This window comes from Gossypium arboreum, chromosome 6 (genome assembly GCF_025698485.1).
Source record: "Gossypium arboreum isolate Shixiya-1 chromosome 6, ASM2569848v2, whole genome shotgun sequence".
In the NCBI taxonomy this organism is placed as follows: domain Eukaryota; kingdom Viridiplantae; phylum Streptophyta; class Magnoliopsida; order Malvales; family Malvaceae; genus Gossypium; species Gossypium arboreum.
This window is the reverse complement of record NC_069075.1, coordinates 6,619,393-6,691,481: the sequence shown is the minus strand read 5'-3', so window position 1 is coordinate 6,691,481 and position 72,089 is coordinate 6,619,393. Positions and strand designations below refer to the sequence as shown.

General features: G+C 31.8%; 5 protein-coding genes across 28 annotated transcripts; 4 read left to right on the top strand and 1 right to left on the bottom strand.

Annotated features, from left to right (window-relative positions):
- Nucleotides 1–11,847: 11,847 nt before the first annotated feature.
- Nucleotides 11,848–14,318, top strand: LOC108485837 (uncharacterized). Its single transcript, XM_017789685.2, has 2 exons — nucleotides 11,848–13,969; nucleotides 14,096–14,318. The coding sequence occupies exon 1, from the start codon at nucleotides 11,963–11,965 to the stop codon at nucleotides 13,952–13,954; it is 1,992 nt and encodes a 663-aa protein (XP_017645174.1). The 5' UTR covers nucleotides 11,848–11,962; the 3' UTR covers nucleotides 13,955–13,969; nucleotides 14,096–14,318.
- Nucleotides 14,319–14,832: 514 nt separating this feature from the next.
- On the bottom strand, nucleotides 14,833–20,913 carry LOC108486498 (glutamyl-tRNA(Gln) amidotransferase subunit A, chloroplastic/mitochondrial). 2 transcript variants are annotated; one of them, XM_053030026.1, is made up of 11 exons: nucleotides 20,829–20,870; nucleotides 19,982–20,690; nucleotides 19,228–19,539; nucleotides 18,439–18,618; nucleotides 18,238–18,332; nucleotides 18,048–18,123; nucleotides 17,880–17,957; nucleotides 16,267–16,360; nucleotides 16,060–16,109; nucleotides 15,682–15,795; nucleotides 14,833–15,327 (listed from the first exon to the last, which is right to left on the bottom strand). In XM_053030026.1, the coding sequence occupies exons 2-11, from the start codon at nucleotides 20,513–20,515 to the stop codon at nucleotides 15,229–15,231; spliced, it is 1,632 nt and encodes a 543-aa protein (XP_052885986.1). In that variant the 5' UTR covers nucleotides 20,516–20,690; nucleotides 20,829–20,870; the 3' UTR covers nucleotides 14,833–15,228. The 2 variants fall into 2 exon arrangements, with proteins under 2 accessions (XP_052885986.1, XP_017646070.1); XM_017790581.2 differs by having other exon boundaries at nucleotides 19,982–20,913.
- Nucleotides 20,914–25,548: 4,635 nt separating this feature from the next.
- On the top strand, nucleotides 25,549–33,667 carry LOC108486349 (uric acid degradation bifunctional protein TTL). 23 transcript variants are annotated; one of them, XM_053029820.1, is made up of 10 exons: nucleotides 25,549–25,697; nucleotides 26,188–26,275; nucleotides 27,037–27,096; nucleotides 29,153–29,213; nucleotides 30,149–30,327; nucleotides 30,447–30,529; nucleotides 31,274–31,331; nucleotides 31,512–31,613; nucleotides 32,073–32,229; nucleotides 33,100–33,667. In XM_053029820.1, the coding sequence occupies exons 5-10, from the start codon at nucleotides 30,187–30,189 to the stop codon at nucleotides 33,555–33,557; spliced, it is 999 nt and encodes a 332-aa protein (XP_052885780.1). In that variant the 5' UTR covers nucleotides 25,549–25,697; nucleotides 26,188–26,275; nucleotides 27,037–27,096; nucleotides 29,153–29,213; nucleotides 30,149–30,186; the 3' UTR covers nucleotides 33,558–33,667. The 23 variants fall into 23 exon arrangements, with proteins under 23 accessions (XP_052885780.1, XP_017645854.1, XP_017645856.1 ...); XM_017790365.2 differs by having other exon boundaries at nucleotides 30,142–30,327; XM_017790367.2 differs by having other exon boundaries at nucleotides 30,136–30,327.
- A 9,013-nt stretch (nucleotides 33,668–42,680) lies between these two features.
- Nucleotides 42,681–43,724, top strand: LOC108483995 (transcription repressor OFP13-like). Its single transcript, XM_017787588.2, has one exon. The coding sequence runs from the start codon at nucleotides 42,779–42,781 to the stop codon at nucleotides 43,484–43,486; it is 708 nt and encodes a 235-aa protein (XP_017643077.1). The 5' UTR covers nucleotides 42,681–42,778; the 3' UTR covers nucleotides 43,487–43,724.
- Nucleotides 43,725–45,863: 2,139 nt separating this feature from the next.
- LOC108483994 (uncharacterized) lies at nucleotides 45,864–48,088 on the top strand. The gene has a single exon (XM_017787587.2). It carries the CDS (start codon nucleotides 46,290–46,292, stop codon nucleotides 47,736–47,738), a length of 1,449 nt encoding a protein of 482 aa, XP_017643076.1. The 5' UTR covers nucleotides 45,864–46,289; the 3' UTR covers nucleotides 47,739–48,088.
- The last annotated feature ends 24,001 nt before the right edge of the window (nucleotides 48,089–72,089 follow it).

Sequence of the window (72,089 nt, the reverse complement as noted above, 5' to 3'; positions counted from 1 at the left end):
TTTTTTTAGGAAGGCCGAAGGTTACCTTGAATGTTCTCATTGTGGTAAGCTTTGCCAAGAAGAAATTCTCAAGTGCGAAAAGTCTACATGCAACTATATTATTCATTGCAAATGTCTAAATTTCTAAGTTTGAAGCTTTATGGTAAGTACTTTGGATGATTAAAGAGCTATTATTTTTTAAAAAATCATCAATGCAATTAATTGTTCTCATTTCATGATTTTATTTCTAATTGTCTTCATGGCTGCAAATGTGTTTTGCTTAAATAGAAAGCACTAGAGATTTTATCTGATCCAAAGAGTTGGTGGTTTGATCGATTGGATCATTGGTCCAATTTTGCAAACTTTGATGGCATCTATTCTTTGTATTATGACATCTATCTCGCCCTCACTTGAATTAAAATTTTTAATAATAAACTTAATATTTTTTATTTAGATTTATTTATAAATTAAAATATATTTTAGAATTTTTGTAATAGTCAAATGGATTAAATCTCTCAAAATTTTCATATAAGAATTTTTTTTATAAAATGCTCAAATAAAAGTTATTAAATTTTAAATTTTTATATTTTTAAGTATTATTTTATTTAATTATCATTTACTCTTTCAACATTTATTGGACGATCAAAAGTTTAATCTTAATTTGACTATTTAATTTTTAAAAATTTTATATATTAACTGCCAACAATTTTTTAAGAATAATAGAACAAATGCATAAATTATATATAATAGTAGAAATAGAAAATAAGTGAAATGGCCCATTTCTATGCTATATATTATCCAGGCTGCTTTTCTCAATGTTTTTGGCAAAAGTCGCTTGTCCACATATGTTGATGATGACGATGATGGAGGAAATATAATTTCCAATTTTAACTGTAGTAGAGTTTTGAAAAATTTTAAATAAAATCTTATGTCAACAAATTATTGAAAGAAATGGAAAATTTAGCGGCAATAATTATTTCACATAATTATTTTAATTAGAGTGATTAAATTCAAAAAAAAATTTAGAGTGACCAAAATAGGACAGATCTTATTTTAAAAGTAACTCTATTTTATGTTGTTTGGATTTTTAATAATTGATTCGTGACATTTAGAATTGTTTCATGAAAAAAACTGAACAATGAAAGAGAAGGGTAAGGAAAGTTTTCGCGGTGCGAACAAATAAACCATAATAATTAAATGACTTAAATGAAAACTTAAAAATAATTTAATGGTTATTTTATTACTTTTTGTCATTGAATGACTAAAACATAAATTTAATAACTTTTTTAAAAAAAATTATTTTTATTGATCTTAATTGGACCATTTTTTTTAATATTTAAGCCATTAACTGCCAAACATATTTTCTAGAAAAATAAAACAACCAAAAAAACTATATATAATAATAGAAATGGACAATGACTTTTGGAGTTAAAAGGAGAAAAAATCTAACCCTTGATGGTGTTGTTGCTGATGCTTCAAGAGCCAGCCTAGAGCTAGCTGGTGAAGCCTGCGAGATTCAAATATCATACACAATTAACTGATAACCATAATGGAATCTTGACACCAAAAAAATAAAGAGAGATAAAAGGAGAACATATAGTTCGAAAAATATACGGGGAGAAGAAATAATAGAGTTTTAACTAACTATCATGCTTTAAATTAATAAATAAGCTAAACAACCTCAAACCTACAATATAAAAGAAAGAAATAATTAATAATTACAAACACAAAAATAAACGATTAAGGAAAACTTTACAGAAACTTTTAAATAAAAGCAAAATAAGCTGCTAATTTGAGATTCCTCCACTGCTATTTCGAATCCTAGTTTTTTGTGCTACATGGGAGGAAAAGAAAGGAGAAATGAACTTACAACGATTCAGTATGAGACTAATCTTAAATCATTATATATAACTATTCAAACAATAAAGTATTTCATTCATAGCATAATGGCATATTACGCATTATGCAATGATCATTCAATAAATTAATGCATGTACAATTATATTCATGGGCAAACGGACGTACGAGTAGTGGTGCTAGAGGTCACTAGTGTAGCTGTGGAGGTGGTGAGCGACACTTAGCACTAGGGGTTTTCTTTTTTAAGAAATAAGAACTGATAGGAAAGGAAATTAGGGATTGGAAAGAAAAGGGGAAAGGGAATGACCGAATGAGGGATTGGGTCTGGGAGGGAATACAGTAAAAAAATTTAGGTAATAAAATCTAGAACTTTGATTCAAAATTATCTTGATTCATCCACCAATGAGGAATTACCAAAACATTTGACCTTTCACACATTACAATATAAAGGATTAGTCAATCAAATAATAGATAGGAAATAGGTTGGTTTGAAAATAAATGAATTGCTTGTCGTAGAATATTATTCTCGTCAGACTTAAACCTAACTAAAATAACAAAACAAGGGTTTTGCCCCCTTTTAACCTGAGTTAAGGTTAAGTAAAAGAGGACAGGGGAATGGGTTTGATTATAAGATGTTTCTCCTATTCATGTTTGATAGATACTTAAGGAGATTTTCATCCCCTGTATGCTATTTTACGTATTCCATATTAAAAAGGAATTGGGAATAGAGAATCTATACTAAAGAAGGGTCTAATTCTTTAGTACATGTTCTTATTTGATACATTGTAGTGGTCCGGACTGAAAAACTTTGCCAGAAGCTCTGCCCTTTTTTTAAACGAGCCTTATTCTTAAGTCCAAACTTATTTTTAGGGCCTATATATTAGCCCAAATCCTCCCACATTTCGGACAAGCCTTCAGACCGGGCAGAGTGACCCAACCCATGGACAAGTCTAATTGGTATGATATACTTAAACTACTAATTATAATTTTATACTAAAGAATTATTTATTTTAGTAAGCTCTAAAGCAATATGGCTAAACAATAAATCAAGTTCTTTAAAAATTATAAAATATAATACAATAAAATAAAATTATATATTAATAATTTCATTAAAATAATACATTTTATAACATTAAGCAAATAATATATTTTTCTAACAAATTAAAAGAAACAAAAAGGAGTATTTTTCATTTAAGTTTTGAAAAATGTATTTAAGTTATGAAGAATAAGGCGTGCTTCCTTTTAATTACCAAAAGTAACATTCTTTGTGCTTACAAATAATTACAAATAATCAAAGCACAATACTTTAATTTTTTTTATTTTTAATTAGCAAAAAATAAAATTGTTTGTACTCCTCCCTTTTAATTCGCAAAAGCAAAGCATCTCATTTACCTCAATTGATGGGTAAAACATGCGAGCATAATAGTTTCTTATGGTTTTCCACTATTGTCCATATATTTATAGCATGATTAAGTAATGTTAAATCCGTAAAGAGCCAAAGTAGTTACCTAATTTGCAAGTAAAAGAAAAGAACAATTTTTACTTTAATAAAGAAAGCAAAATATTATTCTTGTAGAAATGCTTTACTTTGTTTGATTTTTTATAACATATCAACTTTACTTTGTATTTATTTGTCTTTTCTTTTCAGAAATTTTTGAGTGTATGATACGTTTGATATGTATTAAATTTTTTTAACTATGATGTAAAAATTAAGGCTAAAAGATCTTTAAAAGCTCTTGAATTTTTTCAAAAATAATTAAGCTCTTATACCATTTTTTTTTTTTTGCATTGGATTGAGTTATTCAATAACTATTTTTAAGAGTTGTTTTTGCCACATGGCATACTAAGATTGTGCTATGAAGCAAAATATGATCTTTTATATAAAAATAATAAATATAATACAAATATATACAAATTAAAAATATTATAAATGAAATAAAATATTAAATTTATTAAATTTATTAATAAAAAAAACCTATCACTGATAGGCATAAAATCTATTTAAGTTTTGTAGCCTTCCCTTTTAATTACCAAAACGAAAATTCTTTGTGCTTACCATTAAGCAAACCACAATACTTTAATTTTTTTTTTTTTTACTTTTAAAAGTGATAATCTTTGGATACTTGAGAAAAAGAAAAAGAATCCAATCTCACACTACCAATTTGAGAAATATTAGTGTTAAACCACAACTCCTTAAACTAACATTTCTCCATCATTCCTCTACTTCAAAATTATCCCTTCTTTTATTCATCTCCTTTATTCATTCCTTTTATTTCCTTTATTCTCACAAACACACTAATCCATACAGATTGAGAATGAGAATGAGAGACACCACAAGTTGGTGCAACAAATTCAGCATCCTTTTCATGAGGAACATCCTTTGGTGTTAGTGGCAGAGCAAAGCATATGTCTCAAAGCCTACTGCGATGGATGTGGGGAACTGCTTTCAGCTCCATGCTTCACTTGTATTTATTGCAATTATCAGCTTCACAAGCAATGTGCAGAGGCACCCCTTCAAATTCCTAATCACCCTCTCCATCCCGAGCACTCAGACAAATGTTTTTTTCTTCGACAAAGGCCATTTCCTTATGATAACCTGGTATATGGTTGTGCATTATGCAAGGAAAAACGTAACATGTTTTTTTATGAATGTCATTCTTGTTATTTTTCCTTGACATCAAATGTGCTCATTTATCTTCTTCGTATAAGTTTAACCAACCATCCAAATATGACATCCACAAACATCCATTGACCTTCATAGAAAGTCACATGGCCATAGATGTACTCAAAAACTTCAATTGCCTCTGGTGTCATGAACCATTGACATATGCTATATATTTTTATTCTGACTGTCCATCATTCATTGCTCACAAGAAATGCCTTGATGAGTTACTCACTAAAATTGATCACCCTTCCCATCACATACACCCTATGTTTCTTAATTATAGTGATAGTGACCGCTTTTGCAACCTATGCCAAAAGGAGCATTCTGGACACTTTTATTGTTTTTCTCTTTGCAATTTTAACATCAACTTTGAATGCGCTTTGTTGAGGTCCATTATTGAAAAAGAAGCCATCAACATCCATTTTCCTTGCTTTTTAGACAAGGTTCATTCATTTGTGATACGTGTGATACCGAGGGAAATTATATTTCTTATATATGTTTGAAATGTTAATGCACTTCACTCCCACACATTATCAAATTTCCACGACATGATCACTGCATTTTTTACAAATATTTTCTTCAAACATAAGAGCTTATAAGCAAGATTGCAAGATTTGTTTCAAAGAAGTGATGTTGGGGTTAAGCCACAATTTATCTAGAGAAAGTATGAAGCTCTATTTTAAGCTAGAGTAACAAGGCAATAATTTCAGATAAAGAATGAAAAAAATTGAGATTCAAAGAGATGAGAGTTGCAAGAGAAGCAACCAGAAGCAGAAAAATGGAGAAAATTGAGAGAACAACTTTTGTATTCTCATTACTTAATTCATCAATATATGATGTACATATATAGAACTATTACATTTGTGAAACAACAAAAATAACTTGTGAAAGTGAACAAACATTAAATACAATCTAATAATAACCTAGGACCTGTCTAAAACTAGTAAGTAGTTGACCAACTTTATCCAGTCAAAAAGTTTATGTCAAATCATATACAGGTCACATGTTACACAAAAGTACTTCATCCGGATAACATCACATACATTTGTATGTTGTTGTATTTCATTCGGATAACATACATGCCACTGTCTGTTGCCATCTTTTAACACTCCTCCTTGGCTACTAGACAGTAGAGTCCACTTTCATTCTTCAAATACTCAAACCTTTCTTCTCAAAGTTTACTCGTAAACAGTCCTTGTACCATTACAGCAAACTTCACTATAGTGAAAAAAAGGCCTACCTTCCCAATAATGGTTGCTACTCCATTCAATTTCACCTGCAATGAGGTCTCATCATTTTTTCCTTCACTAAATGTTGCCATTAATTTACTCTATTGTTTTCTCATCTCAGCAAAAGTAACGATCATCTTACATGATCCATTTTGAAGCTTAGTACCAGATTGCATAAAAAGATTTTCAGCATTCACCATGACCGGCTCACTATTCCTTGTTAAACTCGACTTATCAATTAGCACAGAAAACCCTGAAACGAAAAGACCGTCAGCAGGGACTTGGTCACCAATATTGAGATGTACAATATCACTAGGAAACAAATCATATATAGACATTTTCTGCCTACATGCATTTCTTGTTACCTAAATGGTGATTTTCTTTTTCTCCTTGTCCAAATCCTTAAACTGTAATTATTGGTGATAATCACAAGTCGCTGTGACAATCACGACCAACAAGATACTTGCGACAATCCCAAATCCATCATAAACTCCTTTTGGCCATCCTTCCATTACTATTCCAACTATTAATGACACCAAAGTACAAACCCCAAAGAACATAAGAGTCGTATCTTGAAAAGCTTCCTAAACAAATACCAAGAACCCTTTAGCTTCAACCTTAACAACCTTATTGATTCCATACACCTCTTATCTTTTATTCAACAGACCAAAATTGGAACTTAACCCATCGGTGGTCGATGTAGAGAGCTTTTTAGCTATACCATCCACTCCACCATGTATCTTCAATTTCTTTACATCCTGGCCTTCCACAGTGGATCCTAACTCCTTGTGCCATAAATTAGCTGTGTCAGTAACACTAGTATAGGCTTTTTTTTCCAACTGATTCATGTTCAACACAAAACATCTTTTAGTCATAGCCACTGTAACTAATTCTTGACCAAGTGGATCTTCAATAATGCAAGAGTTATTCTTAAAAACAAGTAAATAACCCTTCTCAATACAAGAGTTATTCTTAAAAACAAGTAAATAACCCTTCTCAATAAGCTGGCCAACACTAAGCAGGTTTTGGTCTATGTCAGGCACATAAAGTACATCAGAAATAACTTTGTTACCTGAATGTGTACTGATCACCACATTTCTCTTGCCTTTGGCTTCAATCAGGTTCCCATTGCCAATCCTAATCTTTGAGGCAAAGCTTCTATCGAGGTCCTTGAACAGCTTTTCATCAGCTGCCATATGGTGTGTGCAGCCACTATCCACTAGCCAATCCTTTTTAACTTTGCTTGACATTGCAAAACATGAGGCAGTGAAGACATGCTCCTCTTGAGCTTGAAAGTCCTCAGTAGCCTGAGCTTGCATTTGCTACTGAGCTTGTACCTTCCCTTTGCTCTTACACACCTTTTCAATATGGTCAAACTGTTTGTAGCTTCTACACTGATCGTCTGGCCTGTACCAGCATACTTCACCCAGATGACTTGCCTTTCTGCAATGTGGGCAGGGTGGTAGCTTGTTTTTTCCAGCATCTTTCCTTGTTTTCTCCCTTTTATCAAACCAAGGTTTCTTCCCTTTCTAACTTGAACCTGAGCTTTCTTTGACCTTTGCTTGGAAAGCTCCTTCAGGATGCTCTTCCTGCCTATTGGCCCTCCTTTGCTCAAGTGCATATAGGGAATTTACCAGCTCAGACAATGAGATGGCTGATAAATCCCTCAAGTCCTCCAATAAAGAAATCTCTAACTCAAATTTCTCAATGAGAGTTGTAATGACCTTTTCAACAACTCTGCCCTCACTGAAATTATCACCAAGGAGCTTAATGTTGTTGACTATGGCCATTATCCTATCAGAGTACTGCTTAATGGTCTCTGACTTTCTCATCTTCAAGTTCTCAAAATCTCTCCTAAGATTGATAAGTTGTTGCTGCCTTGTCTTGCTTGACCCCATAAACTCTTCCTTTAGCTTCTACCATGCTTGCTTTGGTGAGTCACAAGCCATTATCTAAGTGAAAATCACATCAAATACTCAATTTTGTAGGCAAGCCATAGCGTTATGCTTCTTGGCACAATTTTCGCTATGTTGCCTTATCTGTGCAATGGTGGGATTGGCCCTCAATGGAGGTGGTTCAACATCATTTTCTACAACATTTCACAAATTGTGTGCTTGAAGACATAGTCTTCATCTTTACTACCCAGATGTGATAGTTTTCTCCAACAAACACAGGTGGCGGTAGTGGTGGTGTAAAACTCATCTTGCAGCAAACAAACAAACCAACAAAAAATAGCTTCTGCTTCTTTTCTCTCAAACACAACTCACAAACAAAACACAACCAAGGTCCTTAAAGACTTAGGCTCTTGATACCATTTGTTGGGGTTAAGCCACAATTTATCCAGAGAAAGTATGAAGCTTTGTTTTAAGCTAGAGTAACAAGGTAATAATTCTGGATAAAGAATGAAAAAAATTGAGATTCAAAGAAATGAGAGTTGTAAAAGAAGTAATCAGAAGCAGAAAAATGGAGAAATTTGAGAGAATAACTTCTGTATTCTCATTACTTAATTCATTAATATATGATGTACATATATAGAACTATTACATTTGTGAAACAATAAAAATAAATTGTGAAAGTGAACAAACATTAAATACAATCTAATAATAACCTAGGACTTGTCTAAAACTAGTAAGTAGTTGACCAACTTTATCCAGTCAAAAAGTTTATGTCAAATCATATACAGCTCACATGTTACACAAAAGTACTTCATCCGGATAACATCACATACATTTGTATGTTGTTGTATTTCATCCGAATAACATACATCCTGTTGTCTGTTGCGATCTTTTAACAAGTGAAATTAGATCGTGGGAGTTACTCTTGTGGGAAGCCAGGTTGCAATTACGTTGTCCATGTGAATTGTGTCTTAGAGGATGAAAAGTTGTATGAGGTAATTGAGGAAAAAAAGCAATGTGAGGAGCTTTACGAAAAATCTATACAGTTTCCATCACTCGTGTTATTGAGGTGAATGAAGCTGGGGAAGCTACAAAGATTGAACATTTCAATCATCAACATTGCTTGGTGTTAGCAGATAAGATGGAGGAGGAAATTGATAGAAAATGTGACAGGTGCATGCTATCTATCTCAACTCTCTTCTATTATTGTTCAGAATGCCCTTTTTTTCTTCACAAAACTTGTACTGAATTGCCAAAAATCAAGACTCGTTGGTTTCGTCAATGAAAAGCCGCCCTCAATTTCGAAGGCTTCAAGAAATGTGAGTTTTGCACGCAATATTGTAGTGGTTTCTTCTACAATATTGGAGGATATTGGTATATGTGCATAAGATGTGCTAAAGTTGCCGATATCATTGAATGTGAAGGATACCAACACTTTCTCTTTTTTATTTCAAATGCCAGGAGAAATGTAATGGTTGTGGTAACAAGTGTCGGCATGGTGCATTTAGATGTGGAGAGTGCAGATTTGCTTTGGATTTTAGATGCTTAACATTACCACATTCAGCTCTTCACAAAATTGATGAACATATGCTAAAGCTTACTTATAATGATAATAAAGAGCAAAGTTATTGTGATATTTGTGAACAAGAAAGAGATCCAAGGCTTTGGTATTATTTCTATTCAATTTGTGATACTTCTGCTTATACCAAATGTGTTCTTGGACAATTTCCATTTCTCAAGGATGGGAGCACATTTCCTTATTATTATCACAAGCACCAACATAATATTAAATTTTTTAGGAAGGCCGAGGGTTACCTTTAATGCTCTCATTGTGGTAAGCTTTGCCAAGAAGAAATTTTCAAGTTCGAAAAGTCTTCATGCAACTATATTATTCATTGCATATGTCTAATTTACCAAGTTTAAAGCTTTGTGGTAAGTACTTTGGATGATTAAAGAGTTATTATTATTTTTTTAAAATCATCAATGCAATTAATTGTTCTTATTTCATGATTTTATTTTCATTATTAACATCCGTTCTAATTGTCTTCATGGCTGCAGATGTGTTTTGCTCAAATGGAAAGCACCAGAAGTTTTATCTGATCCAAGGAGTTCATGAAGGATTTGTCATTTCATTCCTACTTCTTCAATGAAGGATGCTCAAATTCTAAGTGTGATTTGGTTTAAGTTTTGCTTTGTTTAAGATTTGTTTGAGTTTGTATGATTTGTTTGAGTGTGTAAGATTTAATTTTCAATATTATTTTGGGTCTAAAAATAATAATTTTTGAATTATTTATAATCTAAATAATTTGCTATTTAAATCATTACCGCAGCATTAATTAATTATTTAAATTATTGTTTTAGGGTGTACATTAATGAAATTAATAATTTTTGAATTGTTTCTAATCTAAATTATTTTCTTTAATGCTAAATGCTTTTCTATTGCACTTGTTTGTTTTGCATATATTTATTTGAAAAGTATAAATATAATAAAAATTTGAATACAACACAATTATATGAAATAAAAACATGATAAAAAGATAGAATATAATATAAAAATTATATAAATATAAAGTTCAATTGAGTTTAAATCTCAACTATACATAAAGTTAATTCCAATATTTTGTTCCCTTGCTAGAGTGAAATGTTGAATTGGAAATCTTAATTTCAAAATTATAAATAAAATGCATGGTCCAATTAACATACACAACCTTTGAAAATAAGGCTAATTCCAATATTTGGTACCTATACCACAGCCAAGTGCTTAATTGGGAACCCTAATTTGAAAATATCCAATAAGGTATTCGCAATTAACTGCATTTCATCACTTATGTCTATTTAAATTTATTTTATTATATTATATGAATAACATTCATTTTTAATATTTTTTAAAAATTAATTAATTACTTATATGGCATACACGTGGACTTCTACATAGATGCCAGATCAATAAGTTAACATTAGTTAACTTTTCCCACATATATATTTTATTTCTTTTTTTTCTCAGCAAGATCAAATATTTTATTTGAAAGTTGTTACATACCTAGTCAACTATAAGCAGGAAAAAATACAAAGAAGTCAAACTGTAACTCCTCAAACTTTCATTTCTCGATCCTTCCTCAAATTAATAGTATTATTTTGAGAATTAAATTGATAGAATTTAGATTAAATTTGTTGCATTATTTAGAATTAGAGCTTATTTGATAGAATGTATAAATGTTAATGACTAAATATATTATTATACTAAGTAAAATAGCCCACCCACCATTTCCATTAACATTTTAACTAGTGAGAGGGCAAGTGACTAAAACAAAAATAAGTGATAAAATTGAAAATTTTTATAATTTAATAATCAAAATAAAATATATTAATAATTGGGTGACTCATTATATAATTATCATTCCTATACATAAAATCTATTTATAAGTTTTGGAATATAATAGAAGAGTAGTCTTCCCTTTAAGTAGACAGAGCAAAGTGTGATTACTTTAATTTTGTTTTAGAAAAGTGAGAACCCTAACATTGGAAGCTTTGAGGTCACTCTTGCATATACCTTACTTGATTAAATTTATGGTAATATTCCTTATTTTTAATAAAAGATGTTGGAGGACTAATTCATATATAAAAATATGTTTATGGAATATGATAATTTTATAATGAGATTTGGAGCTTCATGGCCAATGAAGATTAATGTTGATGTTTTTGCTTTCTTGCAAGCAGTTGGTACACAATTTGTGTCTTTGGTGGTTAAGTGTTTTGTTTAAATTTTTTTCTTAAGAAATTAATTACTTTTTTGAATTGGTATGTTTTCGAATTAGTTATCATTCGTCGAAAAAATTAACTATGAAATAAAAATTAAGATTAAAACCCTAAATTTTTTAAAGAAAATAGTTCTTATACTTTTTTGCACTCCATTAAGCCTTTGAACATCAAAATATATTTTATTTTATATTAAATATATTAAAATTTATATATCATTAAATAAATATAAAAATAATATGTCCCACTTTAAATATTTTTTCATATTTAGATTTAACTTTCATCATTTCTAACTTTAAATGAAATGAAATCTACTTAATCAATTTTAAAATGTTATTCAAATATTTCTTTTAAAGTTAAAACACGTTCCTTAATTTACATTAACGCATTGTCCAACATACTTTTCAAATAAAAATATATTGTTTCTCAATAAAATAAAACAATTTATTAAAAATGAAAAGTGACAATGAGAAATAATAGTGTTAAACCACAATTCCTCAATTTAATATTTAACCCTTCTTTTATTCATCTCCTTCATTCATTCCTATCATCTCCTTCAATTCTCACAGACACACTAATCAATGGAGATTACCCATCCTTTTCATGAGGAACATCCCTTGGTGTTAGTGACAGAGCAAAGCAATGAAGGTCTCAAAGCTTACTGCGATGGATGTGGGGAACTACTTTCAACTCCATGCTTCACTTGTATTCATTGCAACTATCACCTTCACAAGCAGTGTGCAGAGGCACCCCTTCAAATTCCTAATCACCCTATCCATCCCAAGCACTCAGACACAGGTTTTTTTCTTCGACAAAGGCCATACCTTGATGATCATTGGGTAAATGGTTGTGCATTATGCAAGGAAAAACGTAACATGTTTTTTTATGAGTGTTATTCTTGTTATTTTTTCCTTGACATCAAATGTGCTCATTTATCTTCTTCGTATAAGTTTAGCCAACTGTCCAAATATGACATCCACAAACATCCATTGACCTTCATAGAAAGTCACATGGCCATAGATGTACTCAAAAACTTCAATTGCCTCTGGTGTCATGAACCATTGACATATGATATATATTTTTGTTCTGACTGTCCATCATTCATCGCTCACAAGAAATGCCTTAATGAGTTACCCACTAAAATTAATCACCCTTCCCATCACATACACCCTCTTTTCCTTAACTATAGTTATCGCAACCATTTTTGCAACCTATGCCAAAAGGAACATTCTGGACATTTTTATTGTTGTTCTCTTTGCCATTTTAACATCAAGCTTGAATGCGCTTTGTTGAGGTCCATTATTGAAGATAAAAGAAGCCATCAACATCCATTCTCTTTGCTTTGGAGACAAGGTTCATTCATTTGTGATGCATGTGATACTGAGGGAAATTATATTTCTTATATATGTTTGAAATGTTACATTGTAGTCCATAAGAAATGTATTTCACTCCCGCGCGTTATCAAATTTTCTCGACATGATCACTGCATTTTTCACAAATATTTTCTTGAAACACAAGAGCTTACAAAGCAAGATTGCAAGATTTGTTTCAAAAAAGTGAAACTAGATCGTGGGAGTTACTCTTGTGGGAAGCCAGGTTGCAATTATGTTGTCCATGTGAATTGTGTCTTGGAGAATGAAAAGTTGTACGAGGTAATTGAGGATGAAAAGCAATATGAGGAGCTTTATGAAAAATCTATACAGTCTTCCGCCATTCGTGTTATTGAGGTGAATGAAGCTGGGGAAGCTACAAAGATTGAACATTTCAGTCATCAACATCGCTTGGTGTTAGCAGACAAGATGGAGGAGGAAATTGATAGAAAATGTGATGGGTGCATGCTATCTATCTCAACTATCTTCTATTATTGTTCAGAATGCCCTTTTTTTCTTCATAAAACTTGTGCTGAATTACCAAAAATCAAGCGTCATTGGTTTCGTCAATGGAACGCCATCCTCGACTTCAAAGGCTTCCTGGCATGTAGCCTTTGTCGCCAACATTGCAATGGCTTCTTTTATAGAATTAAAGGATGGCAAATTTGCATTAGGTGTGCTAAAGTTGCTGATATCATTGAATGTGAAGGACACCAGCACTTTCTCTTTTTTGATTTCAAATGCAAGGAGAAATGTAATGGTTGTGGTAACAAGTGTTGGTTTGGTGCATTTAGATGTGGAGAGTGCAGATTTGTTTTGGATTTTGGATGCTTAACATTACCACAATCAGCTCTTCATAAAATTGATGAACACATACTAAACATTACTTATGATGATGATAAAAAGCAAAGTTGGTGTGATATTTGTGAACAAGAAAGAGATCCAAGCCTTTGGTATTATTCTTGTTCAATTTGTGATACTTCTGCTCATCCCAAATGTGTTCTTGGAAAATTTCCATTTCTCAAGGATGGGAGCACATTTTCTTCTAATAAACACAATCATCATCATGATCTTAAATTTTTTAAGAAGGTTGAGGGCTACCCTGAATGCTCTTATTGTGGTAAGCTTTCCCATGAAGAAATTCTCAAATGTAAAGAGTCTACATGTGACTATATTCTCCATTGCAAATGTCTGGATTACTAAGTTTAAAGCTTTGTGGTAAGTACTTTAGATGATTAAAGAGCTATTGTTTTCTTTTTTAAATCATCAATGCAATTAATTGTTCTTATTTCATGATTTTGTTTTCATTATTAACATAAGTTTTAATTGTCTTCATGGCTACAGATGTGTTTTGTTCAAATGGAAAGCACTAGAGGTTTTATTCGATCCAAAGAGTTCACAGAGGATTTGACATTTCATTCCTACTTCTTGAAGGATGTTCAAATTTTAAGTGTGTTTTGATTTAAGTGTTGCTTTGTTTAAAATTTGTTTGGGTTTGTATGATTTGAACTCGCTATTGCTTTGTGATTCATCTATGATTTATTTGAGTTTGTAAAATTTGATTTCAGTATTATTTTGTGATTTATTGGATTTGAGTTATGAAAATTAATAATTATTTGAATTATTTCTGCAATGTTAATTAATTATTTAAACTATTGTTTTACCCCATATATAATGAAACTTTTGGAAGCCACCAATTTCCCTTCATGCTGCACTTGTTTTTTTGCATATATTTATTTGACAAATATAATTATATGAAGTTTTGAATACAATAATATAAAAAAAATTAGGCTGAATTGAGTTCAATCTCAACTATATTTAAATCCAATATTTGGCTCCCTGCCAGAGTGAAATGTTCAATTGGACATCTTAATTTCAAAATTATAAATAAGAGTTAATTCCAATATTTGGTACCTTCACCGTAGTCAGGTTGAAGAGTTAGAAGAAGAAATTTTTTTTTTAAATAAACAACTGAAATAACTTTTTTATAAAGTTCATAATGTCAAATTTTATTTATTTTTATGAGCTTGATGGCAGCATAGGAATTGAGGATACAGTACCACTTATTAAGTAAATAAAAATTAAAAAGGAAATAAACAAAGATTTATTCATTGAATGACAAGAGTGTTTGCTTAAACTTGTCTCACTCAACACCATCACCTAAATGAAAATAAGCACCCAAAAAACTTTTATGTTATACAATAAATATAACGTATCACATTGAAATATTTTGGACAGATTGACAAACTTGAGGGGCATCTTAGCAATTATTTGTAGGAACAAAATTGTAGTTCAATGCTGCTGCTGTTGTTGCGGATAATCATTGGGGTCTCTAAAGCACATTGGCCATCAACATGCCTCAAAAGTCAGTCCTATGTATTAACAGCACAACGTCTGATGTAGCGGATCCACTCACCAAAATGGTTTTCAATTTTAAGATTCATTCATAGCCTACTTACTAATGTCCTTGAAAAAGTTCAGGCCGAAGCACCACCCACATCCGTGATGAGCGGAGGGACAAAATTGTAACCTTCAAGAGTCTGCTCAAAGATGTGACCCACTTTTACCAACTTTTCCTGCAACAACAAGGTCATGGGAAAAAGTGAAGCCTTTGATTATCAGCAGATTTCGACTATTCCAGTTTTCGAATGCTAGGATAGAAAGCCGTAATTATAATAATAATAATAATGATGATGATGATGATGATGATGATAGAAGTTGACTCTAAACTGTCAAACAAATATATGTTAAGTTGCATGCTTGCCTGTGTATATTTTGGTGTTTCCTCTAACACAATGCTACAAGCTCTTTTCCTAAAATAAATATTTTCTCACTGAAATTACAACAATTCTAGCTACCCAACATTGATTAGCTCAGGGGAAATTTGAAAAATGAAGAATAACAAGTTAATTAAAAAACGAGCAGCATACCTCATCAAATGCCGCACCAATGATTTGAAGGCCAACAGGAAGGCCAACAGCTCCCCCTTCAACAAATCCGCATGGCAAAACCAATGCAGGTAAGCCCGCCAAGTTAACATTCACCTGTATATGGATATGGAATCTCAAAACGGGACAAGGGCAAATATATTATTTCAACTATTCTACCACATTTGAAGAAGTTAAATGGAATTACTTGCAATAAAGAAGAAAAAAAATGACACAACAAATAAGGGAGGCCAAAAGAATGCAGGGAAAGCCACAACCTTAACTATATATATTCTTAACCAGCCAAACATTCATGATACTAGTTCAAGGCTGTGGAGCAATGACTTAAATAAGATAATTGCGGCACCTAAATGTTCTTACAGTCATAATATCTCCGGCATACATCGCCAATGGGTCATTCTTCTTCTCACCTGCAAACATCATAATCAACTTTGTAATTCAATGTTTACCGTTAATGACCATCCATACATGAGTCATAACACCCCTCGCACTATCATGCAAAGAAGGAACAGAAAATAGATTAGACAAACAAGTAAAATAAGAAAAACAGCAATTCAACTAGCATACCAATCTTATATGCAGCGGATGGAGCTGCAGGTGAAATCAGGATGTCATTTTCATCCAATGCTGCCTTGAAGCTTTTCCGAATTATGGTCCTTACCTAAAACACTTATATAATCATGAATGTTTTTCTTTAATAGCAATGCTCCTAAAATAATCACGTGTTTCAGCATATGTCAAGTAAAATGGTCAAATTAACATACACATTCAAAATTATATATAAGGTTAATTACATATTTGGTACCCTTCCTACAGTCAAATGTTAAATTGGGCACCTTAACTTCAAAATATCCAACAATGGACTCAAATTTTGAGTCTGTTTACCAGATTGGACATACAACTAACTATATTAGCTGAAAAATGTGTAGCATATGTCATCACATGGCTCTGATATTAAGGACACATTTTTTCCGGAACTCAATTAGTAGAATGTATAATCTGGTAATGAGAAACAAAGTTTGAGTAACATATTACACATTTTAGACTTAAGGTACCAAATAGAACATTTGACCATAGTTGGGTACCAGATATGTGATTAACCCTTACAATAAATTGCGTGACGAAAAAAATCACTTACACAGGAATACCAATGGAAAACCAAGAGATTGTTAGACTATAAATTAACTTTGTTATTTAAAATATCAATACTTTAATTGCTGAAAGCAAATAATTACTTGAATGAAAAATTTAATTTAAACATCAAAAAGTTGTTTTGTGCATCTATAACAGCTATTAAGAATTTTAGCAGCTGGACATTTTGACTTTAAGGTGACACATTAGATTTTATGAGAAGGCAACTACAACTATATTGCTAGCCAGTAAAATGGAGTGTCGTGGAGAGATGGAAGAGAAGAAGATCGGAGTAGAGTCTAAAAAACAAATACGGTGGTGATGGAAGCAACAGGGGCTGAGAAAAGTGAGAATTAAGGTTGTAAAAAATAATAGCAAGTGAGTTGCAAGGAGAGGTTTAGAGTGCTTCAGTTTGCCAAAAGATCAAAAGTCCCCTAAATGAAACTTTGGATTTTCTATTTATAGCCTTTCCAAAGTAGTTAACCCAAATAACGGTTATGAAACAAGTGAAATATTTTATTGAACATGGGAGAGATGTGAGTTAATTCACAAGAACGTGTAATGAATTATTGGGTAATGAGAGTGAATGACATCACGTTCATGTTGCTTGTAGTGAGCAATGGGAGAGAAGTTATGAAAATAGTGGATATAATGGTAGTTTAGTGGAAGTTACACTTACGTAACTCATATTAACAAGGAAGGAGCTACTTGCAAACTTAAATGCAAAGGCACACTTTGATCAACGAGGAGAGGGAGAGAAAAAAAAAACTTTTACTCCAAAGAAAGGTTAAGAAGTAGAATTCTTAACAATATATGTATCTAAAGCGTCCAAGCCATGCTCTCCAAGACATCCTGACAGTGGAGCAAACCTAAGAATTCTGCCAACCTTCTTAAGCTTAGCTCCACAGTCTTCTCAACAAGGAGTGGTCTGAAAGGAACAATATTTCCTGACACTACTATTGACAGAAGCGTTATCAACCAAGGACGAGTATCTACAGACCCAAAAGATAATCAAAGTAAAGATGTATTTACTGTAATAGGAATGACACCTGTTGAGCACGCTTGTAATATGCATCATAATATCCAGCTGAAAGCGCATATGTTCCCATTAATATTCTCATTTTGACCTGCAAAATTGAAATGCATTCATGTCAAAATTCCAGATTGCTATAACTAATATAACACTAAATTTCTCAACAGTGAACTCATAGACAGACCTCTGATCCAAATCCTTTAGCCCTCGATTCTTCATAAAGGGCATTTAGCTCATCAGAAGAAGCTTGATTCCCATATCTGGATTTGTTGAAAATCACAGAAAACCATGGAATAGTAATTAGTTCCAAACTAGCATTTATCCATCTGCATAATGCATGCTTGAAAATGGAAAAACATTCCATAGCATGTCACCTGACACCATCATATCTTGATAAGTTTGAAGATGATTCTGATGATGCAAGAATATAGTAAGCTGGCAAACCAAGAGAGAAGGATGGCAATGAAACCTGCAATAGTTTCAAAAGAATAATGACTATGTAAAACCAATATGCATTGGATTCCACACACACACAAAAGAAGAAAAAAGAAGCCTGTGGCACTTTTAAATTACACCTCTTTCAAAACACATCCTAATTGTTCCAGATGAGCTGCAGCACCCTGAATTGCTGATTTAACTCCAGAATCAACACCAGCATCAACAGTTTCACGGATAAGACCAACCCTTAACCCCTCTAATGGTCTGGATTTCAAAGAACTTGCAGAAGTGAACTGAGAAGTGAAGTCAGGCACCTCCTGAAAAGCAATATTCTTACACAATTAGACCATATATTAAAGCAGTAAGGCTAAAAATAAATAATGCTAAAATGTCTTCAACTCAAAGTAGACGAAAAGAGCCAAAGTAGCAGTCGCAGTAATCAAAGTCTAAGATTCTATTGCATGGTACAATTATTGATGCGACTAAAAGCCAAAGAGAAGAGAACATATAGGAACTGAATGCAGAATAGGTTAGAAAAGTAAGCAAGAAGGTAAAGACAAAAATGGAGCCCTTAAATCAGGGTAGCAAAAAGGAAAACAGGAAAGTCACACAAATAAAGGAACCTTCTCATTCGAAAATGATCACACCAATGATGGATCATATCATAAGAAATTTCACTTCAGTGAGGTGATTAAAAGGCACAACTGCTTAAGCTATAGGAGGTAGTACTCAATATAGACTCATTTTCCAAGCAGCTTGGCAAATAAAGAACATATGCATGAGGCATGACAATTTATTCTTGGATATGTATATCACTGTCACAATCTTCCAAACAAAGGTATATGGTTAATAAGATATTCTTCGTATTATCAGCACCTAAACAAAGAAAATTTCACTGCTAGTTTTAAATTGAAAGAGCACTTAACTCGTTTACTGCTAGTAGCATCAAGTGAATCATGACCAGAAATTGCATGAAGAAGAATCCCGGTGTCGGCAACGGAGGAACCAAAACATCCGATAACATCAAGGGATGACGCATATGCCATAAGTCCAAATCTTGAAACACGTCCATAAGTTGGCTTCAAACCAACTACACCGCAAAATGATGCTGGTTGCCTCACACTTCCACCAGTGTCACTCCCAAGTGACACAACACATTGCCTGGCAGATACAGATGCAGCAGAGCCACCCGAAGATCCCCCTGGCACCCGAGAAAGGTCCCATGGGTTCGCTGTCACCTATTCAAACTAATAAATGCATTACTAACAATCAACAGAAGCAAAAGCAGTTATCAAACAGAATTACGGCTCTAATTAGCATTGTTGTCGGCACAGCTTTTGACCTCAAAAGCTATTTTTCATAGCAAAAGCAAGTACATATCTTGGCTTCTGTTGTTAACATCATGACCAAACCCAAAAACTTGGAAAAATGATGTTTTTAGCTTTTGGAAGTTGAGTTTTGGATAAAAAAACTTTATTATCCTCTTATCTCTAAAATTTTATTATTTTAAATGTATATCTTCCTTGCATTTCAATTTCAGCAACATCAAATGCTTCTAGATTTTCAAAACCATTTTTTTTTCACCACAATTTTTTGGATTCAAGCTATTTTCTAAACTAGGCTTTCTCTACACAAACACTAGACTAGCCCTAAAAAATCTGAGTGGGAATTTAACCAAACCTTAAATGCAGAAGCTTCAGTAGTACTCCCCATACCAAACTCATCCAAGTTGGTCTTTCCAACAACAATGGCGCCCAAGTCCTTCAACCTCTTCACGGCAGTGGCATCGAACGGAGGACGGTAGCCTTCCAGGATGTAAGAGCCACCAGTGGAAGGCATATCAGCAGTACAAATGTTGTCTTTGATAGCGACGAGGACACCAGCAAGGGGACCCACTTCTTCATTCCTTTTTATCTTGTCGTCAATATCCTGCGCTTGTTTCAGGACCTTGTCAGGGTCAGAGATGTGAAGGAAACAGCTGATATGGGGCTCCGTTTGTTTGAGACGGTTCAGGTAGGAATGGGTCAGTTCCACAGCACTGAGGTGACGGTTGAGAAGCGAGTATCGAATGGAGAGGATTTGTGATTGGTCTGCTGCGAAGGAGGTCTTGGTGACGGGCTGTGCGGAAGAAAGGATGTGAAAGGGGCGGGATTTGGTCCGGCCCCGGAGTGGGAAACGAGAAAGATAACGCGGGGGTTGAATTGTTGATAGCATTTTTTTCAAAACAAGGAAACGAAAGGACCCAAGATGAAATTTTCATTTTTATTGTGATGACCCCACTTCACCAAACAAAATAGGTGACCGCATCGGTAAAAAGAATACCGTTTTGTAAAAAAGGAGAAAACTTTCCCTTAAGCATTTTATCAAACAGATTCTATGCGCAATCAACCTATATATCAGTACAACGGAATGAAAAGCGTAAATAGAAACAAAACTTATTAGTGAAAACAAAGCAGTTCTCCGAGTGACGAGAGGAGAGAGGACTGGGGGCAAATAACAACAACGGAATTGAGAGAAAAAGGCCTACCTCAGGCGTCACTGACTTTGGTCAGGGATTGGGCTGGATGTAAAAGTAGTTTATCGACTAACCACCGAGTTAACCATCTTAATCCAAATCGACTTAATAGTAGGTCTGTTAAATCGAATTATTTTAGGGTAAATTACATCATCAATCACTAAATTATGTGTAAATTTTTGTTTTGATCACTTAATTAAATAATTTGGTCATTAAATTATTTAAAAAATTTTATTTAAGTCATTAGAATACTGCTATATGGCTTTCTCCATCCGCATAGCCTAAACCAATCGAAAACTCTCTTTTACAGTTTAGTTTTTTTTCTTGAAACAACTTTAGATTTTACGAATTTGCAAACTAAAATTGACATAATTTTTTTCTCTAATTTTCAACACTGAGCATCAGATCGACTTGAATCTAAGGTATGTTCTACTCATTTATGAATATTGATCTACCATATCGATCGTTGAATTATCGCTTAGAGTTCGCTGGCGAAACTATTTTTTGAGAAAAAAAACACTTAACAATCCAATAACTTAAATAAAAAAAACTTTTAAATAATTTTGTCACTTAAAAGAGAGCTTTCGAATAATTCAATAATCAAATTGTAACTTTTTTAGTTAAATAATCAAAACAAAAACTTACACATAGTTTAGTGACTAATGGTACAATTTACCTTATATTTTTTAAGAGAGAGATCCACATACACCCGTATAAAATTACACATTTTCGCATATTTCAATACAATTAATATTTTAATGATATGGGATCTATTCTCTTGGTCGGAGGAGAAATTACCAAACGTCCAGCATTCCCTCACGCTCGATGCTAATGAGTTTGAAGACTATGCCTTCGCCATATGAAATATGAATTAGTAAGTAATAATAGCATGGCACTTCGAATTCAATATGAATTTTTTTATTTCTTTTTTTCAAAATATTAGATTATATATCGAAAGAGTAGTGTGAGAGAAAGGGCATTTCTAGCCATCATAGTAATTTTGAACTTTTTTGAAAAAAAAAGAAGGGTGATAATTAGATTATTTAGTCATCTAAGTCTAATGGACAATCTCTATATTTTCTCCTTTTCTTTTTTTAATGAAAGAAAAGGAGAATTCCATTGTAAAGTCGTATGCGATGCATAAAAAATGTACGTACAATTGTTCAACTCTATCTCTTTTTTTCTTATTATTCTTTAGCTATTCTTTTCGCCTCATGATGTGAGTTAGAAGAACCTTTTATTATGTTATATCATCACAGTAATGATTCATCAACTTGCTAGTTCTTTTTATAAGGCACAAATAGGAGAATTTATCTTGGAAGTGGAAGAAGTACTACTGAAACTTCGTGAAAACCTCACAAGGGTTTATAAACAAAAAACAGGCAAGCCCCTATGAATTGTATCTGAAGACATGGAAAAAGATGTTTTTATGTTAGTAATAGAAGCCCAAGCTCATGAAACTGTGGATCTTGTAGTAGTTAAATAAGTTAAATAACAAATAGCAATAGCAATAATTTAACACCAATCCACAATTTAATTAAAATTGATTTGTTCGCTCTTCTTCCTTTCCTTTTTAACTTAAGCCTAAGGGGTTAATATTTTATTAATCTATTAACTAGAAAAATAAGTAATTCAGAATCATCTTGTTAGGATCGATCTAAACCAGTCTATTATGTATATGATTTAATATGCCAACTACTAAACAACTTATTAGAAATGCAAGACAACCAATTAGAAATGTCACGCAATCCCCTGCTCTTGGGGGATGTCCTTAGCACCAAAGAACATGTACTAGGGTGTATGTGCGACTTGTTCAGATCATGTGTTGAGAAAAAAATAACTTTTTTAGTATCAACGATTTGTACTAATTAATAGAATGGGGTTTGTCCATTTACTATCTAAAAAAGATAAATCTATCATATCATTTTATTGTGTATGAAATTTATGGTTTTTATTGGTGCAAATCCAATCTTGGAATTTAAAATGAGAAAAAATTACTTAGTGATAACAAATGCTTATCCATTAAGCGGGGAAAATCTTATTTAAAAAGCAAAAAAAAAATTATGCTTTGACTCTTGCAAAGAATGGAGTAACAAGGTCAACTGCCCAATTAATCCTCATTCTTACATACCGTTACTATATAAGATAGGTCTCGTTGTGAAAGATTTATTACTGAAGATTTTATCAGTAAAGTCGAGTGTGAACTGCACAAGTTACCAATTAAATGAAGCAATGAGTGTCATATTTCATTCATATAGATCATGCATGTTAAATTTGACATAAATTTAAAATTTTTATTTTTTAAATAAAAATTTTAACTGCTCAATAAATATTAATATATATATATAGTATTTTAGATTGATATGTTAGTAATATCATATTGGTTCAAAAATTTACATGCACGATAAGTATAATTATATTCATAAATTCAATAATTAAATTATTAAAATATAAATTGCACCAAAATATAAGAAAATGTGTAAAACTACTTTTATATTAAAAATAAAAGACAATCAAAATTTTTCACCCTGAAAGTGGATCTCTTTTTTTTATATTAAAAATATAAGGTAACTAATTTTTAATACAAAGCCTACAACTAGGATAACTTTTACTTAATTCTTAAATTAGAGGATAAACGCACTCCAAATTCAAACTTATATCTTCTTGCATTAGTAATAATATTGATGCCAACAAAGTTAAGACTCAGTTGACTATGCAACCAACTTTTGGTACCTATAATCTTTTCGCACAATTTGATACCTAAAATACACTTGCTTCCCAATTTGATACCTAAAATATGTCTCAGTTATATATTTTAATTTATTTTTAATAATAATAAAAAGTGGCAGCTCCACATGGCTTTTTTTTTTTTAAAGTAAGTATTTTATTTTAGCAAATGTATAGAAACATTAGAAATTACATAAAAAGTCAGAAAAACATGTTATAATCTAGAAAAAATATAATATATAAAAATTACAAAGAATATGATAAATAAAAAGAAGTGAATTGAAATTAATAATATTATTACAGAAAATGTAAAAAAACTTGTAAAATATAAAAATTGTAAAAATATTTAATATTAATTAAAAAATAAATAATAAATTTGTAAAAAATTATTTAAAATTTTCAATTTTATTTAAAATATAAAAATAAAAATAAATTATAAAAATATAAACTCTTAATATTTATATATATATGAACAAATTAAACATATAAAATATTCAAAAAAAATCTAAAATCTAAAATTTTTCTTCCTCTATTGATTCTAAATGTTTTCTTTAAAGCTGAGATTATTTTAATAATCAGTAAATATTTTATTTTCTTATAAAAAATGTTGCATATTATTAATAATATTTTTTTTCCTTTCATAAAGGTTGTTAACTTATAAAGGCTTTCACTTGCTTATCAATTAGTTTATTGTGTAAGGCATTTGCAAATGATTAATAATATATTTTTCTTAATTAATTGTGTAATTATCTGCCTTTTTATTTGATTAGTGGTTCATTAATTGCTCTAATGGCTCTACCATCACATGCAAATTTATCTAATTGCTCTAACATTCCATATTTGTTTGGTTATTCCCTCTTTAACATTTAACATATAATATTTATTATCATTTGTTAGTCTTTAACCGAGTTTTTAATCATTTGAATCAAAATATTGTTTTTCGATTTACTATTTAAAGTATGGGTAATTAGAATTCCACCTATAGATGAAGTTATGAAATATGCAGCATAATAGTAATTGGGGTGCTTCAATTACATTCAATTTAGTAGCAAATCATTTTTTTTTTTAAGAATAGCAAAGGTCCATTCAACTACATTTCGAAAACTTGAATGTCTCAAATTAAAGATTTTACGAGTAGTTTGTGGTGCTTGTGTCTAACTTCATTCTTTCAAATGATATTCTATCCCACGACATGGTGCAAAAAAAAACTTTTTGTATTAGCAAAACTAACATCTATCACGAAATATTTTGGTTCACAACGCAAATAATCAGAACCTTAATTATAAAATTTTATATAAACATAATATAGAGAAAATATTAGACTATAATCTTTTTATAATACGTTATAAAATAGGTTTTATAAAATATCCGATAACTTTTATTACGCTTCTTATAAATAATTATAATTTTTTTATAACTCTATAAAGTTATTTTTTTATAAATAGGTAAAAGTTATAATATTTTTTAATAAATAAGTATAATATATGGTACAAACACGTAAATAAGTTATGTCCATATTTTTTTATCAGAATTTTTTATAGATAAGACGTTATAATAGGTAAAAAATTTATAATATATTTTTTACCATAACTTTAGAAACTTTTTAAGATTTAAATAATTTATATTTTTGTTATAACATTATAAAATACACAAATTATTTTTATAATATTTTTAAATATTTATAATATAACTTTAAAAAATTATAACGACCCAAAAGTTAGGGCGTTAGGTAACGTATTTCGGGACTCCGTTTTGTAAATAAGGTGCATAAATGTTTTTATTAAATAATTATAGAGTTGTGTAGAAGGGAATTGAATGATAGTTAAATAATTTTAATTACTAGTGTTTAAATTAAGTACAAGGACTGAATTAAGTATGTGGTAAAAGTAGTAGTTAATATCAAATTAAATGGTAAAAGTACTGTAAGGGACTTGTTAAATAAATATATCATTACTGTTATAAGTGATGAAATATGATAATTATAAATATGTTAGTTAATAAAATGAAAAAGGGAAATGTAATAATAATGTAAATAGAAAATGAAGAAATAAAAGAAAAGAAAAGCATTTCTCTTTCTTCTCTTGCATGCCGAATTGTTGAAGGTTGAGGGGGGAGACTTTCCGCCATTTCTTTTCCATTTTAGAAGCTCAATTGGTTGGTATTCTTTGGTCCTTTTAGCATAAATTTGGTATTTTTGGAACCTTAAGATCTTGAACTAATTTACCCATGTTGAAAATTTTAAATTTAGTGAAGTTTGTGGAAGTTGCCATTGTAGGGAATTTGAGTTCTTGATGTTATTATGTTAGATATTATGTTTGGTAGAAAAATAGAAATAATTGCTAAATGATTCTTGATGATATTAAGATTCAGGGATTAAATTATGAGAATGATAAATACAAGGATTAAATGGTGATTTAATTGAAGGTATGAGTTGTTTTGGACCTTACGGAAAATTGTTTGACAAGGGGCCTCCTTGATTTTAATTAAATAGCATGTTTTAGAATTGAGGATTAAATTAAATTGAAAGTTAATGTTGAGTGCAAAAATGTGAAATGTGAAATGTGAAATGTGGTTAAAAGGTTAATGGTTTGAATAAATGTTTCTTGGTGATTATTAATTAAATTAATTATGTGAATAAATTTAGATCGAGAAACAAAAGGATTGGTTGGTAATTGTGGAAAAGAGAAGATTGCTGAGTAACCATTCTCGACCTTAATAGCCATCACAATTCGGTAACTTCATATTCTGAACTTGAACTTTATAAATTGTTTTAATTAATCTAAATATTACTTGATAACTTATTATATCATTAATGTATTTGTTAATTCAATTGAATGGAGCTTTACGGATGTATATGTATATATATATATATATAATGTGATATTGAGTTATGAAGAGTAATATTATCGACTTGCGAATGAGTAATTGACATTGTCAATTCGTTCGACTAGTGTTGGGCACATTATGGTATTCGTTGGTACATTCAACTAGCGCTGAGTGCAAAACATTGTCGATTCGTTCGACTAGTGCTGGGCACATTACTATAATTGTCGGTTTATCCAATTAGTGATGGGCATAACTTCTGTCAATTTATCTGACTAGTGCTAGGCACATTACTATAATTGTCAATTCATCCAACTAGTGCTAGATGCAACTTCTGTCAGTTTATTTGACTAGTGCTGGGCACAGTCTCTATATTTTTTGTTCATCTGATTAGCGCTAGGCGCAAAGTTTACTTATGGTTTAACCGTTAGGCACCGGGTGCCACTCATTGAATGTTTTAAATCGATAAGGTATTATTAATCCATCATAGAAGGTTGGTGTATAAAAGCTACTATGGAAGATGTAGGAAATATGTAGTTGAATTGAGTGGTAAATTCCATAAATATAAATATATATATGCTATGGATTATGAAAATGTGAATCATCAAATTTAGTTGAAGTACTTGAGATAATGAGATTATTTAATATAAGATTGTTTCCTCATATGTAGGTTAGGTACTATTTTTGTGTTTGTTGACTCAGCATCCAACGATCAAATCTCGGACTCAGTGTTGGTGATACTCTCTTTTACATTTTGGCATGTACCTAGAATGATATTTTGGGGTCTTAAATTTTTAGTGTATAGTTATGAATGGGTGTACTATGGCCTAGAAGATGAATCTTTTAAACATGTGTTTATAGGTAAGTATGCATATATAGATAAGGTGGATATGTGTTTATGGAATATGTTTCGTAATGGTTGAAATTGCTATTGTATTTGTTGAATGCTATAAATTTCAATGAAATTGGTTGTTTTGAGAAATGTATGACATGACTTATTGAGTAGTAATGAGTGGGTTATATAATAAGTTTTTAATTTGGTTATGAAATGATTGAAATTTGTTTGAGGTGTCTTGAAAGGCATATTGGTTAGGTGATGAATGATTGAATTGTTGGTTTGTGCTTGATGATCTAAATGTGGTGTCAATGAAGGAACATTAGTTAGGCACTTAATATGGTTGTTTAGGCATGTTTTGAACATGTTTAATTGTGTTTTGAATAGGTTAAATGGTTGATGAATTGGTTGCTTAGTGTCCAAGTAATCACAATTTGGTAAAGTTGAGTTTTAAGGTATATTTAGGTTCACAAGGCCTACGACATAGGCTACCATATGGCCGTATGACCTACACGGTCTATTCCTACGATCGTGTGTCTTATTAGCTTTAGGAGCATGATTCACATGACCTGGCACACAGCCGTGTGTCTTAAAACAATGAGTTATACGGTCTGAGACATAGCCAGCGACACAGCTGTGTGACCTAACATCGATTCCGACACTAGCTGAGACATGGTCGTGTGTCTGGACTTCAAATATCCACACGGTCTGGGTTGTGACACACGGTTTAACCACATGGTTGTGTGTCCCCTATTTCTAAAATTTTTAATTTTTCTCAACATTTTTTATTAGTTTTGAATTGACCCCAGAGTGTTTCTAATTTATTTTTAGGCTATCGTAAACTCGTTTTAAGGTCCGTTTGCTTACGTTCAGTTATGATTGGTATGTGATTTGATTTATTATCATTATATTGAATTTTTTTTAAAGTAATGTTAAATGTTTGAAATGTTATCGTAATACTCCATGACCCCAATTCGGCGGAGAAGACAGGTTAGGGGTGTTTCATTTTTTACCATAACCGTCCCAAGTACTTGTATGTGTTCATGCTTATAATATAACTTTTATAACTTGTATAAAAAATACTTTCTTAGAGTTAAATCATATATGAGTGTTTGAAAAGTGATAGTGTAATTGAATTTAGCTGTAATTACCCACCTAATTACTTTCTCATCCTCTTCCTAATAATTGAAAAGTATAATTGCAGTGCTCCAATCACACTCAATTTAGTGAGACCCACTAATTACAATGGTTATCCAAACATGTCACTCTTGTATTATTATAAGCAATTAGATCCAAATCCAATTACTAGTTGGTTTTCCAAACACTACCTTAATGTTATTGTTAATCATCTTTTCATCATACATAAAAAAAAATATTTAATGGTGTAAAAGCTCTCAAACTTTTAAAAAAATAATAAGTCACTATTTTTATTTTTACACTCGATTCAATATTTGAGCTGTCAAATTTTATTACATATTTTTAATATTTTTTATTAATTTTAATAATTAGACAATTTAAGTATCCAATTAAGTGGAAAAAATAAACACTTAGTTGTTTTTTTTAAGTTTTTTAGTTTTTAGGACTTTAAGAAAAAAATTAATATTTTAAATACTTTTATATATATTATAAATTTTAAATATTTTTTCACAATTTTTATATTTTAAGGTTTTTACAATAATATTATTAATTCTCATTTTACTTTTTATAAATTATATATTTTTTTCTAAATTTTAATGGCTATCAGAAAATAGACTAAAAATATATTGGAGACATACTTTAGGTACAAAATTAGGAAGTGAGTGTACTTTAGATACCAAATTGGGCAAAAACAAAATTTAAATACCAAAGTTAGAAAATGAGTACACTTTAGGGGCCAAAACTTGAATTAAGCCTTCATATTATTATTCTTATTATTTATCCAGCATTCATTGCATAATTTGCATTCAATCAGATTCCATTTGCAACCCAAAACGAAAGAGAAAGAGAGAAATCGAGTGGAGATCGCCTAAAAGGTAATTTCTCATCTCATCATCCGCGTTTTCTGCTTTTCATACCATCACAAATATCTGGATAATCTCAGTTTCTTTTTCATTTCAATAAATTTTCTTGGTTTAATTAACTATTCCTTTGTGTAAAAAAAAAAGAAGAAATTAAAATAGAACAGAATGATCATTTCCTTTACTCTTTCAATGCTTATACTTTCTCCGTGAAATGGGAATTTGAGAAATGCTTTTCTTGGTTGATATTTGTATGGGTTTCCTATTCATTATTTCCATTTCGCCACTATGGAGTGCTTGGGTTGACTTTCCGTTGAATTGCTGGGAAACGTGTTAGACTTTGTTTTGATTCAATGTACAAACTTCAATCTTCAAACAGATTTGAATTTGCTTTTACCATATACGATCTACAAGCTGCACTGTGAAGTTAGTCTTTAGTCAACTTAAGGGAGATTTTACTTGTCAAAAACTAGTTCTCCAGAAAAAGAAAGTTTAAGCAACTTGGTGGAGGTGTAATTAGTGAAGGGTATTATGCATGCTGTAGATTTATACTTTTTCTAATCAATTGATACTAGTAGGGCACTTAAAATGAAGAAACTCCTGATCATGTTGGGAAGAAACGGATGAACCCTTGCATATCGATTAGTAATTGAAAGAGTACTAACTCCTGATCCTTAGAACGACAAGCAATAACTACGAAATGGATTCTTTTTATTCTCTCTTAGGATGCTGGTGAATGAGTGTATATTAAGGCTATGTTGAGGCCTGAGACACTGTTATAAGGTGGATCATAACTAAATAAGTGTAGGGTAAGAGGATTGATATAAAATTGATTGAAATATATAGACTCTTGGCTCTTATTAAACCATTAAATGAGGATTTAAATCCAGAGGGGTTCTTCTTTTGATGGCCATAAATTCTAAACTGACCAGCACAGTGACAGATAGCAGTGAGTGAGCAGAAGAGAAGAGAAGAGAAGAGAAGAATAATGGAGGAGATAAAGGTGGATGAGAAGGAAGCGTTGGCATGCTGCGGTAGCTCCCAATTCGCTAAGCAAATGGCTTTGGCATCTCCATTTCCTTCAGTCGATCATGCTATCTCTGTAGCCAAGGATATCTGGTTCGACAAGGTCACTCCTTTCTCGTCTTTTATTTATTTATTTAAATATTTATCTTCATTAATTAAGTGTTCATATTCAGTTTCTGCTAAGCAATAATTGTAATAAATAAATTAATTTGATGGGTGAAGGTTGATGTTATTGGTTGGTTGGAAGCATTTGCAGCTCATCCTCAGATTGGAGAATCCCCTTCTTCTCATACCACCAGTGCTCAGTTCGTGTTTTTTCCTTTTCTAGTCATAGATATTAGCTAGGGATCTCACTTCTCTCTTGATCTCATCATACTCTGCTTTGCTTGTGTTAAGAATCATCATCACTTGCTAACCCAAGTTGATCGTATCTTTCTCACCCCCGCTGCCCTTCTGATTTCTCTGATCCTGTACTTGTAGCTTTTAATACCTTAGTTCCATCTGAAAGTACTAATAATGAGAAAAAAGAAGAAGAAAAACAACCTTTGTTCAATTCAACCAAATTTAACTACTTCATATACAACTTTTTCCTATGATGTAGCCATTAAATCATTAAATTGCATATCCCTCATCATTTGAATTTAGCTTCTCATATTTTACATCTCCTCTCATCTCATATATTTTCTGTTTCCGGTTAATGACAACCGGTGCAAAAATAAATTTCCTTTATCTTGACCAAACATCTTAGATTTTCTTTGTAATTGGATATTCAATGTCTTGTAGTGTTTCCTTTCCCTACTTTTGACAACATCCTATCCCATCCCAGCATATATTTGATTATGGTATGAATAGCAAAACAAGTTCCAGTTTCATTTTCAAACCCTTCAACACTTGCTAGATAGAAAGTGGAACAGTTATCCTTGTAACTGTAATGCCCTGCCAAACTACAATTATTCTTTGAATTTCTCCTCTCTCTAAATTATGAACTTTTTATTAGTTTTTGTTGTTAGGTCACTTGAAATTATTATTTTTTATTTATTTATTTACAGGTGGAGTAAGGGAGAACAATCAACTGCTTTAGCAACTGCCACTGATTCTGGGTTACAGGTTGAAATTATGCTTCACTTGAACAGCTAAACTATTTAGGCACTGAAAACATGGCTCTCACCAAACATGATTGCCAGGCTACCTAACTGCACCCTCACACAGTACATAATTAACCATGTAGAATTAACAATTATATATATTTAGTTATTTGTGTAAGGAATAATCACCTTGTTGTTACAGGAACTATCTGACTGGAATGCTCGATATAGGCAAAAATTTGGACATGTATTTCTAATATGTGCCTCTGGGAGGAGCGCTGCTGAAATACTTGGTGAATTGAAGGTAAAGCTTGCACTAATATTACTTTTGCCGTTGCCATAACCTAAAACTTAAGCTTTCTTCAAATGATGCCTTTACCGAGGAGTTTGTGATAAATTTTAGATTTTGATAGTTGTCTTGGAACTTGCAGCCTTTTAAATGAGCAATTGTTTACTTGCAGAGCAGTTGTTACATGCATGAATTTTATGCTAATGGTGAAATTATTTCTGACCCCTATAACCTGGCTTTATGCTTATGTTTTTTTTTTTTTTTTGGGTAAGAAAACAATAAACTAGCTGAGCGCATCACTTGATCGAGAACATGTTCTTGTACAACCTCTGAACTTTTAAATTTATTGTTTCTAATTTCTGTAGGGCACGTTATGCCTATCTTCATCTTTCTGAATATGCGATAACTGGCCAGTCTTGTATCCTGAGGCCTTTCAGAAGTTGATACGAATTATTCTAAATTTTGCTTTTGCAGAACCGGTACTCAAACAGGCCCATACATGAGCTTGAGATAGCATCCCAGGAGCAAATGAAAATAACAGAATTACGCCTTAGAAAGCTTTTCTCAGCTAAAACAAAAGCTGATTCAACAGGCAGCCAGTATTCAACGGCGGTAGCGAGTAAAGCTGAAAGTACTTTTCACTTTCCTTTCTGCCTTCTCCACCTCCTTCCCCTCCCCTTTTTACCCCCTTAAAACATCACTTTCTTTTTCATTGTGCGTACAAAGATCCTCAACACATGCATTATTTTTTGGGGCCTATGAGTGGGAGTACTCACTGAGAGACTCAAGCTTTAGGCCTACCAATACCAATACAATGTTCTTGTATTAGATGAACTAGAAGATTAGGAGATTCATCCAACCTTGCTAAATCAATGAGATATGACTATTCGAAGCAAGTCAACCTGCACAATAGTTAGCATCTCTGTAAATATGTTGAAGAACACAATTCCATCCTCACACAATAATTGTTGACAAAGAAGAAGAATATGTCCATATGGATTCTTGTCTTTCAACGGTGCCATTGTTGAGCCAGGCTATCAAAAGTGTTTGAAAATCATGTTCTTAAGCAAAACAAAAGCTTCCTTAATGCACCATTCCTCATGGCAAGTGGTGCTGCTAGGTTAGTTTATTCTATTGACTGATGACCTTGCATGTGCTTAAAATAAAGCATCCTAGATGAAATGATATAGAAATGCTGCAAGTTCTGACCATCCAAGAGCAAAGTCCTTCCTGCCAATGGATGGTAACACTTGTTTCATTGCAAGAATAAATCATAGAATGTCCTTGTTTGCATTGTAGTCCTCTATATTCTAGAAGATGAATGGTTAACCTTTTGGGGAAAACAATTCTAAAACAAAATGGGGTTCTTGTATTTGTCTTAAAAATTGGATGTATATTAATTTTAATTGTTTTTATCTTTGTTTTGTGCTATGCATGCTTTCAGTGTTTGGATTTAAGTCACCCTTCATCTTGTGTTTTTTCCTTCATTTTTTGAAACTAGAAGAACGTGTGGGCATAATTGGACAGCATTTAACTGCTCCTTTAGAAGGTTTTCCTGCAAAAGCTCCTCAAGTCCAAGCTCGAACTCGACCACCAATCACTACTCATGTATTAGATGTTTCTAGGGGATCTCCAGCTGCTGGTATTGAAGTACGTTTGGAAATGTGGAAGAGCAGTCAACCTCGTCCATCATTTGGTGAAACTGATATAGGCGGATGGGTACTTGAAGGATGTTCAACTACTGATAGAGATGGACGGAGCGGTCAGTTGATGAGCATAGTAGATGCTCTCAGCCCTGGAGTATACCAAATAAGTTTCAACACAGGTAAGTACAACCCTGGAGGCTTTTTCCCCTATGTCTCAATTGTGTTTGAAATCAAAGACACACAGAAATTCGAGCATTTTCACGTTCCTTTGCTGCTTTCACCATTCTCCTTCTCGACATACCGAGGGAGCTAGAGGAACCATATTTTCTTATAGAATCCACAATACTTGAACATGCTTGCATGGGGTTAACTGACTTGATGGGTTCATCTTTTGATATCATTACTGTTTGTATGTGGTGTAAATGGAGAATTTCACCATTTTATTCCAATAAAAACAAGTGACGAATAAGATTGTAGCTTGAAAAAACATTCTAATCCTTCGGCAGTTTGGTATTTGTGGTTCATGTCTACCATTTAAAGAGGCCTCTTTAATTACATCATTCCAGTCCGCATCTTTGCTATTATTATCCCTTGCGTATTAAAGCCTTGTTAATTTAAGTGTTTTCTATTACTGTCAACAATTACGGTAAGAAATTAAGAAGTTAAAATGACTATATTAGATATGATGTTGAAAAATAACTAATAGGTGAAAAAGTTAAATGCTTTTTTTTATACTTAATATAAATTACTTGTTAAATTTTAAATTAAATATAAAACCTATATTTTATATTAAACATTTAAAAAAATTAATTGTTACTATAACACTAATTCCACCTAGGGGTGAAATTGAGTTCAACCAAGTTTGAATATTATCAAGTTTGAGCTCGACTTGAAATTTGATGTTCAATAGTTTACTTAAACTCGATTGAACATCTATTTTTAAGCTTGAGCTTGGCTCTAGGTATAATCGAGTTGTTTGAACCCAATTAAGCTCATTTATCAATTTTTGTACTCAAGCTTAACTCAATAATTAAGTTTAAGGTTAATAATATATATTAAGGGTAAACACATAATTTAATAATATAAAAATATGAAAAGCTCGATAAAGCTCGTGAACCGTTCAAGTCAAGTATTACTAAACTCGAATTCGGCTCAATCAATCAGTTCAAATTAATTGAGTTCGATTTTTTTAAAAATCAGACTCGAGTAACTTGTGAGCACTTATATCTCAATTACACTTAATTCTGCCTTAATCACATCTAATGAATACTCTTTCACGTTAAATAATTTATATTAAAAAAAACAAAATTCATAAAGAGAATAAATTAGAACAGTAAGCAGCAAAACTTGAATGTCCTTGGAGGCATGACTATTAAAATGGGATGTTTTGGTAATTTCATTACCCAAATGTGAAAAGCAAAAGTCATGTCAGCTTATTGATTTACACAGTTGTTTTCTTCTCAAATTTAGGCAAAAATTTGAATTGAAGGTAAACCAAATTTCATAAAGTTTTCAATTGTCTGACTGCTGGATATAGGCAAAAATTTAGGCATGTAACTATGCCTCTGGTAGGATTGCTAATCAAATACTTGTTGAATTGAAGGTAAACCACAGCTTGCCACTAATATTGCTTTGGCAGTCTCCATAATCTAATCCATGCCTTAGATGATATGAATTATTGTATAGATTTAATATCTGTTTTGGCTCCTGTATTATACTGAATTCTCACATTGACCCTTCTATAATTTTTTTGGTCACTTTGTCTTCTCTACTTTAGCCCCTTGACTATTTACGCTAAAAAACAAAAAATTTCCCATGTATTCACATGTTCACCTCTTAATTTGTAGTGAAATTCTTACTTTTAACTCTTCATACGTTCATAATTGATTGGCTTAAACCTCCCATGCTTGAGCTTGAGATACTCCAACAGGCCCCAAGAGCAAATGAAAATAGTAGAACTACGCCTTTCTGTTGGGGATTATGAACAAGGAAGAAGCTGGTTCAGCTTAGGTTTGTGTAGTAAGGCTCGATACTTACTGAACAATCAAGCAGAATTTGAGCTTGAAAAACAGAACAGAATTGAAAGCAAAGAAAATAGATGGAGTATATGGATGAAGTCTAATAGATTTTCATTAAGAAAGAACTTTTGCATAATGCCATTACATATACTAGACATAAGCTGGTCATTACAAGTCAAATTCACCTAAACATCCACCTAACACCACTAAAAATACATTGAAACTTGTTAAATTAACTTGTACACTTTGTAAAGTTGATTTATCAGCTCAAATGTCAACAAAAATACATCAAGTACTTCACCTACTAAGTTCTAATTCAACTAAACTACAAAATATGACTTGAAGTAAGAAAACCAATTCAAATTCAACAGCAACATTGAGCTTCAGCTGCTGCATGCATGGCTCGAGTGCATGTGCTGCTCCTTGGCTGCATGTGCTGCATAGAGACCAACTTCAACACTTTCAAAGCTCATCTCTCCTAAAACAAAAACTGTTTCAATGGTGGTAGCTACTCAAGCTGCAAGTCCCTCTATTTTGCAAAAATTTAATCATCACTTCCCCTTTTCCATCTTTTCAAAAACTAGAAGAACGTGTGGGCGTAATTGGACAGCATTTAACTTCTCCTGCAAAAGCACCTCGAGTACTCCGAGCTCGAGCCTGACTGCCAATTACCACTCTTGTGTTGGATGTTTCAAAGGGATGTCCAGCTGCTGGTATTGATTTACGTTTGGAAATGTGGAAGGGCGGTGAAGGTGGTCCATCAGTTGGTGAGATTGATATAGGTAGATGGGTACTTGAACCATATTCAACTATTGATATTGATGAGCATGGTTGATGCTCTCACCCATGGAGTATACAGAATAAGTTTCAACACAGGTAAGTACAACCATGGTGGCTTTTTCCTTTATGTTTCAATTGTGTTTGAGATCAAAGAGACTCAGAAATGGGAGCATTTTTATGTTCCTTTGCTGCTTTCACCATTCTTCATCACTGCTTACCGAGGGAGCTAGAAGAATCATATGTTTCAACCAATAATGTGATACATGAACGTAAATTTTATGTAATTTTATACGTGAAGTTTTGATTTGATTTACTTTTTACAAGCCATGGACACCATATCAATTTATTAAAATTTTTGTTTGTATTTTGCATAGGTAAACAATTATATGAATCTAATATGAAAATAAACGGCTGCATTTATTTCTTTAACGGTAAGCTACACCATCAGTTACTAAACTATGGATAAGTTTTCGTTTTGGTTATTTAACTAAAAAAAGTTACAATTTGGTTATTGAATCATTTGAAAGTTTTCATTTCAGTTACTGAACTATTCAAAAGTTGTTATTTTAGTCACTGAGTTGTTAATTTTTTTTTTAAAGTTTCACCAGTGAGTTCTAAGCGATAATTCGACTATCAGTACGCCGTATAAATACCCATGGACGAGTCAGTGAACATACATTAAATCTAAGTCGAACTAACAGTCAATGTTAAAGGTTAGAGAAAAAAGCTCTTTGAATTTTGAATAGCAAACTTGTGGCGTTCAAAGCTATTTCATGAAAAAAAATTGAATTGTAAAGAGAAAGGGAAAAAAAGCTTTCAATCTGTGCAAATATTGTAAGCAAAAAATGTATAAGTGAGTTTAAAGTATGACAAGTGTTTTATAAGATGAAGTAATAAATAAATAAATATATAAATATAAATAAACGTGACACTTATTAATTACACGCTTAAACTGCTCATGAAGTTTAAAAATTCTATACACAAAGATTGTATCAAATAATTACCTTTTATTTATATATTTAATGTTTTATTAAACCCATTTGAGGAATTAAAAACTGCACCAACAATTACTTTTATAATTGGATAAATGGTAATAGAAGTAAAGTTAGAAATTGTTTTAGGGTCGAAATTAAATTATATATTTTTATGATAGTAAAATGTAAATTTATCATTTTAATAGTTTATATCTTTATAATTTTTAAAGATTAAATCAAAATTTTAACATTTTAGGGCTAAAATGTAATTTTATCATTATTAATTTAAAATTTTATAGATTATAAAAAAATTAAATGAAAACTTTTTATTTTAGGGATGGGTCCCTGAATGTTAAAATATAAACTTGATTAAGGCTTAATCCCAGAAGAAAGATTACAAACATTTAGATCCAAAGAAAGAGTACATAAATCAACCCATATTCCTCTAAATTTTAATTTGTTTATACACTCATGATACGATATGCTTCATTATAATAGCTATGAAAATAATGTCCCTTTATTTTAGGGAAACTACCTTATTTATGATGGATTTTCTATTTTTAAAAATATAGTTCATGGATTTTTTAAATAAACAATTTATGAGTGAGATTAGAAAGATAATATATAATTTAAGGTTTTTTAGATGGGTGTTTATTTTATTATGATGCGTTTAGTTTTTCTCTTTTTTGTTTCACATTATAATATTTAATCTTACCACCACTTTATTTTTACACTAACCGTAGATAAACGCATCACCCATCTGGAGGGACCTTATATTGTACTTAAAAATAAAGGAATAAAAAACATGTGTAAGACTTTATCCCAAAAAAACAAACTTAACTTTTAAAGATGTTTTGTGAATATGGATTAAGAAGAATAAAAAATAAATTAATTAATTAACAAAGAAAATAAATAATTGAAGAAATTAAGTGGCATGAAACGAAAAAGGGTTAAGGAGATAAGAGAATAATAAGAGAGAGAGTCAACGCAGCATGTGGCATTAAGCCAATGATTTTCTTTTTAATTTCCCTTTGTTTTAAAAGATGATTGGCATATTAATCCGATTAAACGGTTAAAGATCAATTGAATTAAATTAAAAAATTAATTAAATTAAAAATTAGTAATTCGATTTATTTGATCACTACTCAGATTTTTTTTTTTAGACAATAATGAAAGTGGTAGAAAGGGGACATTGGTACAAAACCCAATTCAGTTCCAACCATGTTCATTTTTCTCTTCAACCAAAAACCATTATTGGGCATGCATTATACACTGATCAGTACCGGCAGCCAAATCTTTTGACAACTCACTTGCTTATTTTTATGTATATATAGACCTTGGTGTGCTAGAGAAATGGTACAAGCTGAGCATAGGTTGTAATTGAGTTAATTTATTTGGATTTTTTTTATATATAAAATGTGTTATTTCGAGTTTAATATTTGAAATTTTATTCGAGATTGATAGAATAAAATTGAATTATTAAAATCCACTGAATTAAGTTCGATCATATTGGTTTATTTAGTAAAAAATAAATTTAATTTTATGTTTAATTTTAAATTTAAGTTTAAATTGATTCCATTATAATCAAAATTCAATTTATCAAATCCAAATAATTTGTGAGTATAGTTTTAGAAAATATTTTCTTTAGCATCTGCCAAATTTGAAGATTCCCCCATCCAATAAATTAGGAAATCATTTCCTTCAACTCAAAAATCAAGCATACGAGTAAGAGAATGAATGAGTGGTAAAAAAAAATGAAAGTAGATATTTTCTCAACCATTTAAATTTTGAAGTCGTCATTGTTAAGAGAGGTTTTATCTAAATACCACTTTCAACCTGAATAAAATTAATTTCAATCTGTAAAACAGATGAAGACTCCTGTAATTAGGTCCCAATTGACACCATGAACACTAGATGAGAGCTTAATTGGTCCACAAAACATTCCATTTTGATGGAGAAGCAAATCATGCAAATATGGGGAAATTTTAATACTAGAGTTGTTAAATTGGATTAAAAGCAAGTTGTTATGAATGTTATTTAGGACTCCTATTTCATGATCAAATCATCTAAATCTCCTTTCGTTTATAGATTTTGTTTCATGCTTCAAAGTGATTCATATTGATTTGCTTTAGATTTATAGTTATTTTATATTCCAAATATTACATTTTGATGGACTTATACTAGATCATAAGTATACAAAATGAAATTTTGATAAAAATATATATATGAAGATGTGTTCACGAAGCTTTTAGGAATTTCGCTTTTTTCTCTGACGATTTATCTATTAAATATCACATAAAAAATTAAGATGTAATTGTATTCTACTAGTCAAACACATCTCGAGAACAGGGATGGAGCCAGAAAATTCTTTTAGGGGGAGACGAAATTAAATTGCAATTTTTAATAGTCTATATCTTTATAACTTTTAAATGATTAAATCGAATTTTATCATTTTTAGGAGGTCAAAATGTAATTTTACTTTTACTAATTTAAAATTTTAAAATTTCTAAAGAGCTTAAATGAATAATTTTCTATTTTAAGAGAGACCAGAGCCCCTGCCAACCCCCTCAAATACACCATTGCTCAAGAATTAAAATTTTTTGTAATTACAAAAAATTACAATTACTATATTTATAATTACTACAAATATACCCTTAATAATTTAATTTAAGCTTTTTTTTAACATATCTTTTAGTTTTAACCCTAAAATTTTATAATTTTATTTCGACTGTAACCTCTAGGTTTATATTTAATGGAGATTACACCCATGCAGTCCACATGGTTTATAGTAGAAATTAAAGAACACTTATCATTGCAAATTATTGTTTTCTATTAATAATTAATAATAAAAATTGTGAATAAATAAAATCAAAAGCTCAAACATTCCAAACAATGAATCTATAATAATATATGACTAAAATGTGGGAAGTACGTTGTTCCACGTTTTACCAAAGAAAAGAAAAGCACATGGACATGGACATGTTGTGTCTTAAGGAATATATAGAAGTTACATACGTTGTATTATAACAAATAATTTAGTACCTTTCTGAAAAAGTTTTCGGTTTGCATTCGTTCCGACTTAATGTTTCAACAGTTGTTTCAATTGAAGTTGGGATAGAGCGGTTTTAAGGCAAAGAGAAGAAAAGAGCAAAATAAAGAGAAAATTAGCGGATGATATTTGTTAATTTAGTTCGGAATTACTATTTCTACTCTACGGAACCTTTTTTAGAGAATAATTCTTATTCAATGATCTAATGGAATTACCTATTTGACTAAACTTAATCTACCCTTTTCAATAATAGATAATTGCAACCCAACAATGATTCCAATTGTTACAAACCGCTCCCCACGAAGTATACAAGCAATGTATCTCTCTCTAATAAATGTATAAAGAGTGTCAAATGAACGAAAGTAGAGATATTACAATAACGTACTCAAAAGATACTCTAAAAGACAATATGAGAAAGTTGATTAGTAGCAAATTTATAAGCTAATACAAGAGCTCTTCAGCAATGCTCATTAAAATATTCAAAAGTAAGTTTCAAGTAACTTCAAATATTACGATTAAAATTTGGATAGTCCTTAAAAAAATACAAACTCTTCTCTTTTAAAAAGCCATTTGATTGAACCAAAAGTCTTTGCATGAGTCTGTAACTATCGTCACAAATTACAATCCTATCTGCTACAAAAAAACCATTTTATACAAGGCCCAAATAAAAATAAACACGGTCAAATATGCCAATACAAAATCTTTAGTTTACATGTCTACTTTACAGTATATCTTAACCCCTTATCTATAATCTCAATGAATCATATATTTAACATCATCATAAGCCTTTAGTTTTAATATTGCGGAATTATAGTTGATTGAGTTCTAGTTCAATTAGCATTAGTATTCTTGTAAATGTAAGAGGACGTAGATTCGAGTGTGCTGAAATGCATTATCATCTTATTTATAGGTTGGGGAGGGGCTATTCTAAGCATTTTTGTTGTAAAAAAGAGTAGATATATTCAAAACCTACATTTAATGATAATTAGGAGACTAGCAGAACCCTGAACCCTTAAAATAATTAATATTAATGCACTATAAATATAAATATAAAAAAACCTTAATTATAAAATAAAGATAACAAATTAGTAAACAAAATAAATGCGACTACACAAAATCTTTCTTTATCATCTCTCTCGTCCCAATCTTCTCCTTCTTCATTTATGGTAAAGGCCAACTTTGTGTGATACAACCATTGCTCCTTAATTAACTCACATGAATTTTGTCTCTCCTTAGAGTTTTCATGCTAAAGGCCAAATACCCTTTGCCTCAATTCTAAAATGTTTAAATATCCTCCCAACCCCTCTATTTTTTATATCTTTCAAATTTAGTTTCATTTTCAGAAATTTAATCTCTATTTATCTGATTTAAAAATTAGGGTCTAATCGATAACATAATTAATAAATTTTCATTAAATTTGAATATATGATATTTTAATATTCAAAGTTTTGATTTAAAAGTTTAAAAGTCCAAAGAGTGCAAGGGCTTAAGAGATAATTAGACTATTATAAAATGCTACATGTTATCACCTCAAAAGATAAGTTCCATTTTTTATTGTCTTTTATATAAATTCAACATTAATTTTATTAAAGAAGTAAACGTGTTTTGTACCCAAAAAAAAGTCTCTTCTACTAACTAAAGACAATATTGGTTAATTCCTTTTTATAGTATGAAATGTGCCCCTTGGTTACAACATAGAGGGAGCAGCTTCAGTATAATATAATATAAATTACCACTCCCCTTTTAATCAATTAGGATACATTTAAATAAAAAAAAAGTAGTTGGGGATTATAAAATTGAAGTCTATAAATTTAGGGTTTTATCATAACATCATAACTTTTAAGAGAGATTTAATTTTTCTTGAAGTATATTTGATAAGTTGATGATATCTGCTATTTTTGACATAATATTTAAAATTATTTATAGTCTTTCTCTAACACATAAATAGGAAGATAATGCGGTTCAATGCACTCGAAACCACGTCCTCTTGTGTTAATAATAATACCTGCGCCAATCGAGTCATGACTCAATCGACCATGTTTAATAATCTTTACTTTGTATATCTCTCCTTAAGTGGGTTCTTTATGGCATTCAGGGGCGGAAACGAGAGAATAAACGATGTTCTTGGCTCCCTTAAAATTAGTATGGTATGAAACCAAAGTAAGTGCATGGGCCCCACCCTCTAAAATGGAAAATTTCTATTTAGGCTCTTTATATTTTTTAAAATTTTAAATTAGTAAAGGTAAAATTACACTTTGGCCCCCCTAAAATTATAAAAATTTAATTTAATCCTTTAAAAATTATAAATATATAGACTATAAAAAATTAAAATTTTATTCGGCCTCTTAAAAAAATTATTTTAACTTCACCCCTGAATTAGTATATGATAAAAGTACACTTTAATTTTAAAGATAACTTTAGATCGATGCAATATCTTTTATATAAAATGATAAATTTATACAATTATGATGACAAAAATACTTTATATTTAGTGAATATTTAAAGGGGGTGGACAATAAATATTTAAAAAGAACATTGAATTCCACAAACCACAACATTTAATACGAACATGATAGGCCCTACCAACCCCATTTCTTTTCCATCTTCCCCCTTCTTACCTTCTCACCTCTTCTTTTAAATACCATTGTTTCAACTCCCTTCTGCTCCCATATTTATTATCCTTCACCTACGCACCCCACAAAGACAAGACACCATGAAGCTACCTACTCTGTTCAAGCCTAAAGAACCCACCTCCAAGCAACCATGGCAATGGCCTTCATGCAAGCACCCCAAGACCCTTTCTTTCCGAGCAGGTGACGACGTTTTCAAGACAGTTAACTCCATGTTCTTCGACCCTAACAACAACAACGACAGCGGTGTTGAAACCCCACAGTCATGGTTCACCAACTCTTCAGACTCACCCAGTTTATCCACCACCACCACCGACTCAGATCATCAAGGCTTTGATGGTGAGTCTTTAGAGACAGTCGTCCGTGGAGCTCGTTCCGAGAGGCTGTTCTTCGAGCCAGGCGGTGACACGAGTTCCATCCTCGAAGAAGCCAAAGCAGCCGGTGGTGGTGGTGATGGGTTGTTCCCGTTCAAAGAAAGCGTGATTCTAGCTATGGAATCTGATGATCCGTACGTGGACTTTCGTAAGTCGATGGAAGAGATGGTGGAGACACATGGGATGAAAGATTGGGGATGGTTAGAACAACTGTTGGGATGGTATTTGAAGGTGAATGGGAAGAACAACCATGGATTTATAATCGGAGCTTTCATTGATCTACTTGTAGCTATCACTTCTTCCTCTGATTCCACATCTTATTCTTCTGCTATCTCTTCTTTCCCTTCATCTCCTCTTTGTTCAACTGAAGGAGATGTGGATGAATTTCAACTCCAACAAAACATTGTTTTGCCTTAGAATCACAGGTCGTTGGATGATGGCTTCTTTTTGGCTTTTTGGCTGTATAGTTTTGATCACCATTGCATATGTAATAGATGTTATTATAATTAATTGCAGTAAATTTCGAGGTAGAAAGTGAATCAAAATTCCATATAATTATCGCTAGGTTATTTTGTGTCCCCTTTTTAAATTATTGTATATAAGTTCTGTTTTCATCTCTTTTTGCTTTTATAACATTATTAGTTAATTTAGATCATTTGTATCATTGTTGATTTATTCTTAGCTTGAGTAGCATGTGTATTATTGTTATTATAGAAGGATTAAGTTTAAGTATACTGAAATATATTATTCTCTTATTTATAGGTTAAAATTATTTTCCTATTTATGAATTAAAAGGAACTACGTATAGATTTTTTCTTGGAAACATCCATTTCAATTGATCAATATATTAGGATGAAGCAATGCAAAAATTAGCTAAATCAAGTTAAAAATCAATTGAACCGTAATTAAACTTGGTTTGATATTTATTTTATAAATTTTAATAAATTATTTAATTTAAATCAAATAGACGAAAGAGTCGGTAACCTATTCAGTTTTAAAAACATTGGATCAAATTAAGTAAAATTAAAGTAAAAAGACTAAATCTCAAAATTAAACCTTATAAAGGAACCTAAAGCATAATTTAATTGTTTTTGTTCACTTTGCGACAACTAATCTTTTAAATATAAATATAATTGAGAATATGATTTAAATATGGAATTCTTTTTGAACTTTTTTTTGGTGAATTGCAAGAAGAGGACAAAACCCTAACATCAACGCAACTAGCACGACTCGAATCCAAGGTTCTTATTATAGTTGATCTTTTTGATATAGTATCTAAAACTACTTATAGCTCCATAATAATCTTCAGCGTACTCGAACTCATATACTCATACATTAGTAACAATACCGATACCAATCGAACTAAAACTCAATCATCTTAAATGTAAAATTCTTAAGTTTAAACTTCATCTCATATAAATAATTAATTTAATTTTATATTAGATTTGTGCAAGTATAAATTAGTGGAAGGATGATTTGTGATTTATTTTATGAGATAATATCTTACTATAATTATTACTTGTCCATATAAAAATCTTTAATAAATAATGGAGAATTTCCATTAATATTGAATCAAAAAGAGACATCAGGTTGTACCACATTCATCATAAAATCAGAAAAAAGAAAATATCTGACAAAGTGGATACTCTCTTTTATATCAATACCCTTTATTTGTTTCAAATAAATAATAAGAAGGTGCATTTATTATTAATTTTAAAAATAAGTGGATTAAAATTACAGAATTTGCACTGGATGTGCTTGGGATAATATATATAATTCACATCAACATTCATCTAATCTATACCTTAAGATATCTGCCACATACCCATCAGCTTTTTTTTTTTAATTTATGAAAAATAGTTAATTTTCAGTTTTGGTCCTTTAGATTTAATCTTTATCCTTTACTTTCCAACATAATTTAGTTTCTATATTTTTATAATTTTATTATTTAATTCAAATGGTTAATATCGTTAGCTTTTCAATTCAAATATTATGTTGTTATAATTAATTTGAAAGTAGAGAGATTAAATTATTGAAAGTAAAAGTCGGAAGAATAAATTCGAAATGTACAAAGTGTCGAGACTTGGAGTCATGGTTGTTTGAACCGATTGGGTACCAATCCGGAGAGAGACATCAGACTGGTTAATCTGTGAATCGGTACAAGCTGGTAGAATCAGGCTGGAAAAACCGATTAAACAATTTTTTATTTTTTTAAAATAATTTTATTTTTATGTTTTTAATGATTTATTTAACCAACCATATGAACCATTGGTTTGACCAGTTCAACCATTGTTTTGGTTCTAAAAACTTTGCTCAGAATATATTAAATCTTCAAAATTTTACTTTATAATTTGATATAAACAAATAATCAAACTTAAAATAAAGCGTGAATAAATCGAAAGAAATTAAATAATGGAAAAACCATCTTTAGAGTACATTTTAATTAAGGTCCCTACAAAAACTACCAATGGATTAAGAGATTAAGTATTGGGCTTACCAAATTCCTTATAAAAAAATCAGTGTAAAATTATTATTAGCAAATTAATATAAATTTAACCTGAAAATGGCTTAGAATGAAATGGGTTAAGGTTGAGGAAATCAATAATTAACTTGAATCGTGGTGTTTGAATGATTTATAAAATATAAATTAAAAATTATAATTAATTCGAAAAGAGGTTAAAAATTAATTGTCCCGTAAATTAATACAAATAGATTGATTCAGATTAAAAGTTGATTGAATATTTTTTATTTTTAATAATAATTTTTTTAATATGATAGAACTCGAATTCGAACGCGATAATTTATTTTTTTCAATTACCGATCCGATTCCAAAAATATGGAATTGTTGTCTATTAAAATGTTTTGAAATTCATTAACCCTCTAGAGCCACCTAGAAACAATTAAAAAGAAAATTAACCTAATTATCCCATTCCAACCAGAGGCCTCCAAATGCAGCAAATTTTTTGAATCCTGGGTTTGCATTTAATCAAAATCCTTCCTGTGTTGATTAAGTTAGATAGGATGAATTAAAAGTTACTTTAAACAATTTTCCATTTTCAGAATCCATTTCAGATTTGAAGCTTTAGCTGCTAAAACCCTGGTTCTGGTACTCTTTTTTACCCTTTTTTTAATGCTTTTGCTGCATTTCTTATTATTCCTTTAGCTAGTATCATTTAGAGTTAGATTTAATGATTTGGTAAATGTAAATTCCCTCTATGAGATGGCCCCAAATCTGAAATCTTTCATTGTTTATTCTTCATCTGTCCTTGTTCTATTCTTAGCAATCTCTTTTAGTTTTAGCAGAACAAACTACTACAAAATCTTCCACCTCAAATCAAGTCTCGCTTCTTACCACCCTACATTCCTTCAATCTGTTTTCTCATTTATGCTAAAAACCCCAAAACCCAATAAACCCGATTGGCCAAATCCCATTTCCAGGCGCCCTCACTGTGTTCTATGGATGGCTCCCTTCCTTTCAGGTGGTGGATATAGTTCAGAAGCATGGTCTTATGTTTTAGCACTCGATGAATACATGAAAAGTCGAGAAAACCCGAGTTTTAAATTGGGTATTTACCAACATGGTGATTTGGAGTCACTAGAGTTTTGGGAGGGATTGCCTCAAAATGTAAGGGATTTGGCAATTGAGTTGCACCGAACTGATTGCAGAACAAATGAGACCTTTGTGGTTTGCCATAGTGAGCCTGGTGCTTGGTATCCCCCATTGTTTGAAACTCTTCCTTGTCCTCCAACGGGTTATCATGATTTCATGTTTGTTATCGGTAGGACCATGTTCGAGACGGATAGATTGAATTCGGAACATGTTAAGCGTTGTAACAGAATGGATTCTGTTTGGGTTCCTACTGAGTTTCATGTGTCCACATTTGTGCAAAGTGGTGTTGATCCATCTAAGGTTATGAAAGTTGTGCAGCCTATTGATGTGAGGTTCTTTGATCCCTCCAAGTATGAGCCGTTGGATATTGCTTCCAAGGGGAATCTGGTTTTAGGTGCAAAAACCCCCAATTCAAGCCCTGGAAAGGAGTTTGTGTTCTTGAGTGTCTTCAAATGGGAGTTTAGGAAAGGATGGGATGTTTTGCTCGAAGCATATTTGAAAGAGTTCTCCAAGGATGATGGGGTGGCTTTGTACTTGTTGACTAATCCTTATCATTCTAGTAGAGATTTCGACAACAAGATTGTCCAGTTTGTGGAAGACTCTGATATGCAAAAGCCAGCTAATGGATGGGCTTTGGTGTATGTCATTGATACTCATATAGCTCACATTGACTTGCCTCGACTATACAAGGCTGCCAATGCGTTTGTTCTTCCATCAAGAGGAGAAGGATGGGGAAGGCCTGTTGTGGAAGCCATGGCAATGTCGTTGCCGGTAATAACAACTAATTGGTCAGGGCCTACTGAGTATTTGACAGAGGAGAATAGTTACCCATTGCCAGTGGAAAGAAAGAGTGAGGTAACGGAAGGACCATTTAAGGGGCATTTGTGGGCTGAACCGTCAGTTATTAAGCTTCGAGCTCTTATGAGGCATGTGATCAGTAACGTGGAGGAAGCCAGGGCTAAAGGTAGGCAGGCAAGGAAAGACATGATCAATAGCTTTTCCCCGGAAATTGTTGCAGAGATTGTCACAGGTCATATACAAAATATACTTGACAAATAACAAGATGATGTATGATCATTGCTCTTCTGTTTTTGAGATGATGTTTACAGGTGGAGATATGATCAGTAAGTGGTGATTTTACAAGAGTTTGCTTGTTTAACAATTAAGCTTAATGCTTGTCAGTTCAGCTTGGAAGCAAACCAATTAGGCACATTAGAACCTTCGTTTTCCCATCTAGCTGGTCGAATCAGTTCAGTTGAGGCCAATCCATAACAATATGCAAATGTAGTCTGCTTCATTTAATGGCTGTTCATCTTTGTGGTGTAACATTTTTGCCATTCCTTTGATAATGCAAACCCGTCTTATATTGTACCCGTATTACATGTGTTCGTACTTCATAGCTTAAACAAGTTTCTAACTGTTAAAATGTCCATTGGAACTTGGGAGACAAATTCGAATATAGTTATTCATTAATGTTCTTTAAATCATTCCATAGGCTTTCAACGGTATGGGAGTCAGTTAAAAAAAGCCAACATTATTCAACTTTCGTATCCTGTACTCAAGGAAATAGGAAAAGAAAAGATGTAAAACTTATCCCACATCGGCTACATAAATGAATTATTTAGTATTAATAAAAGGCAGGTTTAGACCCGCAAGTTAACCAACTATTAGACGAAGTGAATGGGTTGCGGCCGGTGCTTGTAATCTGGCCAGATCCAGGAAAGTCCCCGGGCCCTCAACTGCAGAGATGCAGGCTCGGAAACGAGCAAAGCTTTAAGGTCGTTGGCGTTTGTCCTTGCCATTGGCAAGGCGGGGCTGAGACGAGTGTGGAGCCCTAATAACCCTAATGACGAAGCAATTTGGCCGATGACCACAGTTATTCACTTGGTCCCTAAGCTTGGACTAACTGAACGGGGCTTATGATCTAGTAGTTACCCTTTTTGGTACCATTCATTCCTCTGATAATGCAAACCGGGTTTTATTAAGTAGGTATTTATATTATTGAAAGTTTTAAACACGTTGCATATAATTTAAAATCAAAATTTTAAGAAAATAAATAGTTATTGTAGAAATTGATGTTTTAAAAATCTTAATTTTGAAGTTTTTACAAAAGATTTATCATTAACTTTTTCTTTCCAGTTTTACTTCAATTTTAGTTACATGATAATATTTTATTTCTTTAAAAATTTCATTTTAAATTTAGTTATATAAAATTTGATGTGCTATTTAATTTTAATGGTTAAATTAATGACTTTAATAATGAAAGGACTTAATTGATATAATATTAAAAGTTTAGAGATATAATTAAAACGTTTTAAAATTTATGATAATTGAAAATGAGGATGATAATTTGAGGGATGTACCGTACAATTAGCTGCTAATCTAAAATTCAAACGTGATTTGTACCCTGTATTCATTGAAACGGAAGCCCTTCAAATATAAAGAAGTGGCCTTATCCCGCACCGACTACATAAATAAATTATTTAGTCTTATTAAAAGGCAGGTTTAGACGTGTACGTTAACAAGCTACGAGATGCAGTGAATGAGTCGAGACCGTTCTTACTAAATTGGTCGGAACCAGGAAATTCTCCGAATCCCTTTTCTGCAGATATGCAGACTTGAATTGGTCGGACCGTTCTTACGAGATAGGCTGTTGTTGGAGGGTCTGTAAATGCAAATAGCAATTTTAATCATTAATAATATTTACACGTTGTATGAAAAATTTAGTTTTTGTTTTATACATTTTGTTTTTCTTAACCTTTTCATTTAAAAATTTTAAAAAAATCAGCTAAATTTTATAAAATTATTCCAAAAACAAAAATACTAAAAAAAATTTAAGATAATTTTATCTTTTCTCATTCTTTTAAAATTAATACTCAATGTCGCAAAGAAAAATAAAACTGAAAAAAAAGATTAAATTACATAATGTGTAAATGTTGAGAGTTATTTTTTTAAATCAAGACTAAATTGACATAATATATAAATGTTGAGGGTTAAAGTTACTAAGTTATCTTTCTGCCAGTAATTTAATGATTGGTGACCAAAAAAGAAAAGGTCGAACAATTGGGTGACTACCAATGTAGTTTACCTTAAGATTTTATAGCATATTTTGTAAATATTTTGATTACACATGAACTTTAAATTTTTTTTAATACAAAGCCTACTTTAACTATAATCCCTCTTCAACAATCAAATCAGAGAAAAAACACATTAAAGGGTACTCGAACTGTATCCTCTTGATTGTTGCAATAGCAACGATTTTAACGAAGTTAAAACTTGATTAACAAATATGAACCTTAATTTGTACCAATGAAATTTTGATTTTGTTTCAATTTTTAAGTACCACTAACATTATTACTAATGTGGCATCATTCTACATTTAATTATTGTATACAAAAATAATTATAATTACTCAACATGAAAATATGAATTTTTTTAATATGTATAATTGAATCAAAATTACTTTTTACCATGTAACAACCTCACCCGTATTAGAATCTAGATCACTTTTCACTAAAGGTGTGTGTTTGATAAACTAAAAATTTAAGTGCTAAAAATTAAGTATTGAATTTTTACTACTAAATTATATAAGTGCTTAATTTATACTAAAAATTGTTTGGTAAATTAATAAATATAAGTATCAAATATAATTGCATTGTTTGATAAAAGTAAATATTGATTTAAAAAATATTTTTTAAAATTTTAATCTTATTAATATAATATTTTATATTATTTTGGATAATTTTAGATAAAAGATACATATGGTTATTAGAGTAGTTATATTTTTAGATAACAAAATATTTTTGGTTATTACAGAAGATAATTATCAAAGTTTTGTTGTATAAAATAATAAGATTAATAAGATACGTATGCTTATTACAGTAGAGAATTATCAAAGTTTTGTTCTCTTTTAATAGTTTTGGATAGTTTTGGATATTTTGTGATCCATCAGTGTGTCAATATGAAAGATGTTTATGAATTTCATGTAATGTCTGTTTATTTAATGTGGAATATAGAAGAGAATTATCGATAGACTAGATGAAGTTAAGATGGGAAAAAGAGTAATTCTGTTAGATATCGCTATACAATATTGTTGAGTGTAAATCATGATGTGTGAAAAGCTTTGGACCTTGCGGAGGGGACACTGCTGTAGATACTCAATTTTGCCCGGGCCCAGAAATAAGTTTAAAAATAAAAATAATAAACCCCAAAAAGAAAAAATAAAGTCCAAGTTCAGTCTAGAATTACAAATATAATTTGGCCCGATCGGAATGGCCCATTACTTGAAAAGATTTAAGGTCCATCTACAAGTTTGACTCATATGGAAATATAATCTTCAATGATATGCAATCTTTGATGTGATATGCAATCTTAGATATGATATAATCTTAGATATGATATATAATCTTAGAAGATATGATTTTGTAATCTTGGAGATTTAATTTGTAGATATCCTTTAATTTTAACCGTTGATGTAATTGATCTGTACCGTTGGATTTGGGGAGGCTCAACTATAAATAGAGGCCTCTCCCCTCATTGTAAAAGAACTTGACTACACTTGAGTTTTGAGAAGCAATAATAATTCTTGAGAGCATTCACTCAAATTTCTCTCCCTCTTGCGTTCTTATTTTCTACGGTTTGTTCTTATTTATTCTTTGTTCATCTTCGTTTTCAACCTTTTTATTTAATCCCTATCTCCTTAATTTTTTTTAATTCTCTTTTATATTTTATTTTTTTAATAATTTTAGTATTTATATCAAATTATTTTTTATTAAATTCTATATTATCCATTGTTTTAAAAAATATATTTCATTTAATTGAAATTTTTTTTTCTTAAATAAGGCAATGTTTGGTGTTTAGAAATTCGGAAAATAGTGCCCTAACATGCTGGGTTGTGATTTTTTTTGGTTTGACTAAATAACCAAATATCCTTTTAATAAATTTTCAAAATCATGAGATAATTTTAGTTACGAGGATTTAAAACATCGTGTCCTAACATGTTGGATGTGATGTTTGTATACTTTCGGAACAAAGGAATCTCAAGTTTTAACTTTAAATTGTTCAAGTTTTAAAATCTTTTCAAATTTTCTGACATTAAGACAAAAAATTATTCAATTTGGTACCAATTTTGGGCGTTACGAGGGTGCTAATCCTTCCTCGTACGTAACCGACTCCCGAACCTATTTTTCTCATAATTTCGTAGACCAAAATTAATGTTTTAAAACAAAACATTTTATAAGGTGATCCAATCACACCTAAAAAGATTGGTGGCGACTCCCATTTTCATTTTTCAAAAAGTCAAACCCCGTTTATCAAACCCCTTTAAAAAATAGGTTTCGACAGCTTGGCGACTCCACTGGGGACCTATAAGAGAGTCAAGCCAAAAATTGATTATTTTCTGTCTTAATGTCGGAAATTTGGAAAATTTTTAAAATACGTCATTTTTTTTACATGTGTTTGTTGCATATGTTTGTTATTGTTTATGCACACATTGCATTTGCATGACCGTTGTGGTTACACCCTTAAGTGGGAGTGAGAAGCTATGCTTTCGTGAGGTTTTCACCTCCGCATGGGCTAGTGGATTGTTTCCAGGATACATCCGTACCTATGTCTTCGTGAGATTTTCATCTCTGCATGGCCATAGGGAAATGTGCCCCCCTTGAACCGAACTTGGTCCATATGAGCCTATAATTGGTGAGGATCGAGGAATCTACTGGTTCAGGTACCCTTGCTTTAGAACCGAACTACATGTAGTGAACTTTAAGTGCTTGCCCCAGGTAGTATGATGATGACCTTTAGTGCCTACCTTTATAAGTTCTTATTTATTATATTTTTTTATATATGTGACACTGACTTGTTTTTCTTATTTTGCTATCATTGCATGTCATTTATCATTAAAAGATGTTGATTCAAGGTTCGATTTCTGAGTTAGAAAGTTTTGTAATGGGGAACGAATATCTTAATAAAGTGGAGGACAACTCTTTCGTTTGTGCTTGGTCAGAGAAAACCCAGATAAAAAAAGGAAATAGTGTCACCGAAGGATACATATCAGGATTATGGGATTACACTCTCATTAGTGTGATGTAAAATAACCTCCAAGAGTTAAAGGAAATATTGGATTAATGGAGTAACGAAGCCAAGCAGTTGTTCTACAATAGTTATGGGGAATTGCAGTATTTGTTTGACATGAAGATAGATGAACAATTCAAGGTGAGCGTGGGAGTCTTGAGGACACTTCTACCATTACAGATGAAGATAGTCACCTCGTGGATGGTAGGGGTATAAGACATACAAAATTGAATTGGATGGAAAGAATTTTGCTTATGATGGTAGAAAGACTCACTTACTATAAGACCGCTACCAAACAACAAGCTGGAATTTACTGTGGTACTTTAGGATGATTGTACCTATCAGAAATAATGGAAATACAAGACCTAATGGTTGGAACAACCCAAATGAGCATGAGATTAAAGAAGATCGTATTGTTTAAAAACTTTTAAAGTGGAGATTAGCTATGCTGCGAAGATACCTATGCAAGCAATTCAAAATGTTCTGTAGGGGCAGAAATTTGAAGACTCTCAAGAAGCACTGAGGATGTTTGATATCATTTTAAGGCAGTATGCTGCGAAGCTGGAATGCCTACTTGTTCGCCAATCTTTCTTTCAAGGTAATCAGAGCAACTTCACAGACATTGGAGGAGGTGTCTTTGGTTGTAGAGCTTACTTCATAGGTGAAGCCGTAATTTAAATTCAAAAGATAGCTGATCATTTACAGATACTGGTAGAAAGGGCGAGCATGTTGAGCACCAATATGAGCTACAGTCAGATCTGGTCGAAAGTTAGCTTTGTTATTAGATAGGGTTAAGACTCTGGGCCTACGGGCGAATTCGTTTTATGAAAAGATTTTTGTTCCTTAAATAACGTTTTCTAAAATGAAACTGAATTAGAATCGATACCTTTTTGTATTCATGCATTTGTATTGCATTACATCAAAGAAAAGAAGGTGTTGATTCGAAATTCGATTTCTAAATAGAATAGTTTGTCATAAGGAAACGAATTTCTTGATAAAGTGGATTATAATACGATCATCTGAATATAGTCCAAATAAACATGACGAGAGAAAGCTGATAGTGCACGAAGGAATATATGATGTAATTGCCAGAGATTCAAGCCAACAAAGGTTATCCAAGAGCATGACGAGAGAAAGCCGGAAGTCCACGAAGGAATACATGACTTGATTTAATTGCCAATGAAGATTATCCAAGAGCTGGCACTTTTTGATGAGTATCATGGAGATAAGTGAGTAAGAGATCGAGGCTCAGATTAAGCAGCAAAGACTTAGCAAAGGCATCTTTTAGAGAATTTATAGGATTCAACCATGAAGAAAAGATCAGCATTTACTTGGACTATGAAGGGCAAGACCGCATATGTAATCTATTTTCATGTAAAGAAATCTGTTTTCTAGAAAAGTTGTTCTAATGGAATTGAATTCAAGATCAACATCTCCTTTTCTTTTGCATTCATGCATTTGCATTGCATCACATCACATGCATTTAAATCCATAAAAAGACCCTAATTAGTTAAAGTTATTAAAAAGAGAAAGAAAAAGAGAAAGAGAGAAGAGAGTCATGGATGAGTGAAAAATGAGTTGAATGGGAATTAACGACGTTCCCTTACATATCCTCGACTTTTGTGTCAAGAGGGATAGCTTGCCCGGAGAAGGGGGTGTTTGGAAATGAAAATCATCCCATCAATGTCATACATGAGGAAGGGACTGAACAAAGAAACCTTCAGGGCATTCGTTCTTACGAACCGGGAAGTTCTTTAAACAATTGGACTGCAGAAGAACTTCCTGTAATCTTTTGGAATTTTACGGAGTAATATTCAGAACACTCTTGTTGCTCTAAAGCCTAGGAGTAATGAGATTTCTTTTGAGAAGTGGGCTCATGTTCAGACATTTTTATTTTCAATAAAACATACTTTTATTATTCATCTGAGTAAATATTCTTTCATTCTGATTCTTTTGACCTTTGACATTCTTTATAAATTTTCATTTCATGTGAATAGTCATTCTTGAATTCATTTATTCGTTGTATATTCTTTTGTGTGCCTATCATAGATCCCTAGATATCAATGACACGGGCAACGATACTACTGATTCGAGTTCCTTTTGAGTGCAATATGTGTTTAGAGGAATCTCAAGATTTGAAGGTGATGAAATTGTGACTTGTTTCGAATTTGTTGAAAATGGTTTTACCCCATGAAGTGGTGGTAGGAAATATAGCCTTAGAGGAAGGAAAGATTGCGAAATTGGAATTAGCTGAGGAGACAAAACAAGACCTTGTTGAGACTATTATGGGAATTCAAAAATGTGGTCCAAAGACGCATGCAGAAGGATTTGCAATTGCCAGGATAAACATGAGGTTTTGGGGCACTGTTGGTCCACCATGGAAAGGGATCGCATCAGTTGTACAATGAATGCCAAATTTAAAGGAGTCAAGACTTATGGGGTATGTATGTTATGGGCCCGAGCTTGTCAAAAGTTTCCAGCTGACAATGACTCATCTTTGTGGACGTCAACTACTCCATTAAGAGGGGGAGATAGCTTCATATGCCAATATTACCAAGTCAAAAGTCATCCATTTAAAAAAAAAAAGAGATTATATATAACTGCACAATGCCAAAAGTTTGCAGTCTGTTCAAAGATAATGCGCCATACCACAATACAACAGAGGTTGCCAAAAGAAAAGAAAAAGAAGGAAAAAATAAATTACAGAAGATGACCGAGACTGGTAAAAATTGGCATAAGAAACTACCGCCTACTCTCTATGCTCACGCTGGGGCAAACACCTTCAATTTCAGTTGTTTCAAAGGTTCCAACCATCATCTTTGGAATGGATGCATTGTTTGGCTTTCCTGAGCAGTCTGATGTGCCATCAATAGCTGCGATGGTTAGCTCCAAGTGGTGGCCATTGATTTCCAACTATGAGGCATCAGGCCGTACACAGCCTCTGAAGCTTAAAATGATAGATTCTTTCTTCAAAACCAGTTTCTAACAAAGTGGATGACGGTATCATGAATGAAGCTCTCTTAGACTTTTATACAGGTTCAGGGAAGAGGAAACCTGATCAAATCATTATTTTCAAGGATGGGGTTAGTGAGTCTCAATTCAATCAAGTTTTGATCAAGTTATTGAGGCTTGCAAGTTCCTTGACGAGAAGTGGAACCCTAAAGATTGTGGTTATTGTTGTACGAAAAACCATCATACCAAGTTTTTTCAGAAGGGATCTCCTGACAATGTGCTACATGGTACTGTCATTGACAACAAAGTATGCCGTCCAAAGAATACTGATTTTTACCTTGGTACTCATGCTGGAATGATTGGAATCACGAGGCAAACCCACTATTATGTTCTCTTAGACCAGGCTGGGTTTTCGGCTGATGATCTGTAAGAGTTTGTTCATTCTCTATCCTATATGTATCAAAGGAGCACCACAGCCATATTTGTTATGGCTCCTATTTGCTACGCTCATTTGGCAGCTTCACAGTTGGGGGCAATTTATGAAGATTAGAGATGCTTCAGAAACATCATCGTGTCATGGTGGGATGTATGCTCCGGGAGTAATCTCTATACCTCAGCTTTCTAGGTTGAAGGATAAAGTCAGCAACTTCATTCTTTTCTGCTGAGAATCATTGAACCATCTTTTTGTAGGGTTTGACAAACAACAGCCAGGACTGCTGCTGGGGCAATCCCTTTCTCATGGGTTTATGAATCAAGATTTTTTCCTCCAAGCTTTAATGGAGTCAAGAATTGAATACCTCTAATGAACTTAACTTGAAAGTATTCATTCTAAGAAAATATACCAAGAATGGATGACACAGACTTATGACAAAGAAGGTTCATCCAAAAGAATTTCATAAAGGAAATCTTGTGCTGAAAGAGATCCTTCCCATGCAAAAGGATGCCGAATTGGGAAGGGCCATATGTTGTGAAGAGGGCTTTCTCTAGAGGTGCACTGATTTTGACAAGAAATGGATAGGAATAATTTATCTGATCCAGTGAATTCGGACTCGGTCAAGGAGTACTTTGTCTGAAGGAGAAGGGAAGCCAAGGTGAAAACCCGCAAAAGGGTACTTTGGGACTTCTATTTCAAAAAAAAAAAGGGAAAAAAAAGAAAAGAAAAAAGAAAAAAGAAAATGGAAAGGCCAAGGTGAAAACCCGCAAAGGGCGCCTTAAGACCAAAGGGGTTTTGAGTTGAAAACCCAAAAGGGCAGCTCAAATTTGGAAAGTCATGCAGTGACCTTGCTATACCGGATTCGACGAGAAGTGAAATATGTTACATATCGAGGCATCAACGAATTACTTTGGATCTTTTGAACACATGTTGAGCTCAAGAAAGTCTTTATGGAGCTGATGTATAGACGCTCAAGCGGCGATATCTGGGGCATCTGATTTCTGTCCTATTTACTATCTTTGGATTCTTTTTCTTCGCAAAGATATGTTCTTAGGTTAATCTTTTTGCATTCCTTCCAATAATTTTTCCAAATCTAATTATCCTCAGGATCAATTTATTTCTCTCCTATTATTTACAAAGCATGTTGCATTGAAATAATGATAGATGAACTAAAATATCTTCACAAACGAAGTTTTGTATATTACTCTGGAAATTTCTAAATAATACAAGAAACTAAAACAGAACAATTGTTCGAGGAATTCACGTAAGTGAGGTTTGAAAGAACTCAAGAAAATTCTTTCTTTTGTCCAAAATGATGATTGAACAAATCAAACGATTCGATCCTAAGAGATGATCATCTTACAAACATTTTCAGTAGGTCATAGCATTTGAAGAATGGTACAAACCCACAAGCTGAGTAGGAATGAGACTTCGAGAGAAGTAAGGAAAACTTTGATGAGGGAATAAGTGATGACGTCCGAAATAGGGGTCATATTCATAACATATTGCATTATAACATGTCTAATTAGGAGAATTTGACTCACTTTGATCATAGCATCCTAATTATTAGGCATGAACTCATACGCATTCTACAGGTTATGTCTTTTATGGGACAATGTAGATCAGAGAAATAAGATTTGCCATCCTTGCATTTATAGGAAACAGATCGAAGATAGCAGATCTGACACTCCTGTGCTTATAGCGAAGCAGATCGAAGATTTCAGCATGGCATCCCTGTGTTTATAGGGAACAAGTTGAAGATAGCAGATTTGGCATCCCTGTATTTATAGGGAACAGATCGAAGATAGCAGATCTAACACTCCTGTGCTTACAGCGAAGCAGATCGAAGATTTCAGCATGGCATCCCTGTGTTTATAGGGAACAAGTTGAAGATAGCAGATTTGGCATCCCTGTGTTTATAGGGAACAGATCGACGATAGCAGATCTGACACTCCTGTGCTTACAGCGAAGCAGATCGAAGATTTCAGCATGGCATCCCTGTGTTTATAGGGAATAAGTTGAAGATAGATGATTTGGCATTTTTGTGCTTACAAGGAACAAATCGAAGACATAGCTGATTTGGCTTTTACGTGCTTACGATGAAGCAAATCTAAGATGATTTAGCATTTTTGTATTGTCAGAGAACAAATTGAAGTTTGGCGTCTCCATATTCGACGGAGAGCAGGCACATAGCAGATCTGGCCTTCAGATGTTTATACTGAAGCAAGATCCAAGATGATTTGGCATACGTGCTTACGATGAAGCAAATCTAAGATGATTTGGCATCTCTGTATTGTCAGAGAACAAATCGAAGTTTGGCGTCTCCATATTCGACGAAGGGCAGACACATAGTAGATCTGGCCTTCAGATGTTTATACTGAAGCAAGATCCAAGATAGTTTGGCATCCTTGTGCTTACAAGGAACAAATCGAAGACATAGCTGATTTGGCTTTCACGTGCTTACGATGAAGCAAATCTAAGATGATTTGGCATCTCTGTATTGTTAGAGAACAAATCAAAGTTTGGCGTCTCTATATTCGACGGAGGGCAGACACATTGCAGATCTGGCCTTCAGATGTTTATACTGAAGCAAGATCCAAGATGGTTTGGCATCCTTGTGCTTACAAGGAACAAATCGAAGACATAGCTGATTTGGCTTTCACGTGTTTACGTTGAAGCAAGTCTAAGATGATTTGGCATCTCTATATTGTCAGAGAACAAATCGAAGTTTGGCGTCTCCATATTCGACAGATGGCAGACATATAGCAGATCTAACCTTCAGATGATTAGACTGAAGCAGATCCAAGATGGTTTGGTATCCTTGTGCTTACAAGGAGCAAATCAAAGACATAGCTGATTTGGCTTTCGCGTGTTTACGCTGAAACAAATCTAAGATGATTTGGTATCTCTGTATTGTCAGGGAACAAATTGAAGAAGCAGATTTGGAGTCTCTGTGTTCGATGGAGAGCAGATCGAAGATATCAACATGACTGTCATGAGTTTGCAAGAAGCAGATTGAAGCTGTCAAGTGGCCATTTAAAGAAGATTAAGAACTCAAGACTCGACAAGACCGGGCAAAATTGGTCTTTTTATAGTCTTTGCTCTATTCCTGTTACACAGCAATGAGTAAAGAGGGGTAGCTGTAGACACTCAATTTTGCCCGGGCCCAGAAATAAGTCCAAAAACAAAAATAATAAACCAAAAAAAAAAACGAAGTCCAAGTTCAGTCCAGAATTACAAATATAATTTGGCCCGATCGGAATGGCCCATTACTTGACAAGATTTAAGGTCCATCTACAAGTTTGACTCATATGGAAATATAATCTTCAATGATATGCAATCTTAGATGTGATATGTAATCTTAGATATGATACAATCTTAGATATGATTGCAATCTTAGATATGATATACAATCTTAGAAGATATGATTTTGTAATCTTGGAGATTTAATTTGTAGATATCCTTTAATCTTAACCGTTGATGTAATTGATCTGTACCGTTGGATTTGGGGAGGTTCAATTATAAACAGAGGCCTCTCCCCTCATTGTAAAAGAACTTGACTACACTTGAGTTTTGGGAAGCAATAAGAATTCTTGAGAGCATTCACTCAAATTTCTCTCCCTCTTGCGTTCTTATTTTCTACGGTTTGTTCTTATTTATTCTTTGTTCATCTTCGTTTTCAACCATTTTATTTAATCCCTATCTCCTTAATTTTTTTAATTCTCTTTTATATTTTATTTTTAATAATTTTAGTATTTATATCAAATTATTTTTATTAAATTCTATATTATTCATTGTTTTAAAAATATATTTCATTTAATTGAAAAAGTTTTTTCTTAAATAAGGCAATGTTTTGGTGTTTAGAAATTGAAAATAGTGCCCTAACATGTCTTTGAGTTGCGATTTTTTTGTTTGATTAAATAACCAAATATCCTTTTAATAAATTTTCAAAATCATGAGATAATTTTAGTTACGAGGATTTAAAACATCGTGTCCTAACATGCTGGATGTGATGTTTGTATACTTTCGGAACAAAGGAATCTCAAGTTTCAACTTTAAATTGTTCAAGTTTTAAAATTTTTTCAAATTTTCTGACATTAAGACAAAAAATTATTCAATTTGGTACCAATTTTGGGCGTTACGAGGGTGCTAATCATTTCTCGTACGTAACCGACTCCCGAACATTTTTTTCTCATAATTTCGTAGACCAAAATTAATGTTTTAAAACAAAACATTTTATAAGGTGATCCAATCACACCTAAAAAGATTGGTGGCGACTCCCATTTTCATTATTCAAAAAATCAAACCCCGTTTATCAAACCCCTTTAAAAAATGGTTTCGACAGCTGCGATGTTCAAGCATCAAAGTTAGGAATGGTGAAATGAAGGAATGGATGGTGGAATCTTGTTAAATACCGACGGTGTTGCTAAGTGCAAACCGTGATGTGCGAAGCTCTGGGCCTTGCAGTGGGAGGGGGGACACTTTAGTGTTCAAGCATCAAGGTAGATATGAGATGAATCGATATCGACGAGTATTAGGTTCCATAGAGCAACACCATGAGGACGATCAGCAGGCTCTATGGGGCGACACTGTAATGACGGTAAGGTTTTATGGGGCAACACCTTAAAAGAGGTTTAAGGTGTAAGACCATAACTCGACTGTAGTAACCAATAGAGTCCACGAGACAATAAACACAGGGTAGCCCATTGGGACAATAAACACCGGGTAGTCAAGGACGTTAAACATGGGGTTAAGTCACAAAGGATCGCAGCTCGAATATGACAAAGTATGGTAGTTCACCAGGATAGTAAACACGGGGTGGATAGTCGAGATAAAAATCGTGGGAGAGTCATGAAATCCTGGGAAAAGAGATTGAAAGAAAAATGTAAGAGTCGGTGAAACAATAGTTAGCCAACAAATCAGTGAGGAATTCGTCAAACAAAGAAATAGAAAGGAAGTAGTCAACCAAAATAGTAATCGTAGAAGCCGGTAAGGCATATGAGTGGTAACTTAACAGAAAACAATCATCGAAACTAACGAGCTAATAGTGCTTGGTGTATAGGTAAATGAATGGAGAGTAAACTAAGGATCGTAGTAAGGATTCGCCGTTAAGAAATGTTAGAAGGTGCCCAATGCAACTAGTAGGTTAGGGGTATGACCATAAGTATCCCAACAAGTTTACTTGGTGTAGTGGGGTCAACTGGGGACCATGGACATAAAGAGGTACTAAGAGAGACGTACAAGTGACAGAGATGTCTGTCAAGATTATTTCTCCTTGAGGAAAATTTATTACGAGTGTATTCTCCATGGAGTTAGTTCTATACGGAACGATTCTGTAGGAGAGATTGAAAGCTTGAATGGTTGCTTAGGAAATAATTTATTGGATGTCATATATCCAAATAGTTCAATGCGATTGGATCATTCACACATTCAAAAGTAATGATTCGTATATTGGACGAATTAGAAGGGAGTAATTCAAACAACATTACAACTCGAGTGCAAGGCAAGAATAGAAGGGATGAAACAAAGATAAAATCACTTATGCAACATGACCCTTTTTAGAAGGCCATATGAGTAGAATGTCAGTTCAATCGCCAGAGTTATACGTGTTCACAAGTCAGGATGAAATAAAAAAGGATATGCATGAAAGGAATTGAGAGGAAATTGTGAAGGAAATGTAGGAATCCGCAAGGATAATAAATCAACTAGAACCCATCATAGGTAGTCAAAAGGGTTATAAGCTGACCAGGAAAAGATTACCCAGCAATCATTCTGCCATTAAAGATAGGCGGATGTTGAACAGGAGTTCGACATTCCCAGCTAACCAGGACCATCAAAACGACTCAGGGAGTAGTGTGTTTGATTCTTTTCTATTTGTAACCCCCTGCAAGGTAGGGTTTATTTTCGTGTAATACAGTAAAAAAAACTTGATAATTTCATCTGAACTTACAAGGGTTTTGACCTGTGGTTGCAAGATCTACAGGATAAAGAGCTCGAGGAGGAACCAAGCCAGACCGTGTTGGATCAAGGATGACTGTTAGTAAAGTGTCATACACATAGGAAGGGGTACCTTTAGAAACTTCGCCCAGGCGACGAGCGTTTTGTAACCAAATAGTTCTTTTATAGTTCGGAGGCGAGACAATGTACTTTTATTTTAAATTTTTTGTCGCTGATGTAAAGTTTTTTTTTTTCTTTTATAAATAGGTAATACAGTTTGATTTTGAAAATAGTGAGTTCTAAACTTGTATGTCAACCCGGTTTAATTGTGACACCCAATATTCCGATTGGACGATCGAGTCAAGTAAGGGTGTTACAAATTAGCACTAAATTAAGACCCTTATTGGCCTAATAGGTCAATTAACATCAATTATTGCTTAAAAACGCTTATTTTGCTATAATTTAACTCTAGACTAAGAAATGCAAAAACATAATAAAATATATTAAAATGTTTAGAAACAAGCTCCTTAAGTTTCGAAATATACCAAAACTAGCACTACATTTAGCTGTAGGTCACGACATCATGACGACACTAATGAGGATGTGGCGACGTGTTTCCTACAAACACCGAGTTTCTTCTCAAAGTTAAATTCTCCTATCTTTTCCAAGTCAAACTTTGACCACTTCAAGGATATTTTATTATGATTAGAACTCTAATCTTAGCCTATTTAAAGGGGGCCATCGTATACCTATTTTGAAGGCAATTAAAGATGTAGTACTACAAGACTTTTCTTTTGAGGGCGACAAGGTGTAGTCGCATATGAGATTTGGTGAGAGTTTTTGTGGTAACAAAGGAGATAATTTTATATCCCTTTTGAGAGAACTCCATGAGAGCTAGGGTTTTGTTTTTGGGGTTTGAGTTTATACATTTAGTATATTTAAGTTTATTTTCTCTATATTATGCTTTCGTTTGTTTACTGATTCAGTGAAAAGCCGAAACCTCCTTTGCCCATAGTTTTTATCCTCTTCGGAGAAATTTTTTATGTAAAATTTATATTCGATCTTCTCTACCTTTACTATTTCGTTGTTTATACGAACCGGCCCAACAAAAAGTATTATCTTGAAAAAAAATTTAATGATGCATGATTATAATCACATAAATGTCACAACTTTTTTTTTTTAAGTGAGGAGATGAGACAGTAGAAGAGTCCAAAACATTAATTACTACTCTTTTCTTATATTTTATTTATTTTGTTGATAAGACACAATTTTATAAACCACATTTTTTTTCTTTTCCACCTTTTTTTAACTTTTTGTATTTTTTATGTTTATTTTTTTGTGGAAATTCAAGATCTCGTACCTCCTTGAAAACGAAACATAAACAAAAAGCTGGGGAGCTGAAGAGTCTATAATTAAATAATCAATAATGTTTCAATCATGGTAGCCTCGCTTTATTTCTGTCAAAGTGTTGGGGCTACTTTCCTCCATTCTTAATTTTTATTTGGATCTGTTTGCTTCTGTCAGAATTAAAATTTTAACAATAAAATTAATATTTTTATTTAAATTTAATTATAAATATAAATAGGTTATTTGGGTTAGTCAGGTTTGAATGATTTTAGATAACATATATAATTTTTTTAAAGCTTGGAGTGTGATTAGTAAGAGCGAGCATTCGGTTGAATCGAATGAAATTGTTCGAGTTAAATTAAAAAATTAAACATGTCAAATTAAATTCTTGTTAAAGTATAACTAATTCGTGTTATAGCACATAATTTTGAAATAATTAATTGACTTATTTAGGTTTCAAAATTATTATTTTAGAAAATTTTAAAATTTTATATATTCTTTAGAATTTTTTAATTTTATAATTTTTAAAAATATAAATTTTATAAATATTTTGAATTTTTTTGTCAATTTCGTAGAGAAACCAATTTATTTATTTTTAAAATTGATAGTAACCAAAAGATATTTATATCAATCTATTATTTAACTCGACTTGAATTTAAAACTCGAATAACTCGATTTAATAACTCATAATTCGATTTTTTTAATCGAATCGAATTTTAAATTACTTAGGAATAACAAAGATTATTCATAAAACTTTTTCCATTCAACTTCACAATTCTGTACAAGGCAAGGCATTCCACGAGAACAAAGGAGCCGATGCATAGTCTCATAGACCCCGATATGTCGACTTTATGGCATTAGAAGCAAATAAAGGAGCAGCTCTCTCTCAGCCCATATATAGTTGTATTCCAATTTCCATATGGCTGCCGGACACCTATTTTACAAGTCCAGACTCCAGATTAGTAATAGAAGATTTTCCAACTCGAAAAGACAAGGTTCTGCTGGAAGCACATAGTGGCTGCCAATTTTTACTGGCCACATTTGAAGAAAGATGTTAATCTTATGTCCAGAATTGCCTGACTTGTCAACGAAACAAGTACCAAACACTAGCGCCAATCGGCCTACTGCAGCCCTTACCAATGCATGAATAACTTTGGGAGGATATTTCACTAGACTTCATCATTGGAGTCCTAATTTCTAGTGGCTTCGACATAATCCTGGTGGTGGTTGATCAATTTAGTGAATATGCTATCTCATCCATTCACTTCCAAAACTGTTGGGTTTGTTTGGGGAATCGTTCGTTTGCATGGTATTCCAAGGTCCACTCTTGAGTACTTTCTGTCAACACTACAAGAAAATAGGGCTTTAGCGGCGTTTTATCAAAAAACTCCGCAAAAAAAACAGAGCATTAGCGGCATTTTTGGTAAAACGCCGCTAAAAAACGGAGCATTAGCGGCGCTTTTGGTAAAGCGCCGCTAAAAACAGGATCAATAGTGGCTTTGTGGTCAAAACGCCACTAAAAGTCTCACATGACCCCTAAAGTCCTAACCCCTCAAAAAATCATAAACACTAATCTATAACCCCTAAAATAGTAAACCCATAAACACTAAACTATTACCCCTAAAACCCTAAACCAGTTTATGTTCATAATAAACTATGGAAACAATACTTAATATTGATTACATTTATTTTTGGGTTTAGGGTTTAAGGTCTATGGTTTAGGGTTTTATGGTTTAAGGTTTAATGGCCATAGGTATATAGTATGTTAATCTCAAGTGAATCATATTCACTAATTAAATCCTAAACCTTATAATTAATATATATTTAGGGGCATAAGTAGGGGGTTGAAAGGGTATCTGCTCCTCTAAAAATGAAAAATTTTCCATTTCGATTTTTTGAAATTTTGAAAAATTTTAAAGGTAAAATTGAACTTCATCCCATTGAATAGTGGAAAATTTTTTATTTAATGATTTCAAAATTATAAAAATATATGCTAACCTTTAATCGTTTAAAGTTTAGATGATAAGGGGGTAAGGGTAAGAGATTAATGGGTAGAAGTTTAGGGTTTATGTTTTATGGCTTAGGGTTTAGTGGTTAAGAGTTATGAATTTATGGGTTATGGGGTTTAGGGTTTAGGATTTAGGTGTTAGGGATTTTAGGGTTAGGGGACATATGTTAGGGGTTTAGGGTAATTAGTGTGAAAAATATATGTTAAAAATTAAAATACTATTATTTAAAATAATTTTAAAGTTTATTTGGGTATATAACTGATTATTTTTAATCTATATATTAAATAATTTCAAATTTTAAAGAATTAAAATTTTAAAAAATTTCAAGTTTTCAAATTTTATGTAATTCTTTGAAATATTAGTTAAATTTTAAAAATTATTTATTTAAATAAAAATTTAAAATACTATTATTTAAAATAATTTTAAATTTTTCGGGTATATAAGTGATTGTTTTTAATTTATATTGTTTTTAATTTATATATTAAATAGTATTGATTTTAAAAGGAATTAGCGGCGTTTATTTAGAAAAGCATACAAAAGGTTTGATATAGTTGTTTTATTGGATTTGTTAGTGTCGTTTTGCAAAAACACATAATAGGTGTGTTTTAGCGGCTAGGGATATAAACGCCGCTAAAGGTGATTTCAGTTAAAACAAAAAGCGCGTCGTTTTGTTATATTATTAGTGGCATTTGGGGCTAAACACCTAATAGGTGCGTTTAGCGTACTGGGTATAAACGCCGCTAAAAGTGATTTCGATTAAAAAAAAAACGGCGTCGTTTTATTATATTATTAGTGGCGTTTTGAGGCTAAACGCCGCAATAGGTGGTTTTTAGCAGCGCTAGGTTATAAACGCCGCTAATGTTAAATTAGTTTGTTCAAAACTTCGTTGTTTAACACATTACTTTTATCCCTCTTTACTTTTCCGTCATTTAGGCTATAGCCATTTCCCTCATTTTTCCCCAGTTCTATTTCCCCCTTCTTCCTCATCCTAAATCCCTAAATCCCTAACCAATTTTCCCCAATTTGAAATCCCGAAGATTCACCCCTCCCACCGGCCTTCCAGTCAATTCCCTGTAATCCCATTTTCCCCGTTTTTCCCCAGTTCTATCACCCATTCCCGAATTCAACATCCCAAATCCCTAACGATTTTTCCCCAATTTGAAATCCATAAGAGTCACCCCTCCCACCGACCTTCCAGTCAAAACCCCATAATCCCATCTATAGAAAATCGAATTAAGAAAGGGCAAGGTTTTAGAAGTTGGGTTTCGGGTTGAAGAAAACAGTTGAAGTTAAGTATTTACCGATATGTTGTATTAGTATTAGTTTTGGTTGTTGATTTAGCTATTTTTTGGTTGCCTTCGTTAATTTGTTTTTGTCTTTTTACAGAGAAAAGTCTCGCAGAGGCTGCAAGAGTTAGGGTAAAAAACCAGATAAAATTCCATTACTTTTGGATGATAGTAAGCTTTGATTTATTGTGTGGTTTTATTAGGTTCTATTAATTTGCATTTGCGTATAATTGTTTGATTGGGTTCTATTAATTTGTGGTTTGATTGGCGTTTTACAGAGAAAAGTCTTACATAGCAAGAGTTAGGGTAAAATACCCCGATAGAATTCCATTATTGTTGGACGACGGTAAGCTTCAATTTTTTGTTGTTTGTAGTTCGAGACATGAAATTAACCTTTGGTAATAATTGGTGGAATTAATCTTGGGAATTAACCATTCTATTTAAATAGATATAATTTTAACATATTCGTATGCATGTTGATAAATTATGTTCGATGCTATAGCTTTTTGGCTACTCTGTACTACTGTAAAATATTTTAGTAGTGTTATTTTAGGCATGCATTACCTGGTCCAGTAAGATAAATAACCTGAAACTACCCACTTTATGTTTGAAATGTATTTACTAGGATTACTTTAGTTGCATTCTTTTGGAGAAATAATAGGGTAGAGTATGGCATGACAGAGTGCCTGTTCCATAACAACTTTGAGAGGAAAAATCAATCCCGATCAAGTTAAACCAGCTTGTTATAACTAGCTAGTTAAACCAGCTAGTTATAACACATTTTTTGAGAGTTGAACCTTAACATGAAAGTTCCATTATATAAAAGTAAAAAAGGTAGTACTTAGATCATATTCTTTAATGATTCCAGAAAGAAAGGTCCAAAGGGATATTCTGCTAGTGACTTGTGTGATAAGAAGAATATACTGCTCTCCAATACATATTTTTGGTTTTCAGTTAACAAAATTTAACATGGAATATGGGTAAGGTTGATTTTGATATCACTAGATGTAGTTTAATGTGTAGATTTCTTTAAGATTTTATTATGGTTGACATTTTTTTATTTTGGTTGACATTTTTTTATTTTTGAGTTTTGTTCAGTTTGTAAAATCCAAATTTATGAATATGTTTTGGTTATTTATAATTTTTAATTCTCTTATTTATCAATCTAACAAAGTTGTTTTTCTTGTTGTGGTGCTTACTTTGTCAAATGTTTGTCTAACAGTTACCTCTGGTATGTGATTTTGTAACAGGCATATGTTCAACAGCTATAGTCGAGTAGAATAAAGCTAACTCAACTTGAACAAGAACTTCAGAGAGCACGATCTCAGGTTATTATTTTTTCTTTATTATATTGATTACGATTTATATATATTTCTTTCTTCCGTTGTTCTATCTGTTTCAATCGACCCGACTTTGGACTTCTCATATATTTGCTTCTCTACCCTTGATCATTTTCATAACCGAGTTTTGCTTCTATGGGCTTTAAATTACGAGCATTTTATGCAAATTTGATTTTTGTTTTTGTTTTATATTTATTTAGCTAAATAAATAATTATGAAAATATTTCTTTTACATCGATAGATCTTTTATATTTCATTCTTTTATATAATGCATGTAAAAGTTGGAATTAAGACAACTGCTTTTAAATATTTGTTTTCGTAAATCAACTTTCAATCTTTCAATTCATATTAATATAGATAATATTTTGATGGTAAAAAATATAATATTTATGTCGTTATGATAGAAATATAAACTAAATACAATTATATTGATAACTTTAATAGAAATTAATAAAAGGTTTAAAAGCGGATTAGTTATATTGTAATGTTTTAGTAATTGGACCGGACATTAAATTGGTGAGCTTTAATCAATTGGTTGTGTTAATAATAATTTAAATATAAAATAAGTAATTTTAATATTAAATGAGTATTGAATATAACAAATATTAAATAAAGAATATTTTCGATTAAATAGTAGAAATTTTGCCTGTATCTCCCAAAATACGTATTAACTGGTAAAAAGAAACAATTTTCTAAGACCCCAAAAATGAAATCATTTAATATATGCCTTTGTTAATTAATGCTTCAGTAATCAATTTGATAGCAGTTTTTTTCCATCAAATTAACTCTTTCTTGTGTTATCTATTACAAATTAATTAAATAATATTATTTTGCCTTGAATAATAAAATGTTGTTTCTTTTGTTATCTATTACAAATCAAACTGTTTTATGAAAAACTAATTTAAATTAAAGAAACAAAGAAAATTGAATACCTTCTAAGTTATTCCACTCTAAATATAATTTGTTTATATTTTGAATTATAAAATGCTATTTCTTTTCTCCCATCCCTCAAACCACTGCCAAATTGCAACACATTCCATTCTTTCTTACACTTTCATATATGTCTCTGTTTTAGTTTATTTATATTAAATAATAATATTTAATTTGTTTTTTATATTCAATTAAAATTATCACAAATAATTTGGATTAATTTATTTAAATATTATTTAATTAAAATAATTTTTAAAGGAAATAATATTTATCTTAATGTTAAATATATATCATATAATAATTTACAAAACTAACATAATACATAAATATATATCATATATTGTTGTAATTGTTGAGCATAGCACATATGAACAGGGTAGCTGGCTGATATTGTTGATCTATGTTAGTGATTTAGTAGCTCTTCTTAAATTTGAATCTCGATGATAATTAGACTGGAGGATGCCATTCCTGTAGTGAGGATCCTTTAAATATTTACCTTTTTTTAATAAATTTTGAACTAGAGTGAACTAGCAAAAGTGTTGTTAAGAAGCGGAGGGTGTTATCGTAGCTCAACCAATTTAATAATTTAGGTTGATGCTATAATGTTATTGAAAGGCATATTTGAGTCAGATGCAGAGGGTATTATCAGAGGGGGGATTACTTACACTAAGTTAAATGCCAGAAGTTTTAAAAATACATTTGTTAAATTTACAATATTACTCCAGATATAGAAACAAATCTCCCTGCTGCTAAATTCTGTACATTTTGATTTAGGGATCCCCCAACAATGGAGTGAAGTAGCATGGTGGATAATAGGTCTGTATAAGATTTAACTTGGTAAATATTAGAAAGTGATGATACCCCTATATCTTTTAAATGACAGATTACTATTAGAAGCTCATTTACTTTGTTGAAGTGCATCTGTGTTCTACATATTTATCGGCCAACTAATTCATCCCAATACGGCACCAATTTGATGTCTTTTGTTGTAATATTGAAGTACAGCATATAATTGTGTGCCATTTGCTCATTCAATAACATGCCTATCTGGATGGTGGCATCCTCTGATTGCTCCTTCTAGGAAAAGAGTAAAATATATCCTTTTTTTATAAATGTTGTTACCCTCAATCTGAAAGTGGTGTGATGTCTCTCACCAATTAGGTGATGTTTTAATATTTAATATTTAAGGTTAAAATTTGATTTGGTTTACCTCGTTTTTTAATTTTATAATATATTATGTTTATTTTATTTTTATACACTAAGAAATTTATATCATATGAATATTAAACATAATATATTATAATGTAAAGATTAGAAAAATAATATGAACAAATTTAAATAGGCTTGAGTTTAACTATTTAAAACTGTGGATGGGCACGTCAAAATTTGAAGTTCATATATTAAGCTGGACCAGGATTCGATAACTGTATATGATGTTGATGTCATGTATATTATGGTATGTGTGAGTTTCTTTGGGTTTGTATAACCTTTTTCTTTTTCCATTTGATAATACTAGGATATAGTTATACTATTAGGTGACATATTGTATATAGAATAAGAATGGGAGTGGTATTAATTCACTTGCCTATGCCAAAGTGCTTCTCTTTTTTCTCCATGTTGAATTTTGTGCATTTTGTACATACTTTATGATCCACATTAAATAATTAGTGCAAATTTAATTTATGAGTTTGAAATTGGCAACAACTCAGTAATATTACAGTAACCAAACAAGCAGAAACAAAGAAATTATCCAAAGGATTCATTAATTTATTTATGTATTTCATAATACATAAACAATAATATAAATTTGGTTTTTATCCTTAAATTAAATAATTTATAGCTTTTTGCTTTGGAAAATTCGTTAATGGATCATGTTTTTAATTCTTATTTAATTCTTGTTTATCCTTAGATTATTTTTTATTTCATGGTCATTTATTGTTTGCAAGTGTAATTTAATTTGCTAGAATTGACTCTTCCATCCAATTTATAATTTCTAAGAGGTATGTATATTTAATTTGCTAAATCTTTATTTCTAGGAGATTATATTTGGTATGTATTCAATGAGCTAATTACAAGGTAATTACAATTTCAAATAGGTATGTATATTTAATTTGTTAAATCTGTTTTTAACTTATTTTTTAATGGATCATTAATGGATCATATTTTTAACTTATTTTTTTAATTTTCTTATGCGTTTTAAAAAGCGCCGCTAAAAGTTTTAGTGGTGCTTAAAAGCACCGCTAAAGGCTAAAAAAAGCGCCGCTAAAAGTCTATTTTCTTGTAGTGTATCGAGCTCATTTACTATTGAATATTTATTACCATGTAGCTTGCTTGTCCATTAAAATTACAACAATAGCTGACCTTCTCTCCAACCTTTTTTAAATATTTTAAAGATTCAAAGTATATAGGTTTGAAACTTTGACGGGTTGCCTTATATCGAGTGTAAGATATAATGGATCCTCCTAGGTGTAACAATGCCACGTATGATGAATCTTAAAAAATTCAAAAAGACTTGAAAAAAGTTCTATCGAGCTCATTTACTATTGAATATTTATTACCATGTAGCTTGCTTGTCCATTAAAATTACAACAATAGCTGACCTTCTCTCCAACTTTTTTTTAAATATTTTAGAGATTCCAAGTATATAGGCTGGAAACCTGACGGGTTGCCTTATATCGAGCTGTAAGATATAATGGATCCTCCCTAGGTGTAACAATGCCACGTATGATGAATCTTAAAAAATAACTTACTTAACTCACATAACTTACATAATTTACATAACTCACATAACGTACATAACAACTTACGGAACTTAGCTAATACATGTAGTGTAATCTAATAATTTCCTTAAAAGCATATTGTTTAAAGTTCAAATTTCATAACTTACATAATCTACATAACTTACATAAAACATAAAAATATATCATATCAAGACTTACATAATAAACAACTTACTGTAATTTATTGTCAACTTTAGAATTCAAGAACTACTGAAATGGATAGGAGTTGGATGAAATTGTCAAGGGTAAGCAACGCCTATCGAAATGGAGTACAAACTTTTCTGAATTTTGCATTTCAAAATGCAAGCCAAGAGAATATGATTCTTT

Bases quoted from the DNA above. Each gene is read 5' to 3' on its own strand.
- LOC108486349 (XM_053029822.1), top strand. From the start codon at position 30,187: ATGGAGGAGATAAAGGTGGATGAGAAGGAAGCGTTGGCATGCTGCGGT. The intron at 30,328-30,446 runs GTCACTCCTTTC...TGATGGGTGAAG, and splicing joins AGGATATCTGGTTCGACAAG to GTTGATGTTATTGGTTGGTT. The intron at 31,332-31,511 runs GTTGAAATTATG...TTGTTGTTACAG, and splicing joins CCACTGATTCTGGGTTACAG to GAACTATCTGACTGGAATGC.
- LOC108485837 (XM_017789685.2), top strand. From the start codon at position 11,963: ATGGAGATTACCCATCCTTTTCATGAGGAACATCCCTTGGTGTTAGTG.
- LOC108483994 (XM_017787587.2), top strand. From the start codon at position 46,290: ATGGCCCCAAATCTGAAATCTTTCATTGTTTATTCTTCATCTGTCCTT.
- LOC108486498 (XM_017790581.2), bottom strand. From the start codon at position 20,515: ATGCTATCAACAATTCAACCCCCGCGTTATCTTTCTCGTTTCCCACTC. The intron at 18,619-19,227 runs GTTAAGTGCTCT...ATTGCTTTTCAG, and splicing joins ATGCTACTAGCAGTAAACGA to GAGGTGCCTGACTTCACTTC. The intron at 15,328-15,681 runs GTATGCTGCTCG...TTGTTGTTGCAG, and splicing joins TTGGTGCGGCATTTGATGAG to GAAAAGTTGGTAAAAGTGGG.
- LOC108483995 (XM_017787588.2), top strand. From the start codon at position 42,779: ATGAAGCTACCTACTCTGTTCAAGCCTAAAGAACCCACCTCCAAGCAA.